Source organism: Muntiacus reevesi, chromosome 2 (assembly GCF_963930625.1).
Source record: "Muntiacus reevesi chromosome 2, mMunRee1.1, whole genome shotgun sequence".
Classification (NCBI taxonomy): Eukaryota; Metazoa; Chordata; class Mammalia; order Artiodactyla; family Cervidae; genus Muntiacus; species Muntiacus reevesi.
Genome location: NC_089250.1, coordinates 66,446,364 through 66,518,452, shown reverse-complemented (window position 1 = coordinate 66,518,452; position 72,089 = coordinate 66,446,364).

The window sequence follows — 72,089 nt, the reverse complement described above, 5'->3', positions numbered from 1 at the left end:
GTAGTGGTCAAAATCATTACATCTTGTTAAAAAAAAGATTAAATTTTTTTCTTCCAACATTTTTTCATGTCAGTATGATACAATTCTTTTGAATGGAATTACTGATTTCATATTAAACCCACAGTGTACACAATAATGGGCTTTGCATGCACAATAATGTTTTATATAATAATTATAAAGGCCCATTGGCTGAAATATTCTTAAAATTTTGTGCTTAAAAACATGAAGAATATGCAACAGAGTATATGTTACCTTCAAAGACTTAAATACCATCTGATCCTTTATATAAACAAGTGAGCTGACCCTTAATTTAGAACATTGTCACCATTACAGAAATATGTGTTGGATAGCGCTCTGAGTATCTAATGGGCTAATCGTGACTCAGTTTTAGTTTTAATTCAACAATCTTATATTTCATCTGTATCCATTCTTTACTAGTCTTATATTGTTTCCTGCCTCCTCACACTTTTTACGTGCACTATCCTCTAGAATATCATTGAAGACGCAAATTCTAACTTTTCTGAACTTTTCTTTTCTTAGAATAACTATTTAACACAGAGATGTTTTTTCTAATTCTTCAAATAAGTCCCTTTTTTTTGACATTAGGGCTTCCCAGGTGGCTCAGTCGTAAAGAATCCAACTGCCAGTGCAGGAGCCGCAGGAGATGTGGGTTAGCAAGTTTGATCCCTAGGTCAGGAGGATCGCCTGGAGGAGGAAATGGCAACCTGCTCCAGTATTATTGTCTGGAGGAATCCATGCACAGAAGTACCTGACAGACTATAGCCCATAGGGTCGCAAAGAGGTGGACACGACTTAGCAACTGAGAACTGAGCACTTTTTTTGACATTATCTAGCCTCTCCTATGCTTGAAGAACTTTCTCTCTGCTCACCCTGAGCACTAGGAGCCAAGATAGATTGGGAAAATGGTGTAGGCTCCTATCTGGCTCTTAGATTTACTTTTCATAAATACTGCCAGTTCAGAAACCCAGTAGCGTGGTGCAAGTGGAAATGGAGCCCAAGTTAGACACGTTTCATCACTTCACCATTAGGCTGAATAGTTTCCTTTATTTGAAAATGGCCAAAAGTTAGTTTCACATGGCCCACCCTCTTTGACAGCAATAGTTACACAACTGGGACTTGGCACTGGTGGTGCCAGTGTCCTTTGTCCAGCCTCCTTGCCAAGAATAAGTTTCTAATGCTTGGCATGACCACCCAGAGTGATTGGTGGGATTCAGACAAGCTTCCCCAAATATCCACAGTCTTCCCTTCCAATCATTCCTTGTTCATTGATAAAGTCACTCTACCAGATTCTTTTCTAGGTCCTGTTTTCGCAGACTCTTGCTTCACATGTGGGAGGCAACTGCTATGTATTTTCATCTTTCAATCCTTCCTCCTCTGAACTATGTCTAGCAGGAACTCTTTGATAATTCTGACATATAAATGGCACCTTTCCCTCACTTGCATTGCAGACATAACAATTTGTCGTTGCACCCCATTGGTAATTAATAGGACCATAGATACCGGAGTAAGCTGTTCAGGCTCACAATGTCATTTATCCATAAATCCCAATGTAGATTTCATATTTATAGTTTGGAAGAGTGTCATTTAGAAAAACGATGCTTACTCTCAACTATCCATATCTCTAGAAACCCTCGAGGTTCGAAACACCAGGATAGAAACCAGATAGCACCCACCTTCTGGCACAAGCTTAGCTCGATTCCAAGAAAAACTGCCCACAAGAAAACCAAAACCTTTAAACGAATAACAGATGTCGCGGATGTTATAAGAAGCATTGTGTTTTCCCAGTACCCAAATTTTTAGCTGAATTAGGGAAAGGAATCTGTCTTTCATCTGCATGTTTGACAGCGTGTAGATGAAACATCCATCGAAGACAGTAGGCATTAAACAAATACATGAGGGAAGATGTCTGGCTGCGCTGACTTGCTGAAAGACTGGGTTTTTCACTTCTCATCCAGATGTTTTGGCTTCGTGGAGGCACCGGCAGAGTCTGCCAAGCTGATGCATGATCTTTGAATGAAGGGTGATACATGAGCGCAGAGCATTATGCTGGCAAATGAGTACACGGGACCATTGTCTGTGAAATGAGGTCTCACCGGCTGCAACCAAGGCGTGTGACAGACCCGCCAGTCCACTTCCAACTGCTTCTGACAGACGAGCCCCGCATTTGCATGCATTGCCTTGTGACACATGCTGAAACTGTTAAGTTATTATTAGTACTGATAATGGAGTCTTCACCAGGAATGTATTCATATTTTTAATGTTGTCACTGCAGATTGTGTTGCTGTTGAGGAAAAAGTCTATCAGGCATAAATATTTATGCCTGAATGGATGTCAGACTCTTTCATCAGGAAGGGGATTGGTCTTAATTGAATCTTGGGGACAAATTTAGGCTGTAAATTTGGTAGGGCTTTTTCACTCCACGTGAGCAGGGCTTTCTCAAACTCCCCCCAGGATCCCAGAGACATGATCCACTGTTAGGTGAACAGGTAAGTTCTCTCTTAATGGGTCCTGGAAACTTAGCTGTGTTGGGAAGCGATTGCTTGGGAGAAGGCTGGGCAGGCGTTCATAGGACCAGATAAAGCGAATGCCACCCAGCTAGGGCTGGCCTCCCAAAGGCAATTTACAAATAGAGATTATTTCAAGCAGGCACTGGGCTGTAATTGCCATGAAAACAGGGCGTGCGTGCTAAGTCGCTTCTATCTTGTCCGACTCTTTGCAACCCCATGGACCACAACCTGTCAGGCTCCTCTGTCCAAGGGATTCTGCAGGTAAGAATACTGGACTGGGTTGCCATTTCCTCCTCTAGTGGATCTTCCCGACCCAGGGATCGAACCGGGTCTCCTGCTTTGTGATATTATAGGACCATCTTGTTTGGATATCTTGTCTAGATGCCCAAACAAGATGGTCCTATAAACAGTTGTGGATTAATAAATGCTGATGGTAAGAAGCTATGGTGGGGAAAATCCATAAAGCAGTTGACTCACTTTGCAGATGCGAAACATGTGTGTCAGGCCCTGTGATCTGCAGTGACAAACAGATTTAAAAGTTTCAGAGGCAAAGAAGACGTAACCCAGGCATTCAGCTGAGTCACAGCCCAGTGGAGTCTGGACAGAGGCGAAAGAACCCTGCTCAGCAGGGACAGAGGTTACCCAAGCTAAGTGAAGTCCAGGAAACCGGATTCTGAGACAAAGAACCGGGGCAGCGCTGGTGACAGGTGAGCGGGTGGGCCAATGTCGAGGGCAGGAGTCACAGGGGGGCTTTAAGCTGTCATAGGGTTCCCAGAAGAGTGCTTATTCCATAGCAGTAATGACAAAGTCCAAGAAAACTGCAGCTTAGTGAGACAGAAAAACAGGTCCATTTGATTTAATCACTTGAGGGTCGAAATGCCAACCGGGCCACTCTCTTCACTTAGCATCTTGGTTTCCTGACCTGTGCAATGGACAGAATACCCAGCTCAAAGAGTTACTCTGAAGATGAAAAGAAATCAAATATGTCATGCACTAGGCAAGAACACTGGAGCGGGTAACCATGCCCTCCTCCAGGGGATCTTCCGACCCAGGGATCGAACTTGTCGAACTCGTGTCTGTATGGCTCCTGCATCGGCAATGAGGTTCCTTACCACTAGCACCACCCAAGAAGCCTCTAGGCACTTAAGAAGTACTCAGTCAATACACACCTACATATTTTCCTGCTGATGGCACTGGGCTCCCCGTGTGATGTGCAGAACAGAGACTTCAATAACGGGTACCACTATTTCATTCAGGAATCAAGATAGAGGAGGAAAAGGCCCATGCTCTCCTCTGCATGCTCACAAGACATAGACTACCCAGCTTCTTATCAAGTGCCTTTTTGAATTGTTTTCTGTCTCATTCGAGATCATGTGACCTATCTGAGAGCCCTGATTTCTGTCCCCGTCACCAAGTGTAGCACTTGGGAGACGATGGTGCTTTGTAAAGCTTCCTTGCTTGAACGGCTGGAGAGATGGAGTCCTGAGTGGAGGTTGGGGGGGGGGGGGTGTGTGGGTAAGAAACAAAGAAGTGAATCCCAGAGAAAGAACTGGTCCCTGGTTCTAGTCAATCCAGGCTTCCTGAGAATGCTCTTCTGCTAAACCATCACACCTCAGTCCCCTCTAAAGAAAGCAGAGGGCAGCGTATTTGCTGAGGGGCCTGAAACTAGGCTAATGGGATCCATTTGAGGTCTAGGCCTTAGATGAGGGATCCTGGGTAAGAGGAACCAAGGTCTCCTTCCATCTGGGGGAAAACAACTTCCATGGTCCCCAATTTGTCATGTGACCAAAAATGCCACAGTCTACACCAGCCCCTAAATTGAGCCCTACATTTTCCCTTTCATTTATCACCACCCCCTCACTCTTTCTGTAAAACACTCTAAAAAAGATCTTCAGAAAGAAACTTAGGTTGTGCACTTTCAGACAAAAATAAAGCGAAGCACCAAAGACAAGACCCCCCCAAAGTCATGTTTGCAACTGACCTGGCCTTTGGGGGGCTGGCAGTTCCCAGACCAGGCCAGGCCAGGTGGCCAGCACCTCTGATGTCACAGTCCCACAGCTGCATTGTTCAGAGCTGGGCAAGGAAGAGCTGTGCGCTGTTTTCTTCTCATTTCTCAGCCCTTTGGGGCTCCCAGATGTTTTAATTACAGAGGAAAGGGAGCGGATGATTCCGCCCATATGTCTCCATTCTACACAAATAAATCTCCTCACCGTCCCACGTAGCTCTGTGGCGTTGCGATTGTCCCACCGAAACGGATGCTGTCGAGTCTAATCACCATCCTCAATCCTTCAGTGAGCGTGTTAATTCAGGGAACACCGGCTGGGACTGCTGTCCCAGGGAAATACTCAATCTAGAAACAATTAGACACCATCACAGCAAGAGGCTCCCCCTCCTCCGGGAAACTGGGCACTCTCCCAGCCTGAGCTCGGAGAAGCCCGCAGGGATTTGACTAGGATGAGCTGGGCAGGGTGGGCTCAGATCACAGGGCAATAATTTATAACTGGCACTCTGGCATCCCCCACAGCATGTAGGATGGCTTCCCAGGTGACTCAATGGTAAAGAATTCACCTACCAATGCAGCAGATGCAAGAGACTCAGGTTTGATCCCTAGGTCAGGAAGATCCCCTGGAGAAGGAAATGGCTACCAACTCCAGTATTCTTGCCTTGAGAATCCCATGGAAGAGGAGCCTGGTGGGCTACTGTCCATAGAGTCACAAAGAGTCAGACAAAATAAATAAATAAATAAACAAAGAGTCAGACAAGACTTAGCAACCGAGCATGCAGACATGCATGTAGCACATGGGCACTAGGTCATGATCTATGGCATGCCTGGCTGCAAAGATGTTTGCCCTTCTAAGAACTTTGGGAGGAAATTAAAGGTTCCCAAACATGTAGCCATAGTGTGTGTGTGTGTGTGCGCACGTGCATGCACACACACACACACACACACACACACACACACACACAGATTACAGTGAACTTTTCCAAGGAAATAGAAAAAGCTAGAATTCTGATTCTGTTTCACTAGATGCTAAATTTGCTTTTAATCAGAGCATTATCACACACACATTAAGAAGAACTAATCCAGGGAAATTCTATATGATTGGAGGTCACCAATAGAGTTTTCTGTTGGTCACCAATAGAGTTTTCTGTTGTTGTTGTTTAATAAACCCGTTATACCTAGAAGGAAATATAGAGGATATTCCAAAGGGACAAATGTGTTTGAAGTGTAACTCATATTGTAATGAAGCAAATGCACCCTCTGTGAGCATTTTTTTTCTTAGTGAGGACTGCTTCTGCTGCTAAGTCATTTCAGTCATGTCTGACTCTGTGATCCCATGAACTGCAGCCCACCAGGTTCCTCTGTCCATGTGATTCTCCAGGCAAGAATACTGACGTGGGCTGCCATTTCCTTCTCCTAAACATTTCTATTTATTTTGGGCTGCACCGAGTCTTTGTCTCTGTACATGGGCTTTCTCTATTTGTGGTCAGACGAGGCTTCTCTTGTTGCAGAGCAAGGGCTCTAGAATGCACAGGCTTCAGTGGTTGTGGTTCATGGGCTCAGTTGCCCCATGACATGTGGAATCTTCCCTGACCAGGGATTTAGCCCATGTCCCCTGCATTGGCAGGCAAGTTCTTAACCACTAGACCACCAGAGAAGTCCCAGTGAGCATCTTGATGTCTCAGCACAGAAGACACAGTAGGGTTGAAGATGTAACCTTCTTTGGAGACCTACAGCCCTTATCATTGTGTTCTGGGCCCGACTATCAGCCTTTTTCTGTCCTCCAGCTGCCAGAGATGAAACTTCCTTTATAGTTGTCAAGAAAGTCCTCTGATTTTCACTCTTTGTGTTATACTGGTGACTAATCACCTTCAGAATTTCAATTTTTTTGCTAATGCATCGATAATGCCAGTCATCCCAGTCTATTGTCCTTAAAATTATTACACCCCTTAAACATCTTAAAAATCTACGGGTATCATATTCACCAGCGTGTCATCCTGCATTAGTTTCCCACCCCAGTTCACCACTGGTGCATTTTCACAATTGCACCACTATCCCCTGCCAGGGAAAGTTAGTTCTCCTCCCAACATCACTGATATGATCAAGGGGACCCTTGATTCTATAAGCAGTGCAAAGCCACTGTCCATTTTAAAGCATAGGATGACATGCTTCAAGATTTTCCAGAAGATGAATCCATCAGCCCAAACTCTGTGTGCTGTGATAGACAATGGACTCTAACTGGAAAAAAAGTACTGGCTGTGATAATAACCCTTGTAAGTTGAGGGAACAGCACAAATTCCATGAATTTATAGTATATTGCTGTAGAACAAATCACCTCAAACTTAGCAGCTGAGAAAAATACAAATTTATTATCTCCCTTTCTCCATAGATTAGGAATCTGGTGCATTTTAGCTATGTTCTTTGCTCAGGGGCTCACAAGGCTGGAGATCAAAGTGCCAGCCAGGTGTGTCCTCATCTGGAGGTTCAACTGGGGAAAGTTCAGCTCTGAATTCCCTGAGGCTGTTTACTTCCTAACAGTTGTCTTACTGGGGACCCCTGTCCTCTTGCTGGTTGTCAGCCAGAGGTTGCTTTGGCTCCCAGAGGCCACTCACAGGCCCATGGCCCCTTCCGTAATTTGGTACTTGGCTCCTTCAAGGTCAACAAGAACAGCATTTGCTGCAGTTTTAAATCTCCCTGTCTTTGTTTCTTAACCTCTAACCCCTTGGTTAAAAGGGCTCCCCTGATTGGGTAAGACCCACCACACTCTTGGGGAGAGTATTATCTATTTTTTTAATTTATTTTATTTTATTTGTTTATTTATTTATTTTTGGCTGCTCTGTGTGATATGTGAGATCTTAGTTCCCTAACCAGTGCCCCCTGCGTTGGAAGCACAGAGTCTTAACCAAGGGACCACTGGGGAAGTCCTGAGTGAATATTATCTAGGGTGTATCACTGAGAGTGCAGGAATCTTGCAGACCACCTTACAATTCCATCACACTCCTAATCCAGTGCTGACTACTGAGCTGTGAGACCACTGATGGCTCCAGAAGTCTTACTTGAAAGAGTCTGAGGCATGGCTTCTCCACTTAGGCATGTCTTAATTTATCCCTTCCAGGCTCTTCTCCAGCAGACTCCTCCATGGATAAGACAACAGAAATATTCAAAAGTATAATTTTCCTTCTAGCCAAAGATCTGATGCTATCTGACATGAAAATCTCTTCCTTGAATTGCCAGATTTTAAAGTTTTTTCATCTTTGTTACAGAGTTACTTCTCACAGTGTGTACACGTGTGCTAGATCACTTAGTTGTGTCCGATTTTTTCAACCCTATGGACCATAACCCTCAAGGTTCCTCTGTCCTTGGGATTTTCCAGGCATGAATACTGGGGTGGGTTGCCATGCCCTCCCCCAGAGGATCTTCCCAACCCAGGGATGGAAACCACATCTCCTGTGTCTCCTGCACTGGGAGGTGGGGTCTTTACCACTAGCACCACCTGGGAAGCCCTACTTCTCACAGGTAGAACATATAAAGAAAGTTCAGCCAAGCAGATCTGTCCCAGGAGTGGGGTAGACAATAACCATTGAAGGGAGCGTCCCAGGAGGCCGTGCATGGTAGAGCCTCAGCCCCCAACCTGGGCCAGCCTGCGGAGTCAGTGCAATAAGGGATAGCGCTGAGAAGATGAAGTTGCAGGGGTGGGGTAGTAAGTTTTCAGTTCCTAACTGACTGCCTCCACGGTTTTCTGCATACATTAAAGAAAATGTATGGGTACAAGAGTCTGGAATTCAACAGCTCATAACTACAATTAACCACCATTAATTAATGGCTCTGAGATAAATGAGCCATGCGATCCGTTTATTCCTGGGTTGTAAGTATTTAAATTCACAGTAGGATGCAGGCCCATTTTTCACCAGTGTGAATTTAAAACGAGTTTGCATCAGGGCTGCATGTTGCAGGAAACAGGCAGCAATTTCCTTTCTCAGTCGTTCTAGGTTCTAGGAAATGGCAAGAGGCTGGAAAAGGCAATGGACAGAGCAAGGAATCCCCATGCATGGCAGAAGCAGGAAGTGAAGTCCAGGATCTGAGCACTCGCCTTTTAAAATCCTAAAGACAATGACGATGTCATGAGACTGATTTTGTGCAGGGCGCTGTGTGAGGAAATGTCTGGGCAGAATTTGATGTTAATCTTCACTATATCCCTATGAGGGTTATTATTATCCATATTTTCAGCTGAAGAAAATGATGCTCAGAGGTCTTAAGAAATACTTCCCTGGTGATGCACTGGATAAGAATCTACCTGCCAATGCAGGAGACATGGGTTCGATCCCTGGTCTGGGAACATTTCACATGCCATGGAGCAACTAAGCCTTATGCCACAGCTACTGAGCCCACAAGTTGCAACTCTGAGCCCACACAATGCAATTGCTGAGCCACGTGGACCTACAGCCGGTGCTCCACAATAAGAGAAGCCACCGAAATGAGAAGCCCGTGCACCACAATGAAGAGGAGCCTCCGCTCACTGCAACTAGAGAAAGTCACGTGCAGCAACAAAGACCCAGGACAGCCAAAAATAAATTCATAAATACATAAATATTTTTAAAATAGTTTTTTAAGAACTACTTTAGAAATAAAATTGTTCTTCCTCATTCCTAAATTTCTTCCAGGATGCTCCCAGAGTGTGTCAGATGACCTTATTCTAATTTTCACATAGCATCACAGCCTATGTCCTGGCATCAATACTCCCCAAATAATAACTGAATATTCTGCTTGCCCTTACATTATCAGTCCACCCACTGGACAAAGGTAAGTTTCAAAAGACAAGGAAAAGAAAAGATTTCATCTTACTTAATAGAAAACAAGGGCTTCCCTAGTGGCTCAGAAGGTAAAGCCTCTGTCTGCAATGCAGGAGACCCTGGTTCGATCCCTGGGTTGGGACGATCCCCTGGAGAAGGAAATGGCAGCCTACTCCAGTATTCTTACCTGGAAAATCCCATGGATTGCGGCGACTGGTAGGCTACCGTCTACGGGGTCACAGAGTCAGACACGACTGAGCGACTTCACTTCACTTAATAGAAAACAAAATGAGATGGAGTTGTTATCTTTACCATCAAGATGTTTATTCATTACAAAGAGAAAAAATAGTAACTTTTCAGTCAAGAAGTTTATCAGTCACCATCTTTACAAAGTTGTCAAAGCCAATGAAATTTTGAAATAAAATTTTGGGTAATATACAATCAGAAGATGTATCTGAAAAATCCTTTTTACGTAGTCATGAAGAAACCACTCTATTTGAAAATATTTCATTTAGCTAAATTTCCTAAATTTAACAGATCAGAAATGGCTTATGTGTGGAATCTTAAAAAAAGGGGGGGGGGTGGATACAAATGAACTTATATACAAAACAAAATTAGACACACAGACATAGAAAGCAAACTCAAGGTTACCAAAGGGGAAAGGACAGGAGGACAAATTTGGGAGTTTGGGATTAACAGATACACACTACTAAATATAAAATAGATAGTCAAAAAGGACCTACTGTATAGCATGAGGAACTCTACTTAATATTTTGCAATAATCTATAAGGGAAAAGAATCTGAAAAGAATCCAAATATATTATATATATATATATATATATATATATATATAAACATATGCATATATATATATTGTGAATAAACTAGATCATTTTGGTATACACCTGAAACTAATCCATTTTAAATCAACTACACTTCAATTTAAAAACTTGCAGAAAAAGATTAATGAAACAGAGTCCATAAAAAGAAAAAAAGATCAGAAGGAAATATGTCCTATTGATTCACAGAACTGTTTGAAAACAGGGGTAAATTCTGTCCTATAAGCACTTGTGGAAGCAGCATGGAGTTAGTGAATAATACGTTCTCAGCTCTGTATCGTGGCATCCACGTGGCAGCATTCTGCTTGATGGACAGCTACTATGAGGTCAGAGGGGAAACAAGGAAATGGCAAATGAGGCCCTTATGAGCCGGGAGAGAAGAGATTGAAGAAAGAGATACTCTGAGATCTTTGCTGGAAGAAATAAACAGAATTTGCCCAATTTTTCCACCATCTAATTAGCCATCTCTTTGTCCAACAACATGTTAATCATTTATTTTTACTCAGCATTTCACGGAAGACAAATTGAAAAGAAAAAACAAATGTCCACATTTTGGGGGTAAAGTCAAGGAAGCAGAGAAGAGCTGTGACTTTTTAAAAAACCTTTTAGGGTTAGAGAAACTTGAGCAAATTAGCAATGAGAAGAAAATGCAGGGAGAAAGATAATAAAAGTAAGATACACACAAAATTACCTGTAATCGTAAACCAAATCTCAGCCTCAGAACTATTCAGCCACTTGTACTCAACATCTCACAGGACTAGAATCACTGAGGTCACAGGCCAGCAGAAATTTAGCAACTCCTTCCTAACCTAGCCAGGCTTGGAAGGAATCATTTTTCTGATGGGCACTGGAGGACAGAGGACCAAAGAAGCCAGCTGTACCTCTGGAGGGTCAAGCAATGGCTACAATTTTTATCTGATCCTACCTGGCCCATAGGATGGGCACCCCCTAGTTTCTGGTCTTTAACTGTTCTTAATGAGTCCGCCAGCCATTTTTCAAGACTGGGATGCTCTGCCAATATGCTTTGCTCCCATGACACTCACTGCGCTGCATGCATCAGATGTGACACGAATGGTGAAGGGTACACTGTAGAGCTGGGCGGCAGGGGGCGCCGTGATGATGCGCTAGGTAGGTTTACTATGAAGGTTAAGAATCCGCCTACCAATGCAGGAGACGCAAGAGACAAGAGTTCAGTCCCTGTGTTGTGGTGATCCCATGGAGTAAGAAATGGCAACCTGCTCCAATATTCTTGCCTGGAAAATTCCATGGGCAGAGGAGTCTGGAGGGCTGTAGTACTTGAGGTCACACAGAGCCAGACACAACTGAGTGACTAACACTCTTCATATTCACTCTCAAATGTGTCATGTCCATCTGACAGAAGTATGTGATGTCACACCTCTAGCCTACACTTTTATAAGCTTGGTGTGCCTGTTCTTATGTCTGACCCAGCATGTGCCTGGTTCTTCTGTGGTCTTCCTTGCTCAATCACATTTAGTAATAATACCTCTAAACAAGGGTAATAATCCAACAGGAACAAATGTCTGATGAAGCTGGTAAATATCGCTGGTCACACTGTAAGCTTGTACCCAAAAATATCTTTAAATCATTCTGCAAAATTTGAGAATTTTATTCAAAGACTGTAATCTTTTAAAAACAAACACCAAAAAATTATAAAAAAGGACTGTGTGTGAAGATACTTATTTCTGTGTGAGTTTAATGTATAATTAAAAATAATTCTAAGTAGCATAAATATCCACAGAGAAATGATTAAGTAAGTAAAATTATACCAGCTTGATGGAATAGTATGCAGCCAATAAAAATGTTAATTAGCAATATGACAAAGAAACTCAACATTTGTTTATGATATAGTGTTTAATGCACAAAGCAGAATGCAAAATTATATGTACATTGTGAGTAAAACTATAAAAATTATGTCTGCATGGGGACAGGGTCTGGAGTAAACATGAAAAATGAAAACAGCTTTATTTGCAGTTTTTGTTATTGCCATTATAATGCTGTTGCATAGTAAATTTTAAAAAACCCTTAAAAATAAAAGATGAAAGAGTTCGACCAAAAGGAGCAATTTTCAGAGTGGCAGTCACTTATTTGTGGTATCTTTTTGTGTTTTTATTCCCAGGGGAAAATATTACAATTGGCACAATGGATTGTGTTTAGAATCATGGATAAAATACCTAACGAAGGATACCAAGCTTCTTAAAGCCGCTACCTCCAAATGCTACAGTGTGAGATTTCCCAGCAGGACATTCCATACAATGGGGTCTGTGGATGGGAGAAAGGAGTGGAGAGGCAGGGAAAGAAAGGATGAATCTCAGTCTCCCAGAGAGACTTTTCATACCACTGGAGATTTGAGTCCAGTCCTTGAACTTAGAGAAAACTCCCCAAATAATCCAGTCCCCTCCTGGTATTCCACCTAGAGCCACAGATCTGTGGCCTTTCATCATTGCACTCACGTCACAAAAGGGCTGCCCTAAAAGGCAACTCAGAAATGCTCAGAGAGGCTCAGTCCTGCCTCTGGGAGCACTGTCAATTGCCCCAAAGAAGGAAGAATCTAGTGTTCTCCTGGCATCTTCTTGTTCTTGTGCTTGAACTTGAAGGAACAGAAATAAAGAGAAGATGGAGACAGTGAGGAAGGACATATTCCCTTTGCACTAAGTTTGAAGCCTGACTTAGGGGGAGCAAGTCCAAGGGTTTTACAGTTAGAGAAATTAGAATCTTGCTCCTCTCCACATATAGCCTTGATATTCAGAGGATATCAAAATTTCACTGATCTCTTAGAAAGCTCAAATATTCTATCCCTTAAATATCTGCCCACTTTTTACATTTCTGTTGCATCATATTTCCCCGTGCGGTGGTGTTCAGTCACTCAGTTATGTCCGAATCTTTGCTAACCCATTGCCTGCAGCACTCCAGGCTTCCCTGTTCTTATGTCTCCCAGAGTTTGCTCAAACCCCAATTTGAAAGCATCAATTATTTGGCACTCAGCCTTCTTTATGGTCCAACTCTCACATCCACACATGACTACTGGAAAAACCATAGCTTTGACTAGATGGACATTTGTTGGCAAACTGATGTCTCTATTTTTAATATGGTGTCTAGATTTGTCATAGCTTTCCTTCCAAGGAGCAAGCATCTTTTAATTTCGTGGCTGTAGTCACTGTCCACAATGATTGTGGAGCCTAAGGAAATAAAATCTGTCACTCTCTTCACTTTTTCCCCCTTCTATTTGCCATGAAGTAATGGAACCAGATGCCATGATCTTAGTTTTTTGAATGTTGAGTTTTAAGCCAGCTTTTCCACTCTCCTCTTTCACCCTCATTAAGAGGCTCTTTAGTTCCTCTTCACTTTCTGCTATTAGAGTGGTATCATCTGCATATTTGAGGCTGTTGATATTTCTCCTGCCAATCTTGATTCCAGCCTGTGATTCATCCACCCTGGCTTTTCTCATGATGTACTCTGCATATAAATTAAATAAGCGGGGTGACAATATACAGCCTTTACATACTCCTTTCCCAATTTTGAACCAGCTCATTGTTCAATGTCCAGTTGTAGCAATTGCTTCTTAACCTGCATACAGGTTTCTCAGGAGACAGGTGTAAGGTGGTCCAGTGTTCCAACTTCTTTAAGGATTTGTTACAGTTCGTTATAATCCACAGAGTCAAAGACTTCAGCATAGTCAATAGTCAGTGAAGCAAAAGTAGATATTGTTCTGGAATCCCCTTGCTTTCTCAATGGTCCAATGAACGTGGCAATTTGATCCCTGGCTTCTCTGCTTTTTCTAAAGCTAGCTTGTACATCTGGAAGTTCTTGGTTCACGTATTATTAAAGCCTATCTTGAAGGATTTTGAGCATTATCTTGCTAGCATGTGAAATGAGCACAACTTTATGGTAGTTTATACATCCTCTGGCACCACCTTTCTTTAGGATTGGAATGAAAACTGATCTTTTCCAGTCCCATGGCCACTGCTGAGTTTTACAAATTTGCTGGCATGTTGAGTGCAACACTTTAACAGCATCAGCTTTTAGGATTTTAAATAGCTCATCTGGAATTCCATCATCTCCTTGAGCTTTGTTCATAGTAGTAATCCTTCTTAAGGCCCACTTGACTTCACTCTCCAGGATATCTGACTCTAGGTGCGTGAGTCATGGTTATCCAGGTTATTAAAATTTTTTGTGTATAGTTCTTCTGTGTATTTTTGCCATGAACTATTGCCTGCCAGGCGCCTCTGTTCATGGGACTTTCCAGGTGAGAATACTGGAGTGGGTTTGTCATTTCCTTCTCCAGGGATCTTCCCAACCCAGGGACCGAACCTGCATCTCCTGCATTGGCTGGCAGATTCTTTACCACTAGTACCATCTGGGCAGCCTTGGAAGTGAATCCTTCCCCACACTTCCATTATAAAATGTTCTGTCTTCCTGGAATGTTTTCACCCCTTTTATTTGTATTTGAAGCTCCTATTCCCTCCCTGAAAGGTGAGTATTAGTATGCCCATCTCACAGATGGAAAAACTGAAGATAACTTTCTTGAGGCTTCACAGGACCCCAAACAAAGCTCTTTTCCTTTTTTCTGTTTACTCCAGGGCCTGTTCCCATGTAGACATCATTTTTACAGTTTTACTCACAGTGTACATAAAATTTTGTATTCCACTTTTTTCATTTCTTGCGTTTGAGCTGAAAGTCAAACACAAATCTGTTCAACTTGAAGCCTCAGCTTGGTTCTACTACACTATGCCATGTGCCTACAATAAGCTTATAATATAAGGTCACAAGGATCTTGGTTTATCCCAAGTCCCACGTGGCTCAGTGGTAAAGAATCTACCTGCCAAGCAGGAGATGCAGGTTCAATCCCTGAGTTGGGAAGATCCTCTGGAGTAGGAAATGGCAACCCTCTCCAGTGTTCTTGCCTGGGAAATCCCATGGACAGAGGAGCCTGGTGGACTATAGTCCATAGGGCCGCAAAGTGTAGGACACGATTTAGCAACTGAACATACACGTTTCATAAGGTCACAAGCTTTATGAAGCTATTTATTATCATTAGTTGTTTACATGCTCATCTTCCCTGCTAGGCTGTTACAAGACTGATGTCTATTGAATGAATGTGAAAGCTTAGTGATGCTAAATATATACATTCATACCCCCTATCCCGTTCACAAGAGGCTGAGGCCCAAGTTCTGGCAAGGAGGATGTTTTTCAATCTGCCCATCACAAGTCTCAGCATCCACAAGCCAAGGACCAGACTCTTTCTTTCCCTCTCAGCAAAATGGTGAAACCAACGTTTCAGAATATTCACATAGTCTAGAAGGGAAAAAATGCCAGTTGCAAACATTGTTTCATTTACTTCATGAAATACAAATTTCCAAATGTAGAAAGATGACCAGGCACCTCCTTTTTGAATGTAAGAATCAGCCTGCTGACAGGAGGAAAAGCCTTCAACACTGAGACATGGGTCATGGTGGATGGAGGGAGGGAGTACCTCAAGCACCTGGCTGCAATCCTGATCCTCACACTTACCTGGACTCCCCGTTGTTCACCCAGCCAGTGCATCAGTCCTGCAGACAGCAGGTGGGCAGATCAAGTGTTGAGCACTTTCCAGTGATGCTCTGGGAAACACTGAATAGTCAGCTTTCTTAGGCAGGTATGGGGAAGCATTGTAGCATTGTAGCATTTGCCAATGCATTGTAGCATTGCCTGACTTGTAGCGTTTGCAATTTCCATGGTGTAAATATTCCCAACCTGGTCAGTTTCATGACCCCGGTTGGATCTCAACTAGTTTGCACAGTTCCTGGCAAGTCAATCATAGGCTCTTGTGAGCTAGTACAAGCCAACTCCAGCTCAACCCTGGGGATGGCTTCCCCTTTCATGGCAACTATTTTAGATTAGGGCTATTGAGGGGTGATGGGATGAAGGGCTATCAGAGGCGATGCTGGAAATTCTCTTTAACGTCAGATTGGCATTGGCATTGTAGAACCTTCGATTAACACATGGATATCATGGATCCACCGAAATACGTGATCCACAGCAATAAAATACAATGTTAAAAATACAAGCAAATATTTATCTGTATTTCTCTATCTCTCCATATTAAAAGGGGATTCTTTAATTTAATTTTTTTTTTAGTAACTCTTTTGGATTAGTGTGTACCTCCCTGCCTACTTCCTCTGAGTCTGATGACAGATCAACCTCTTTCATAGGGAGTTGTTGTTGTTGTTGTTTGGTCGCCAAGTCATATCCGACTCTTTGCAGCCCCATGGACTGCAGCAAGCCAGGCTTCCCTGCCCTTCACTATCTCCCAGAGTTTGCTCAAGCTCATGTCCATTGAGTCAATGACACCATCCAACCATCTTGTCCTCCGTCGTCCCCTTCTCCTCCTGCCCTCAATCTTTCCCAGCATCAGGGTCTTTTCCAATGAGTTGGTTCATAGGTATAGAGACAGGAAAACACCAAGGAGAGAAAAAGGGAAGCCACAGAACATTTGCTAGTCTGTGATGCTAGAAAGAAGAGCTATGTGGACACCACCAGTGCCACCAGCCGTGAGGCTCCAATCTCACTGAATCCCAATAAGATTAACTTGCAGGCATATGAGGAACCTCATCTCCCCAATATTTTTCATTTTACAAAGTCATTAAAATGGAGAGAAATGATAAGTTGCAGTTCTAAATCTACCATGTTTAATTTTTCCTTTCCCTCCACCAATGCATCCCTGTTTTTTTAGCCCAGGCAGCTCCTTCATGTCAAGTTCTCCTTAGAGACTTTCCCCAGATCTCTTTAAGGAGTGAGTCTGGGGTCAGGTCTGCAAGGACAACCCTGAGATAGGGATATGTATACAAGTGACTCACAAAGGCAGTGCTCCCCAGGGAAGCCAGGCAGGGAAGAGGGCGCAGGACAGGGAAGTGGGGAAGCCAAACGAGAGTGTGATTTCTGGCCAAGTCCCACAGTCCAATCCTCCAGGGAACCCTGCCGTGTAAGTCACCCTCACAGTGGCCAGCCTCTCCCCGGGTGCCGGAGCTTCCCTACTCCTGCACCCCCTCAGTCACTGGATCAGGCCTGCCTGGAGGATGCAAACTCTAAAGTACATCAGACTCACTTCCGGCGTGGACTAAAGTGCTCCAGCGGCCAGGTAGAGCCCATCAGATTCCAGAGCTCAACCCTCTCCCTCTGCCTTTCCATTCTGACATTGATTTCCAAATCCTAAACCTTGCCCTGCCACACAGGAGGCTCCTTAGAAATGAGGGCTAAGGGAAGACCCAACACAAATCAGAGTCCTAGATAGCGGGCCTCCTGGCTCTGTAGTTTCTACACAAGGAAATTTCCACCACAGTGAAGGGCTTCCCTGGTGGCTCTGACGGTAAAGAATCTGCCTGCAATGCAGGAAGACCCAGGTTCAATCCCTGGGCCAGGAAGATCCCCTGGAGAGAGGAATGGCTATCCACTTCAATATTCTTGCCTGCAGAATTCTACGGACAGAGGAGCCTGGTGGGCTACAGCCCATGGGGTTACAAAGAGTTGGACACGACGGAGCGATTAACAGTTTCACTTTGGGACAGACGTTTCAATAGCTTTGGGGCTATTTTATTAATATCTCATCTTTCAGTGCTTTGATTTTCTCATCTGTAAAAATAGGAATAATAATAATTACACTATCTATCCACCATATAGGTTTGTTATGGGACGAAATATGTTAATTCCTGTAACACGCTTAGATCCATATTGGGCCCATCTATCTCTATATAAATGTGTGTTTAATAAAATCTTATCTTTCCAAGCTACTAGATCTTATCATTAAGGTCAGACCCACTAGAATGGGAATTTTATCAACTCTAAAAATATTTTTAAAAAGTGATAAAATATTCCAAAGCTATTGATATCTTCAAAAAAAAATGTGCCAAGGAAATAGTGTATAGTGATAAAATAGTACAAACTTAATGGGGTGAAGTCATGATATCATTTTAGAGCTTACTAAACAGAAACACATCCGAAAGAATCAGTTATGGTTTTTAAATCTGAGGAGGTACCCAGCTCCCATCAATGCTACTGTCCTTCCAGTACCGTCGTAGGCACTGAGTTATCTACTCCAGGTGGCAAATGGAGACCAGTTACTAGTAATAGCATCTTATGGTTCTAGTACTATGTCTCAATTTCCTCTTCTAGTTAAAAAAAAAAAAAAGGAACAACAATCTGGTCTCATCTGTCTTTTGTGGACAGTCCCTAAATAAGCAAATGACAGTAACTGATATTGACAAGGGCACACATGTGGCTCTCTTTTTGTCTACAAGAAGAACTCTAAGACCTAACCCTTAAGGTCTCACACTATTGGAAGAGGTGTGTTTAAATGCCAGTAGGGCATGCAGCGAATCCAGCTCCCTACACATTATAGCAGACAGGCAGCTTTGACTCTGGCAAAGGAGAGGTCCAGCCCACACAGCATATGGACCTGCAGCGGAGCATATGGGTCTAGTCCTAGAGAAAAGGCTCCCATATGCTCCCCGAGATGGGCCTGCCTTGCCCACTCCCAGCCTTCCCGCACTTTTGGCTGGTTCATAAATCAGCCACTTCCCACCATCCCAGTGCACCGGCCGATCCATGTGTGATTAATGCACACATTTGCCTGCAGCCTGGAGAGAACCCCAGGTACAGGTGGAGAGGAAGGAAAAAGATTTAATTGGAGTGGGGGTGGGAGAAGGAGGAAAGAGAGGTCATTCCTCATTGCCACTGAGCCAGTGCTATCTTTAGAAGTCCTGGCTTTGTAAGAATGAGTTTTCTTGGAAATCTGTCTTGTGGACTCCCCAGGAACCCCATGGTAGCCCAGGTTTTACCTCCCAAGACTCAGAAAGATGATTTCTCCATTCTCTCCTGTCCCACCCTCTATGATCCTCCAGGGCTTCTTCATCTGAGTTTAAACACGTCTTCAGATCCTTTAAGAAAGGCTAGGGTCACTGAAGACAATAAGATTAGATGTGCCAGGCAGCAAATCCACTCAGCTGTGTTTTAGACCAATGTTTTCCAACTGCACCCGACAGAGGGCAAAGGGTTTTATGCAGAAGGTGCAGGCGGGTTCAATCAGAGAAATTCTGCTTTGACTTTGTTCTACCTGTTAGGCTGTTCACGTCTGATTCAGTTGTGATTATTTTAAGGATCATATGGCTGAAAAAAATTTGAGACCTACTCACTCAAATTAAAAATGCTACAGATACAATGATGAGTGTCCACTGTGGGGAGCACGATTATAAAATGAGCGGTGGTTGCCATTCGCAGGGCAGGAGAGACAGCAGCATTGTAATGGACAAAAGAGATGTGAGGCCACTTTTCCATTTGGTGGTTGAGTGACTCACCACAGGCAAAAACATTTCCTCTCTAGGCCCAAGTTTTATCATCTGTGAAATGGGAATTATAAATGGTAACTGACTTAGATGGACAAGGGGGAGACCGAATGAGATTCATTCATGCCCTGCATTTCCAAGATGTTGGAACATAACAGTGGACCAAGATATGTTTGCTATAATCTTTCTTGTTCTTCTTTGTGTCACTCACCCTGTCGAACAAATTATTTGCATTATCTTTGGTCCTCCCATCTCTATTAAGGTTTATTCTGCTTTTATAGATTAGGACTCTAAGGGTAAGACCTGGATCTTGAACTAGGGTACTTAAATATCTCCTCATGTGGAAGGCATTGGTGTTCCGGGGCCAGTCTGAGAATCATCCGTCTAGGTGACTCTGTTTTATTCATATTTCCCTGAAAACACCATGCAATTTGATGTGATTAGGCTTTCTACCCTCTGTACTTTCATGTGTTCTCCTGAATGCATTCACCCATCCATCCACTGAACTACCGATTCAGTTCAATAAGCATTTATTGAATGCCTACTTAGCGTCAAGAACATCGGAAAATCACTTCGATTCTCTGAAGATTAAAGAGCCCTTCAGGTAAAGCATCGGTGTTAAGATGAACTACAGTGTAGGATTTTTACGTAAAATGAAATAAATTATCTCAAAAGGTTTTGCCACCTTCAAGTGTTCTCCCCATATTAGGAATACTTAGGGATAGAGAAGCCATATGCTTCAGTTTGCTTGGACATTTCTGGCAGAGTTATTAGCAGCATCCTTTTTATTCTCAAAAAGGTCCTGTTTGTAAGTTAAATCCTAGAGTCACCCTAGATGTGAAGATGGTCATAATGATCGTGTTTATTTATGTAGGTTCATCCAGAAGAAGGGGTAGTTGTCCCTCTGCAGAAGTTTTGAGACTAGATCAGGGATAAAATGGTTCTTTGTGTGTTTTGAAGTATGGGTTTCATGCCCATTAAACAGATGGGAAATCGAGTCTGCCTCTCTGTAGAAGCATAGCAACCTTACACTGTGAGGGCTTGGCAGCAGGGAGGGAAAGAATTTATGACCAGCATTCCACCACGAGTGATAAGTGAGTTATGGGGGAAAACATTTTATAAACCAGCGTGACCTGATATTTGGGGCTTCCCTGGTGATTCAGACGGTAAAGAATCCACCTGCAGTGCTAGAGACGTGGGTTTGATCCCTGGGTCAGGAAGATCCCCTGGAGAAAGGAAAGGCAACCCACTCCAATATTCTTACCTGGAGAACCCCCTGGACAGAGCCTAGTGGGTTACAGTCCATGGGGTCGCAAAGAGTCAGATACAACTGAACAACTGAACAGGCACATGCAACCTGATAATTAAAAACTCAGGTTTCCTGGAAAGAAGGGCCCCCTCCAAAGGATTTGAGGGAGCCCATAAAAAAAAGTGTTTCCCCAATGTTCATCGCATCACTGTTTATAATAGCCAGGACATGGAAGCAACCTAGATGCCCGTCAGCAGACGAATGGATAAGGAAGCTGTGGTACATATACACCATGGAATATTACTCAGCCATTAAAAAGAATTCATTTGAATCAGTTCTAATGAGATGGATGAAACTGGAGCCCATTATACAGAGTGAAGTAAGTCAGAAAGATAAAGACCAATACAGTATACTAATGCATATATATGGAATTTAGAAAGATGGTAATGATAACCCTATATGCAAAACAGAAAAAGAGACACAGATGTACAGAACAGAAATTTGAACTCTGTGGGAGAAGGCGAGAGTGGGATGTTTAGAGAGAATGACATCGAAACATGTATATTATCTAGGGTAAAACAGATCACCAGCCCAGGCTAGATGCATGAGACAAGTGCTCAGGCCTGGTGCACTAGGAAGACCCATAGGAATCGGGGGAGAGGGAGGTGGGAGGGAGGATCGGGATGGGGAATACATGTAAATCCATGGCTGATTCATGTCAATGTATGACAAAAACCACTACAATATTGTAAAGTAATTAGCCTCCAACTAATAAAAATAAATGAAAAAGAAAAAAGTGTTTCCCAGGTGCTAGTTAAAGGACATCATCAGCTACTGATGTCTGCAAATTTATTCTTCTTCTCCAGGGCTCTTCCCCACCCCACATCATTTCTTGATTGTCCTCAGTGACTGTTACTTTCCCCAAGCCACAGGTCTTCTGCCAACAGTATGGTTACTTCTGCCAGACATGGTGAGGTCTTCCCCAGGGCCCTTCTATCCACTCTTGGGGCCCCGAGATCCTACTCTCATCCTGGGTCCCAGAGCTTACAGAGTGGGAGTGAATTTCTCCCCTTCTTTTTTTTTTTTTTTTTTTTTTTTTTTTTTTTTTTTTTTTTTTTAAATATTATTTTATTAGTTGGAGGCCAATCACTTTACAACATTTCAGTGGGTTTTGTCATACATTGACATGAATCAGCCATATAGTTACATGTATTCCCCATCCCGATCCCCCCTCCCACCTCCCTCCCCACCCGACTCCTCAGGGTCCTCCCAGTGCACCAGGCCCGAGCACCTGACTCATGTATCCCACCTGGGCTGGTGGTCCGTTTCACCATAGATAATATACATGCTGTTCTCACTTTCTTTCAGGGGAGCTCCACAGTCACCTTGCTTAGGTCCTGTATTTCCTGACATCTTCTAGTCAAATAATTTTATCCACTCACACTCATCATAGTTTCCCAGCACAAGATTACAGAAAGATGAGTCTACAGACAAATCTAAGCCATTCACACAAGGAGGTACCCTCAAATAAGTTCCTAAATCATACTTCCTCAGTGTTTTATGGGACAAAGCTTGGTAAACCTGACATCCTATTTCTATGGGATGAGTTCACTCCTGGGAGATTCCCTAGAATTTCATTCAAAGAGATTTGACAGCTTCTCTGTTCTATAAAATATAGCATTTAAGAATACAGGCTCTGGGGGCAGATACATATGAACCTAATTCCAGGATGGGCATCTTACTCACTGTGATCTTAAGCAAATCGTAAGCCCCCCTAAGCCTCAGTTTCTTCTTCTGTGAAATGGAGATAATAAAAGCACCAATCAGTTAGGACTGTCATGATGGCTATATTACACATTGCTGTAAAGTCTTTGAACAATGTCATGAAACAATACACATTCATCTTTATTTTGATGTCTTCATTATTATCATCCTAACAGTAAGCAGATCCAAGCCTGCAATGGGAAAGATAGGAGCTCTCCTATGAAAGGTAGAGGGCTTCCCTGATGGCTTGGTGGTAAAGAATCTACCTGCCAAGAAGGAGATGCAGATTCAATTTCTGGGTCAGGAAGGTCCCCTAGAGAAGGGAATGGCAACCACCTCCAGTATTCTTGCCTGGGAAACCCCATGAAAAGAGAGGTCTGGCAGGCTATAGTTTATAAGGTCGCAAAAGAATCACACACAGCGACTAAACAACAAGAATGAAAGGCAGAACAAATGTGTGTTATTTCTTTTTTTTCAGCCCTCATGCCTTAGCCCCGGAGCAAGCTACTCTTCTGAACTCAGATTTCATGGAAGCAAGGCAGAATATTGACTTCCTTCTGTCTTTCCACTGAAAGTTCTTTCTGTAAGGGGGTGTAGGAGCCCCCCCACCCTGTCAATCTAAATATTTCAGTTTCTGTCTGAATGTTTGCCAGTCCGCTAGGAGAGCACTGATAACAAGGAAGATAAAGCGTGTATTTAGAAAGAATGTGAGTGAGTGTGTGTAGATGTGCGGGAGTTTCTAGACATCTGTGTGAGTGAACTTCTGATTCAGGGTATGTCTGTGCTGGGGGCAAAGGCTGTCTTACGCAAGTCTCGTTAAGAGAGTGACTGGTTGAAAGCCAGACCTGGATTATCACAAATGGATGCAGAGGGAGGCTGAAAATCAGGCCTCCTGCCCACTCAGCAGTTCTCAGCACTGGCCCCATCTCAGCCATCTAATGCTGTTGCTGCATTAGATGCTGCAAACACAATTGACTTCTATTACTTATAAAGCCAGCCACTTTACTTCATTTAAACATTTAGGAAGGACATGAGAGATTTCTGAGGGGCTGGACAGCACAACCAGCCCCAACCAGTCTTGCACGCCAGCCCCCACTCAGACTATATAACAAGAGAAGAATAGTCCTTCATTCTACAGTCAGCATCCAGCCTCCATTAGCAGATGGCTTTAAAGGTTGTTATTTCTGCACTTGAAAGAGCTGATCCAAATACACATCCTCAAACACACTGTTCATTTCATTCATTCATTGGACCCATGTTTAATGTACCGGGTCTACATTGGGCCCAGGAATATATGGAGAGATCATATATCAAAGAAATCTTTAGGATGCTCACAGTAGATCACAAGAAATAGAGAGGCAAAAAAATGAGAAAGATATGGCAGTATTAATGCTGTATGTGATGACTGCAAGAAAAAGGAAAGAAAGAAAAATGGTACTAGAACTCAGCAAAGAAGGTATGAAAGAAATCAGAATGACTAGAGAGTTGAGCATGTGTTCAAACTAAATCCTGAGGAATTCTTTGTTTTTCAAGAAGAATATGGGATGAAAGAGATGGGAATACCAGACCACCTGACCTGCCTCTTGAGAAAGCTGTATGCAGGTCAAGAAGAAACAGTTAGAACTGGACATGGAACAACAGACTAGTTCCAAATAGGAAAAGGAGTACATCAAGGCTGTATATAGTCACCCTGCTTATTTAACTTATATGCATAGTACATCATGAGAAATGCTGGGCTGGAGGAAGCACAAGCTGGAATCAAGATTGCCGGGAGAAATATCAATAATCTCAGATATGCAGATAACACCACCCTTATGGCAGAAAGTGAAGAAGAACTAAAGAGCCTCTTGACGAAAGTGAAAAAGAAGAGTGAAAAAGTTGGCTTAAAGCTCAACATTCAGAAAACTAAGATCATGGCATCTGGTCCCACCACTTCATGGCAAATACATGGGGAAACAGGGGAAACAGTGACAGACTTTATTTTCTTAGGCTCCAAAATCACTGCAGATGGTGATTACAGCCATGAAATAAAAAGACGCTTACTCCTTGGAAGAAAAGTTATGACCAACCTAGACAGCATATTAAAAAGCAGAGATATTACTTTGCCAACAAAGATCCATCTAGTCAAGGCTATGGTTTTTCCAGTAGTCATGTATGGATGTGAGAGTTAGACTATAAAGAAAGCTGAGCACCAAAGAATTGATGCTTTTGAACTGTGGTGTTGGAGAAGACTCTTGAGAGTCCCTTGGACTGCAAGGAGATCCAACCAGTCCATCCTAAAAGAAATCAGTCCTGAATGTTCATTGGAAGAACTGATGTTGAAGCTGAAACTCCAATACTTTGGCCACCTGATGTGAAGAACTGACTCATTTGAAAGGACCCTGATGCTGGGAAAGATTGAAGGCTGGAGGAGAAGGGGAGACAGAGGATAAGATGGTTGGATGGCATCACTGACTCAATGGACATGAGTTTCAGTCAACTCCAGGAGTTGCTGATGGACACAGGCCTGGTGTGCTGCAGTCCATGGGGTTGCAAAGAGTCGGATATGACTAAGCAACTGAACTGAACTGAACTGAACTGATGGGATGAAAATGGTCTAGGCAGAAGATATTGGAGAAGAGGCACAGACGTGGGGTTCAGGCAGATCTTTGGTTAAATTACATGACTACTTGGTGGATCTCAGATGGAATAACATCTCCCTGAGTCTCAGTTGCTTCTCCATAAAGTCGAGCTGATTGAGCTTCCTACGATTATGGTGGAGCTCAGACAGCTCACATCAGCGAATGGCTGAGAGAATGTAACTTATGGTGGCCATTCATGACATGATGCCTGTTTAGTATGACTAGAACTGCAGGAGGGGCAGACCATAAAGAGCCTTAGGGGGACTGATTCTGCAGACAAAAGGATCCTGTAGATGGTTTTAAGCCAAAGAGTAACATGGCCATTGTTGGCTTCGAATAGATGTCATTGATGATGAGGTTAAAGATGACCTGAAGGTACTGCCAAAGGAAGCAGGTGAAAAACCAAGGAAAATAGTCAGCTTATCCTTGGTTGTTAAAGGGCAAATTTCCTAAATAGAAACCTTCAGTCACATGATCTTTATTCTTCATCATGAAGCAAGCACCCATCTATCTTTAAGGTTGCAGCATAAATCCTGTTGCAGGGTTTCCCAGGTGGCGCTAGTGGTAAAGAACCCAGCTGCCAATGCGGGAGACATAAGAGATGCTGATTCGATCCCCAGGTCAGGAAGATCCCCTGAAGGAGGGCATGGCAACCCACTCCAGTATTCTTGCCTGGAGAATCTCATAGGCAGAGGAGCCTGGCAGGCTACAGTTCACAGGGTTTCAAAGAGTCACACATAACTGAGCGACTTAGCACACATGCATAAATCCTGTTACATGTTTTGTTCAACATCTGAATTTCATTCTTCTCACGGAAGAATGGACTCACAAATCAACATCAAAGTCATAAGACAAGAGTCACTTCCTACTCAGTATTTCACCCTCCCTGCTTCTTCATTCCAAAGCCTGCTTAGAGTCAGACAAACAACTCTGATTGAGAGAAAAGGCATTTTTCTGATATTGTGCTCCTTACCTTTTAAAAGTCTCAGTGGGAGAACCAAGGAAAACTGTTCTCCAACATTTCCCCACTGTATCCTTCCTGCCAAGAAAAAAACAAAGTCTAAACACAGTGTATGTGCCCAAGTATGATGATCCTCTACCATGGAGTTCAAACATCATCTCTTGGGAAATAGTCAACCCAAGCCCAGATGACCACTCCCTCCCCTGTGGACCTACCACCTACCCCTCATTGGTTGCATGGTATCGGTTTTCTTAGGTGGCTCAGTGGTAAAGAATCCACCTGTCAAGTAGGAGGCGTGGGTTCAATCCCTGGGTCAGGAAGAGCCCCTGGAGAAGGAAGCAGCCACCCACTCCAGTATTCTTGCCTGAGAAATCCCATGGACAGAGTAGCCTGGCTACAGTACATGGGATCACAAAAACGTCAGACACAAATTAGTGACTGAACAGCAATAACATTACAATTAATTCCCCATTCTTATCTGTCCCCATAACTAAGCTAAGAGCTTGTCTAAGTCTGAGATAAGATCTTATCTACCTCCTTATGTCCCCCACATGGCACAACACCTGGCACCTAATGAATAGCAGGCAAGGTTTGTTGAGTGCATACGTATGGGTCTAATCTCATTTCAAAGTCTCCTAACTTCCAGTTTTCTCTAGAGTGACCTGGGGCCTTCATGAATACACAAGTCAGAGATATGAATATACATGTCAGGGAACTCCAAGGGGCAAGACAGGCTTCTAATGACTCCACCCACCACTGACTGTATACGTGAATAATCTGTTCACTTACTGAGCCTATGTGGATTAGTCAAGACTAGATATGTGTGAATTCTATTTCTGGCAGCCACTCAGGAGCTGTAGGGAGGTTGCTCAGTGCATCCTTCATGCCATCAGTCTCCCAGGTGTGGGGCTATGTTAGCTGTCTTTGAATTTACCAGGTTCGTCTGGGAAGGAGGTGTTCTCCGTGTATATATATGAGCTTCCTTTTGTTGTTGTTATTGTTTAGTTGCTTAGTCGTGTCCCACTCTTTTGAGACCCCATGGATTGTAGCCCACCAGGCTCCTCTGTCCAAAGGATTTCCCAGGCAAGAATACTGGAGTAGGTTGTCATTTCATTCTCCAGGGGATCTTCCTGAACCAAGGATCAGACCCGCATTTTCTGCATTGCAGGCAGATTCTTTACCACTGAGCCAGCAAGGAAGCCCTCTGAACTTCCCTTGAATCTAGGCATATTTATATCTGTATTCTCTCTGTGGAGAGCTGTTTCCTCAATCTTTTCACTTCCTAGAACAGGTGTCAACAAACCATGGTGTACAGGTTAAATCAAATACACAGCTTATTTTTACAAATAAAATTCTATTGGAACATAGCAACCTTCATGTCTCCATAGATTGTCAATGGTTGCTTTCATGCTAGAACAGTAGAGTTCAATAATTTGCCATAGAGACTGCAAGTACTGCAAAACCTGAAATATATACTCTCCAGGCCTTTACAATAAACATCTGCAACCCCTGTTCCAGTGTTTAACTTCAGTGGCAGTAGTTGCAGTAACCTGTGCAGGCTCAGTGCTAAGCAACTGAGACCCACATAGCCCAAAGGCGGCCACTATGGGGACTTCTCCAGCAGTACAGTGGTTAAGATTCCACCTTTCAGCATAGAGGCCACAGATTAAATTCCTAGTCTGTGAACTATTTAATAAGAACCCATATGCAGAGAGGTGGGCCAAAAAAAAATTTTTTTAAGGTGGCCACTCCCATGATGCCCATTTCATGGATGAGCTCACTTTGCAAGAACCTCACTTAGCTAAGAACTGCTGCTGCTGCTGCTACCGCTGCTAAGTCGCTTCAGTTGTGTCCGACTCTGTGCGACCCCATAGATAGCAGTCCACCAGGCTCCCCCGTCCCTGGGATTCTCCAGGCAAGAACACTGGAGTGGGTTGCCATTTCCTTCTCCAATGCATGAAAGTGAAAAGTGAAAGTGAAGTCACTCAGTCGTGTCCGACTCTTCGCGACCCCATGGACTGCAGCCTACCAGGTTCCTCCATCCATGGGATTTTCCAGGCAAGAGTACTGGAGTGGGGGACCATTGCCTTCTCCAAGCTAAGCACTGATGCCATTACAATAAGCAAGACACACATGATGCCCGCCTCAAGTCGGCTCCCAATCTTGGTTCACTGATTCAAGGCCTCTGAGCTGTGGTCCAGAGTTATTCTCATATATGGCCTTTTGCTAACTCCTCCAAATGACCCCATATACACTTCTTCTGACAGCCTGCTCCCTCCTGACTCCCAAGAACCCAAATCAGAGCCAAAGCATTCATGGAAAATCCACGAATTTCCAAATTTCCTCCATGAGATGTTTAGGCTGTGGGAGGAGCTTCCTTCTCCAGGCTATGCCACAGTCAGAACTCCTCCGGTTCTATAAGTGGGCGTGGTCCACATCCATCTGCCTAGCCAGGGTCAGACCCGTGGGTCACCTCCACCCAGAGGCTGATGACCCTCTGGGACAAGGACCTGAGAAAGTGCCCTAGCTGGATCTCCCGTAACAGTGGCTGGATCTCTGGTTGCCACTCGGGGCAGGGTCTTCCACTGGCCCCTGACGGGTAGAGATATTAAAGGAGGCCTGCATCCTTCCAAGGGGGCGTGGCTGGGACGTCTTCCATCAGCGCTGCCATGTGTTTTGGCTTCTCTTCCCTTCCTCCAGCGTGTCCCCGGGAGTCCATTGTTCTTTCTCTGTTATTTTAAAGGGGCCACGATGAAAAATGCTCATGATGGGACTCTGGGGCACAGGAGGAAGACCGCGGAGGGACAGAAGGGCCGCAGAGAAGTCCCGACCGCCCCTGCTCGGGCAGCTCCCAGCGGATCCTAATTAGGAGAACGGCCGAGCACCTCTCTGCAGGAAGCCCGGATCGTTAGCACTGGCACCGCACACGCTCCGCCTGCGGTCTGCGGCCACGCGGCCGTGCTGGCACCACGCGGGCCCTGCTGTTGGCTGCCGCATCGGAACAGATGTCCAGAGAGGGCTTTCGTCTTTGTTTTTCGTTTCTTGTGTTTGAGAGAATTTTTTTTTTTTTAAGAATTGCATGACCCTCTGCCAGAGACTTCTTGTGCCAGGATAAAGGGTTTGGCTGGGTCAGGAAAGCATGACAAGAGGGATTTCAACAGTGCTTGTGTGGGCTCTCCTGGTGAAAAACAGTGAGATGTGGAAAGAAGCTGGACTGCTCCCTTGCAGTTTGAGAAGTCGACCAAGAGGCTTCCGGCATTGTCCTTAGCAGCCACCAGACTCCTCCTGCAGAACCCACCCCTCTGTATAGACCACTAGACCCACAGTCCAAGGCACTGATATTGTATTGTGTATCTACAAGGGGTTGGCAAGGATTCATGACAATGGTGTGTTCTTGAACACTCAGACAAAGTGTGTTTATAAGTGTGTGTGTTCACACATCTCTAAAACATGGTAGATTTACCCAGAATGCCTTCCCCCAGGAGCAGAAAATGACACAGTGACTCCTCTGTTTTATCAATGGGACACCTGATGAAACGTGTCATTGTATATTTTAGAGTAAATGGAACCAGATCCAAAATTTCAATGTAGGCTTTCTCATTCTTTTGGGATTCCATGTAAATATGGACTGTGAAAAAAATTGGGATGTGTCAGCTGGCCAGCAAAAGGATGGATTTAAAAAAAAAAAAAAAAAAACAGGGCTATTGGGGAAAATCCAAGATATACGATTGGTGTAACTATAACATTAGAATTTAGCAAATTTTCTGCAAGTGGATTGAGACAGCAAACCCAGCTCACACAATTTGGCCTGGAAATTCAAGGTATGTAACTTCTATTTGGGGACTGGCTTTGAAATGAAGACCACATGACATCAAAACATTCAATTAAAATGCCATTAGTCCAGATGTTTGACCATACAGTGCCAACAAGTAGTTTGACTGTTTTGAATTTAATTGACCAGATGTTTTAGTGGTAGGTGTCTTAATGAGTAGGAGAATGTTTGCAGAGTTGAATCAAATTTCTCTGGGAAAAGCCAGACTCCCTGGAAACAGGGACTTAAATGCTATCACTGCCATTAACCAGAACTTGTCAGAAGTTCCAAAACTGTCTCAACCTCTTCTTACCTATTCCTTTAGGATTCTGTGCTCTTCTGTTGGCTAAGCTCAGAGAAGATGGACAGTGTCTTAGTCGGGATTCTCCCAGAAGCAGATCCTAAAACAAAAAAGGCAAAGGCAAATTTAGAAGCAACTGGTAAACCAAGCACAGATTAAACACAGACAAAACAGGTTTTCAAAGAGTAGAAAGTGGATGGATGTGAGGGTAGAGGTCTCAGATTCAGTGTCAGGCATGCTGCTTTCTTTGAATGTGATGATAGAAACAGCAGCTTACATGGAGGGCTTACTCTGTGCCTAGCACACAGCATCCTTCATCTGTTTCACAGATGAGAATGTCCAGGATCTGAAGCATTAAGTCATGTGTCCCAAGGTACCCAGCTGGGAAGTGTCGGAAGTAAGATTAGTGCTCAGACGTTGGCTGGGAGCTGGAGCTGTCAGCCACTGCTCTGTACTGTGTGTTTCAGAGCCTGTTAGAACATCAGTTTCCTCACCTCTAAGTGTAATGTCCGTCTTAGAGGGCAGCCATAAAGGGGTTAAACAGGGTAAACTAGAAGATATAGAGTTTGTATGGAGCTCCATTCTTTGTGAGTTGAGTTCCCCACAAGTGCTGGTTGTGATACCCTTAGAAGAGCTGATTGTCAGTGCTTATATGCCCCTGCCTCCCCTTTATAAGGTCTCCCAGGCAGATGGCATGCCATGGATCCCGAGACCCAGTAGCTCTCCCTTTAACATAAACGTACCTATCCCTTTGTGACTCAACACTGTGGCAGAGGAAACCAGTGGCCACCCTCCCAAGTCTCCACCCTCAGCAGCTCCTGCTTTTTCCACAACCTTAGGTTTCCCCAGCCATCCTCATGATTCATATTAATGTGGAGAATTAGGACACACAGGCCTGGCATAGCCAGACACCCTGAAGCCCACATACCCATGGGGTGGAGCAGTCTCTAGGATGAAGCCCGGTGGCCAGCCAGTGCTAGCCAGGATCCAAGGTGGGACTCCCAGGAGGTACCCACGGGTGTGTGGAACCTGCCTTGGGAAGCACAGGGCAGCCTTATTTGTAAGTTTGCACAGGTCTGAGATCTCAGGTGCTCTTCCCACTGGATTCGCCCAGTTTTATTTCTCTATTCTCCCAATTATGCGCTGAGCAGGAAGGAGAGGTCACTAGTAAATGAGGCTCCCTCTGTATCAAAGGCCAGGCCAGACAACACACAGCATTTTTGTTGTTAATATATCCACTAAGATGAGCCAGAAACACAGCAAGAATTCTGCCTTTACTCTAAAATAAACAATCCCTGCAAACTTATGGTTACCAAAGGGGAAATGTGGGGTGGGTGGAGGAGGGATAAATCAGGAGCTTGGGACTGACATACACCCATTACCATATATAAGATAGATTACCAACAAGGACCTGCTGTGTAGCACAGGGACCTCTACTAGATATTCTGCAATAACCAAATGGAAAAAGAATCTGAAAAAGAATGAATATATGTATATGGATAACTGACTCACTTTGCTATACACCTGAAACTAACACAACATTGTAAATCAAGTATCATGCATGTATGCTCAACTGCTTCAGTCATACCCAACTCTTTGTGACCCTACAGACTATAGTCCACCAGACTCAGAGATGACTCACTCTTGCTTTCAAGTTGTGTGGACTGTGTGTAGAGGCCTTGTTGGGGCCAGTGAGTTATGTGCAGGCCAAGAGAGGCCCTCTATGGGAAAGATCAGTTGAGGATTTGTCTCTGGTCTAGAATGTGAAGGGAGGGAGGAAAAGAGTTCTCTTCTCAGGAGCTGCCCCCTGAGGTCCCTCTGCAACATTTAACATCTGACAAGGGGATGAAGTAGAAGACCAGAGCCTGGGCCACCAACACTCTGTTCTAGCAGGAGGGATGAATCTAAAGCACCAGGACACCTCTCTTGTTCCTCAGGGAGGAGCTTCCTTTTCAGGATAGAACTGACCTGACTCTTTCTCCTGGGACCCTGATGTGAGAAAATAGCATTTATCCCACATCAGGCAGGAGACTGAATCCCCACCTCTTCACAGCCTAATGCTCCTCCAGATCAGGGATCTGGTCATCTAGAAGGTTCCCTGGCAGTCCTAGTGAACCTCAGCCAAGTGTTCATTTGCCACAAAAGGATATAAGAATAATTTTCAAAACCTTTGAATATCTCTCAATATTTTTTGTCTCTGGGATGTATACTATTTTCTTAAGTTATGAAGGTGTCTTTCAGCCAACAGAGCTTTCATTATCTGAACTTTTCTCTCATGGGAAATAAGCTGGCTTCCATAATAGCCAGAGATGGTTTCAAATTTTTCTGAAAGAATTTTGACTTGTGTTTTATAGGTGCCCAGCTCATCACGTGCATTGCTGAGCTTGTTACCTGCTTTTGAAGGATTCTTTTCTACTTAGAGGGTGAAACTGAAAGTTGCTTAGTCATGTCCAACTCTTTGCAACCCCATGTACTATACAGTCCACGGAATTCTCCAGGCCAGAATACTGGAGTGGGTAGCTTTTCCCTTCTCCAGGAGATCTTCCCAACCCAGGGATCAAACCCAGGTCTCCCACATTGCAGGCGGATTCTTTACCAACTGAGCCACAACGGAAGCCCAAGAATATGGGAATGGGTAGCCTATCCCTTCTCCAGCGGATCTTCCCGACTCAGGAATTGAACCGGGGTCTCCTGCATTGCAAGCAGATTCTTTACCAACTGAGATATCAGGGAAGTTCTTTACTTTACAGGGTAAATTCTCTCTAACTCAAATATTTGGTGAGAATATTTTTCCCCCTTGATGCAGTTCTAAGAGAACTTGAAGTACCCATAGAAGCTGTTACCTCTGTGTTCTGTTTTTGTTTTGTTTTGTTTTTCTGTGTAAAGCTTTATCAGTTTAGAGACTTTGCATATAATTTTAAGATCATCATTTATTTAATCTTTGTCAGTGAGTTTAGCATATATTTCATTTCCTTATTTTTTCAAGAGTTTTTAATATTTAACTCAGTCACATGAATCACTGATTTCAAAACTTGATTTTTCACTCATTCTATGTGGTCTCTGTATGCTGATGAATCTCAAGCTCCCACCATGCTACCTCCTCCAGGACCTGCTGCAGAAATTCTCGTACTCTCAGATTCCAATGTCTATCCAAAGACTTGGCCTGACTCTCCTTAGAATTTTCTGATATTCTCTTCTGTTTAGTAAGTTTATTATTCTCCCTTTCATTCCTTCAGCTTCTCATGAAAGAAGGTTTAGACATCCCTTAAAGATTGGAATCTTTTTTCAAAGCATCCTTTAGAGCTGCCTGGTGGATTTTGAAAGATGTTATGATGGCAGCTATTTGATTTTGGATATATCCTGACTTATCTTAGAAAGACCAGATCTTTTTGGAAATGTCAACTTGCTCTTTGTTAATTATGTGTTTACCCATTCACTCCCCAGGTAGTAAAATAATATAAAATTTAAATTTTAACCATTTTAAGTGCATAATTTAGCGGTTTTAGGAATATTCATATTGTTGAGCAACTTCATCATTATTCATCCCCAGAACTTTATTGTCTTCCCAAACTGATACTCTGTATCCATTAAAATACAACTCCCCACTACCTCCTCCCTCTATTCCCTGCCAGCCACCATTCTACTTTCTGTCTCTATGAATTTAACTACTTGAGATATCTCATGTAAATGGAATCATACGGTATTTGTTCTTTTGTGTGTGGCTTATTTCACTTAGCTGAACCTCTGCACCAGTTGAAAATCCACATGCAACTTTATAGTAGGCCCTCTCTACTGATGAGAGGGCCTAATATCCTCTATAGAGATAGAGATAGAGTTTTACTCTATAGAGATAGAGTTTTCTCTATGATGAGGAAACCATCATACCGACGTTTCCCCATCTGCAGATTCAATCAACTGCAGATTATATAGTGCTGTAGTATGTATTTGTTGAAAAAAAAAAAAACACACATGAAGGTGGACCCACCCAGTTCAAAGTCATTTGCTAAAAATCACTGCATTTAATAATGTAAAACAAGCGATGCAAACACCTTAGTGACCAAGAAGTTTAAGGGGGTATAGATGGCTTCAAGTACAGCTTGATCTAGAGTCAAGCAGTTTATTGACATCATTCTCTCTTGTATCCCTTGTCATTTCCTCATCTCTGAAAACATGTATTCACACAAACAATTGTACATGAATGTCCATATCAGCTTTATTTGTAATAGCCAACAGCTGGACAGGAACAGGGATTCTACTCCTGATGAGGTTTCCATGGAGCTGACAGTGGAAGGCGTGGTATCCATGACTGACTGGCAGGGATGGAAGGACCAGCTCCCCATCTGATCTCCTCTGACATCGCTCCAGTGGAGGTGCTGGGACACCCCTTACTGCCACCCGTGGATGGGAGTCTATGCTCCCCACCAGCCTTTGTGTCATCCTCTGTAGCGTTTGACTGAAGCAGTTTTTGGCTGAAAGTTTTACACCTTGACAGCCTGTGTCTTCTTGGTCTCTGGCTAGAGAGAGCAGGTGTTTATGTTTCCAGGTTGCCAGCCTCTTCACTGCCATGTCTAGAGTATGTGAGGTGGGAAGAAACTCAGAGAAACTCACCACCACGTCCTTCCTCAGATTCTGAAGCTTTAGTCAGTCTTCTCTTCTTTCCAAATATCCGTGTGTTTATTTTATACGTAATGTCCAGGATTTTTTGTTGTGCTTAATGGGAGAAGTAATGACACCTACATACACTCTATCTTCCCACTTTGGACACGTCTTCATGTGCAGGACAGGCCAGGGGTGCCAAGGAATGAATTCCTCAGGAGCAACCCTCAATTAGCGATGGAGAGAAGTTAGTGGAAGAATACCCCAGAGCCCTCAATCCTGGGTGCTCTAGGCAGGAGTTCTGTAGTCTCTCAGAAATTTCTAGTAAGAATGAGCCCAGCTGCCCCCAACAATAACTTGTTGGGAGTTTGGGATTAAGAGGTACAGACTACCAGGAATAAAATAAAGATACAAAGATGTAATATACAGCATAGGGAACCTAGTCAATATTGTATAATAACTTTAAATGGAGTATAACCTATAAAAATACTGAATTTCTATGTTGTACACCTAAAACTAATATTGTAAGTCAACTATTTTGTTGTTACTGTTGTTCTATATTTGCTTAAGTTGTGTTCGACTCTTTGCAATCCTATGCAAGGTAACACACCAGGCTCCCCGTCTATGGAATTGCCCAGGCAAGAATACTGGAGTGGGCTGCCATTTCCTTCTCCAGGGAATCTTCCCAACTCAAGGATGGAACTCATGTCTCCAGCTTGGCGGGCAGGTTCTTTGCCACTGAGCCACCAGATAAACTATACCTCAACAACAACAAAAAAGAATTGATCCACCCAAAAAAGAATGCCCAGTAAACGCAAATTTTAGGTCTAAAATTGAAGCAAAATCCTAAAATGAAAAGATAGCCTGAACTTGAGGCAACATTTGCAATAATTCCACAGAATTTTAAAAAAAAAGAATGTTGTTATTTTTAAAACTCTATCTGAAACTTTTTTTAAGTTTAGAGTTATTTCAAAATGAAAAAATTATAAGTGCCTTTGATATTTGAAGAATTCATACAATTTCATAAGAAATCACTAAGACCCCAATAGATGAATGAATAAGAGTATAAACAGGATACACAAACACAAACACACATATACTCACAAAAAGACAAAAAGGTGGTTAACAGATAAGGCAGAAAAACATTCAGTAGCAAAGAAATGCCAATTAAAATAAGATTTCAAGGAATTCCCTGGCGGTCCAGTGGTTAGAACTCAGGGGCGCTTTCACTGAAGAAGAGCATGGGTCCAATCTCTGGTTGGGGAACTAAGATCTTGAAAGCTACATGCATGGCCTAAAAAACAAATAAATAGACAAAAGCATTTGTTATAAAAAAGTAAAATAAGACTTCAATATCTGTCAAATTAAGTATTGACTTTCTACTTTTCCCTCTCCCCCTCCCCCCACTTCTGCTGGAGTGTTTCCTGGTACCCCATCCCAAATCAACTACTTACGCTCACATTCTTAACTCAGGTTTTGCTTCTGGGAAGCCAGACCTAAGACCTAAGACAGTTGGCTAAATGAGTAGGAAAGATGGCAGGGATCACCCTTCCAGTGGAAAGAAAGAGTTAAGGGAAGACGTAGGCAGGAGATAAAGGGGAAAGCCAAGGAGGGTTTGCGATGCTTCCTGCTTCAGTGTAATCAGTCTCTTATCCTCATGTTTCCCCAAAGAATTTCAGACGGGAAGACTCTGGGTATCGCTGTGTCCTTAAGTGGCATCTGCCTTCCCAGCAACTCCCCAATCAGCATTGTCTGCAGACTTCATTAGGGAGCCACAATTCCCATCCCACCATCCTCCTGTTTCATGCAGGCTTCAGAAAAGCCAGGCAGAGGTAGGAGCTGCCATCTCCCTCCCAGTAACCTGGAGTTGGCCCTGGGGGCGGGGGCCAGGGTGTTGGAGGCCTCTGAATGTGCTGTGACTGACTTTTAATAAACATTAACGCGGAGGAGGAGATTGGTTAGAGCGAAATTTGCTTCAAATTAGAGCTGGCAAAGCAGGATCCAGTTATCCACGGGAAAGAGCAACTTGTGAGCTGGCCAAGATTATCACGCCATCATCAATCAGGGGGAAAGAAAAACACGCCTTCCCTGGCCTCCTCCCTCCCTCCTCCTCCTCTCGCTAATGCTTTCCAGCCCCAACCGTGGAATGTTTTGTTTAAGGAAAAAGTTGTTGGGCCGTAATTAGTAATTCTATTAGAGTAATACATCTTTATCTAAATAAACACAACCTGCTTTTCCACCCTGAGAAATTACGCGGCAGGGATGGGGGAGGAGAGAAGCAGGCTGAGGTTTTGAGGGCATTGAGTGAATCTGCCCCCGGTCACATGAGAGTCCTGGAGTCAGTCTGTGGATAAGCAAATGGGCTGATAGGAGATGTGTTATCAGAGGCTGAGTCAGCTCAGCTGCTTTGCACTGACCCCTGGCAACATCCCCAGCCAGCATCGCTCCCACAGCCCCTTCTGTTAAAGATGTTTCCTCCTTAGCAGAGAACCCAGAAGGATGTACAGGACTGAGAGATTAATACCAGTGAGCAACCCACCTTCTTTACAGAGAGCAGAAAAGAGAGCATGGGAAGAAATCCACAATCCCAAATACCTGCCTGGGATCTGGAGTTCAAATCATTTTCACACTGAGGATTATACTAACCTGTGTAGCATCCCCTGTCATTTGCCCCTAAAGTTGTTGCTGGTGTGAGGTGAACAGGGCATCAGGATGTAAGTCAAAGAGGTTGGCATAACATTCTCAAAAAGTGAAACCAACAAATCAGTCTCTGAGAGCAAAAGTCATCTGGTACTTCTCTCCAGCTAACCTCTTCCAGGGAGTTCTTAGATTTGCCTCTGGGCAGTAGAAGACAATTATGCATGCGTGCTCGGTCACTTCAGGTGTCTTGGACTCCTTGTGATATTATGGACTGTAGCCCACCAGGTTCCTCTGATCATGGGATTCTCCAGGCAAGAATACTAGAGTGGGTAGCCATTCCCTCTTACAGGGGATCTTCCCGACCCAGGGATGGAACCCGTGTCTCCTGCCTTGCAGGCGGACTTTGTACCACTGAGCCACCAAGGAAGCCTAGAAATTCATTAGTTTCTTTCAATTAATGAATCTTTGTTTTATGCATAAAGGGATTGTTCCATATTATAAATTATACACTACAGGCTCATTCTAGAAAGTTTTAGAAGAAAAACAAAACTTATGTGTTGTTGTCAAGCAATTCTTCATCACAATGAACTGTAGAGAAAAACCTGGCTACATTTTCTTCCAGTCATTTTTCTATGCAAGCTATTTTGGTTTATTTGTCTTATCTAGTTATGGCCAAACCATGTAGACTGTGTTTGTTGAATGGCAGCTATATGCTGATCCAAGGTGAACCAGGATCCAGGTGCCCTCTGAAAGGCGGATACTACCTGAAAATTTGTAGTCGCTATGATCTGCCTACCAAGGTCAGGTAAAGGCGAAGAATGACACTCTGGCTATAGTCATTTTTATGGATTGGTGGTTATCTGTGTGCTTTTGTTTGCAAAGCCAATTTTGGAAGATGAGATAGGCAAAGAATATATGAATGGGATGAAGGCTTACAAACACAACCAATAACATCATCATCATCAAAATAATAAAACATAATGACTGGCCCAAATTCTTCTTAACAGATACCAACTCCCTGGAGCATTAGTTGTGAGGGAATGGATCCACCACTTATCATTCCAGGAGGGACCAAAGACCAACAGGAGAGAGTTCATGTTCTTATCAACAAAAAGGAAAGTAAAGATAGATTTCTAAGCTGCAATGCCTCCCATGCCTGTAGCTCATCTTTCTAAAGCAATAATTATAGCCCACATTATTGAGCACTTTCTAAACACCAGGCTAAATAGATTCTGGTACCAATTCTGATGGGGGATGGTCCTCATACCAACAAGAAATTCTTGGGATACCAACCAGGTATCTTACAGGTCAACCAGGTCAACTCAATTCTGACACTGCTTACCCAGGGATAACATCAGATTCCACAAGTTCATGGTTCAGTCCTACAAGACCGCCCATCCCTTCCAGATGTCAGTCCCTAGTCCAGGTTTGTCACCTGTACTTCTGGCCAACTGGCTATAAATCAGAGGTTCTCAAGAACCCCTCCTTGGGTTCTATTAATTTGCTAGAGTGACTCGCAGAACTCAGAGAAACTTTACTCTACTAGAATGCTCACTAGATTACTGGTTTGTTGTAAAAGGATAAAATTCAGGAACAGGCAGATGGAATACATGCATAGGGCAGGACATGGGGAAAGGGAGGTAGAGCTTCCATGCCCTCCCCAGGCTTATCACTCCCACATCCCCACATGGACAGCAACCCAGAAGCTCTCCAATCTCTGTCCTTCTGAGATTTTGTGGAGTCTTCTTTACATATCCATAAATGATTAAATCATCGGCCACTGACAATTGATTCGCCCTCCATCTCCTCCACCCTCCCCAGAGGGGCGATAGGGTAGGTACTGAAAGTTTCAACCCTCTCATCACTTGGTTGGTTTCCTGGCAACCAGCTCCCAGCCTTAGGTTACCTCAAGACACCTTTATAGACCTCATCATAGGAAATTCCAAGGATTTAGGAGTTCTGTGCCAGGCACATGATGGAAGATTAAAAGCGTCCCTGTTGGCTCAGATAGTAAAAAATCTGTCTGCAATGCAGGAGACCCGGATTCAATCCCTGGGTGGGGAAGACCCCTTGTAGAAGGGCATGGCTACCTACTCCAGTATCCTTGCCTGGAGAATTTCATGGACAGAGGAGCCTGGTGGGCTACAGTTCATGGGGTGGCAAAGAATTAGACACAACTGAGTGACTAACACTTTCACTATTATAAATCACACTATGATTATTATGCCAAACTCTTCATGTGCTGTATCCCCTTTCATTCATATTACAACCCCAAAACTTAGATACTATTATCCCCATTTTCAAGGACTAGGAAATATAGACTCAGATGAAGCTAAGCAAACTGCCTGGTGGAAATTTCCAGCTTTTATTAACAATATTTTGATCTGTTCTGAGGGTTGCTGTGAATGGAGCCCAAATGTCCTCTGTCAAGTTGAAAGTCAACCTTTAATATGGGCCCTGGAGCCAGTTCCCGGCCTCTTTCTGCTGTTCATCATTTGATACATGTGTACACTGGTGACATTTTTATGGCCATTTCACTTTCCTCAACTAGAACATTCCTTTCCTTCATAGATTTCCTTAATATTTAGTGTCAATATTGCCCACTAGCCTGCAAATTCCATGAGAGCAAGGACCACGACTCTCCTCCCACACAGTGTATGGCATGTGGCAGGAACTGGGTAAACATTCACTGAATGAATGTACCCAGTAGGTAGAGATGATGCCACACACTTCTCCTTTGCACCTTGCTCAGAGTGGAACCCAGTCAGTGTCCAGAAAAAACCTGCTTCACCCATGTTTCACCCCCCGCAGTAGTTGCTTGTGCCTCTATAAATTCTACCATCTGTTAAGGTCAACTTCAACTTCGTCTTCTCTGCAAAGTTGTTCATAGACATTGCTGTGTCATGAAGAGCACAAGCTTTGATATCAAACAAGCACAGGTTGTAATCCCACTCTACCATTCCGTTGTGTGACATCTGCTCAGCTTCTCGATTCTCTTAGCTTCAACTGTCACATCTGTAAGGTGGGGTAACGTTAGTCCCCACCATACATGATGATGATTTATGAAAAGTGCTTACAACAGAATCTAGCTTATCATAAATGCTTGTTTAAGGCAAGTTGTTAACATTCAAACCTAATAAATTGCCTGATTTTTTTTATCCATTCAGTTCAGTTCAGTTCAGTTTAGTTGCTCAGTTGTGTCTGACTGTTTGTGACCCCATAGACCGCAGCATGCCAGACTTCCTTGTCCATCACCAACTCCCAGAGCTTGCTCAAACTCTTGACCATTGAGTCGAAGATGCCACCCAACCATCTCATCCTCTATTGCCCCCTTCTCCTCCTCTCCTCAATCTTTCCCTGCATCGGGGTCTTTTCCAAAGACTCAGCTCTTTGCAACAGGTGGCCAGAGTATTGGAGCTAAAGACCCCTCTGCTTCTCCTTTATAGCGGCACCGCACTCATGACTACTTGTTTAAGTTCTTTTTTCCCTGATAACAGTAAAAACACCCCACTCCATATCTGACACAATGACTTGCTCAAAATACTGGCTCAATAAATATTTTCATACAAATGATTAATCAATCAGGCAGACCCAAGTTGGGCTACTACACTTACCATCTGCATAAACTCAGAGACAAGCCCCTTAACCAAAAACCCCCATAGATGGAGACAGTCAGAAAGCTTAAGTGACCTGTTCAATGTCACACAGCTGGTGAGTGCTAGACCAAGAGCTTGTACTCACATACTCCGGTTGCACAGACCAGTTCTAACCCTCACGATGCTCTCCCCTTGATTGTCCCAGTGCACAAAGTCCTTCCCTCTCACATGCTGAAGCCACACTCACGTCTCAGTACATGACACCAAACTCAGTCCAGAAAACACAAGCTAGGCTGCCAGCTGGAGGGGCTGACAGTGAGCTCTCCACTCTCCTGTGCCTTTTAGCCAAAGGCATGGGGACAGCCAAAGCTGTCATCGCCTCTGTTCAAACCAGGGAAGACAGAACCAAGAGCCCATCAGGCAATGAACCACCAAGCACAGAAATCAAATAGGAGGAGGGTTGGCTATACTGCCTGTATTTATTTCTTAGCTGCTTTAATAAAGTATTACAAATGCGGTAGCTTAAAACAACAGGAATATTTTCTCATGCAGTCCTGGAGGCCAGAAGTCAAAACTTCATGTGTGTTGCAAGCTCAAAAAATCCCTCAACATTCGGGGGAGAATCTTTGCCTCTTTTAACTTCTGGCTGCTCCAGGCACTTGTTGGCTTATAGCCATGTACCTCCAGGGTCTGCATCTTGGCCACATCACCTTCTCCTCCGTGTAGCTCTCTCAAAACACCCTCCGGCTCTCTCTTATAACAGTGCACCTCATGGCATTTAGGGCTCAGGTGGATAATAGAGGATAAATGCCTCCCCTCAAGATCCTTACATTAATCTCCAATTTTACCATGTAAGGCAACATCCACAGGTTCTAAGGATTTGCTATGACTTGGGTGGGAAGCATTTTTCACTCTACCCTACAGCCATATTTCAGTAACCCCACTACCACCCCCACCAAACACTGAGGACAGCGAGGCTGCCATCTCCCCTGCTCTTAGAACTGGATGTTTCTCCTGCTGCTGTTGCCATCACCACCCACCAAAAGTAGTTTCTATGCTGTCACTGGTTCTTAGCTTCCCCACATCCCAGTGCAAAGCCTTGAAACAGTCTGTCTGGCTGAGCAGTGGTCATGTACCCCAGCCTTAAAAGAAGCAGGGGTAGTGAGTACATGTCCTTTGTGATTCTCTAGGCAGAGGAAGGCTGGGCCTTTCCCCAAGTCTCATACAGTGGGGAACGCCCAGCATCAAAGGGAGTTCATGTCCTGGACATGGAAAATGACCGCTAGCTTCTCCCAGATCTTCTCAGACATTCACAAGGTTCTTGCATGATCACACAGGCAGATCTGTCTACTTCTGTGCTGATTGCTCATCAGGATTCCATGATTATGCTTGAGAGTAATGTCTAACCACAACCACTATGGCCCCATCTGCTCTAAAAGTACTAGAATCTATGAGCTGTTCACCTCCTCTTTATGACTCCAGAGCTACAAATGCATGTGATAGCAATGCATCACAAGATATAAAGCAGATATACCTGCCTGTCCTAGGTTATCCCACAGGCAGACTATAGTATGAGCAAAAGAGAGTATAAACCCTGTGCTCCCTGAGCCCCCAATGACTCACTCGTGGGTTTCTATGGAGCTCCACATCCCTGGGCTCTTCCTACTTCCCCTCTCCACGATGCTCAGATATGAGTCTTTGTACTTGGCCCAGGAAGTGTCTCCACGAAAGTCTCAACTCTTCTACCATCCCGCTTCAGAAAAGCTGTGTATGCCATCTCTTCCCTCTTTCTCATTTAGCCAAATGCCCTCCTGTATAACATGGACATTCATTCCTGATGGTCTTCCTTCATATATAACTCTGCAGGGCAGTGCTCAGTCATGCCCAACTCTTTGCAACTTCATGGACTGTAACCATCCAGGCTCCTCTCTTCATGGGATTTTTCATATAGGAATACTGGAATGGGTTGCCATTTCCTCCTCCAGGGTGTCTTCCCGGCCCAGGGATCAAACCTGTGTCTCCTGCATCTCCTGCACTGGCACTTACTGAGCACTTTACTACTGAGCCACCAGAGAAAATCCAAACCCAAGATAGTCATGTGTTATGTGGTATCTCGTTCTTTGGGAACTTCCTTCCCAGGTGATGAATGTAAACACCTCAGCAGGTAGCCTGACTCCAGACTAAACTTTCCTTGCCTTTAAACCCAGAACCTGCCATTCCTTCTACCTACAAAGCCCCTCTCTTGTGGGAAAACTCTTAGCCTGCCGAAGAGCTCTGTAAGTGTAGCGTTTAACACGTACTCCCTTTCTCCTGGAGGCAGCACTATATATAATTATAAATCAGGGTAAATCTAATACAGGCCAACTAAAGGTACGGCCAAAGGCTAGGGAAGCACAAAGAGAAGGAATGGCTTGCAGGGCTTCACGGAGAGTATAGAGTGTAAATTACCTTTAGAATGTGCATGACTGGTCCGGTCTGTTTGGGGCCAAACACATCTGGATACACCCAGTTATCTCCAAGTCAGTTGCCACCATCATCTCACACCTGGAAGACTAATCCTTGGCTTTCACCTGTTTCATTTTCCACCAGAAACTAAAGGGATTATCCTCAAAGTAAAATAGACAGGGTTGCCCACTCCTGAAACCTTTTAAAAGCTTCCCCTATCACTTTGGGTTAAGGGTCAAATTGTGTTTCCACCCCTTCAATGAAAAAAAAATATATATATATACATATATATGTTGACGTCCTCACTCCTAGTACCTGTGAATGTGACATCACTTTATTTGAGAATAGGTTCTTTGCAGATTTAAGGAAGTGGAGATGAGGTCATTAGGGTGGGCCTTAGTCCAATGTGACCGGTGTCTTTATAAGAAAAGGGGTGTTTGGAAACAGATGTAGACACAGAGGGAAGACAACCCTATGAAGACAGGGAGGGATTGGAGTAATGCTGCCATAAGCCAAGAAGCGCCCGGGCTACCAGAAGCCGGACAAGGCAAGGAAGAAGACTCCCCTAGGCTTTGGAGGGAGTGTGGCCCTGCCCGCACCTTGATTCCAGGCCGCCAGCCTTCAGAACTCTGCGGCAACGCATTTCTACTGTTTTAAGCCACGCAGTTTGTAATGCTTTGTTTCGGCGGCCCCAGGAGGCTTCCCAAGTGGCACTACTTGTAAAAGAACCTGCCTGTCAATGCAGGAGACAGAAGAGACGTGAGTTCAATGCCTGGGTCTGGAAGATCCCCTGCTTCCCCCGTAGCACAGTGGTAAAGAATCCACCTGCCAAAGCAGGAGACCCAGGAGATGTGGGCTCAGTCCCTGGCTGGGGAAGATCCCCTGGAGAAGGAAATGGCCACCCACTCCAGTGTTCTTGCTGGGAGAATCCCATGGATAGAGGAGCCTGGCGGCCTAAGGTCCATGAGGTCACAAAGAGTTGGACACGACTTAGCAACTAAATAACACTACTACAGTCTTCATAACACTACTACTCCTTCATTGCTTTATCTACTTTTAAATAGCTTACCTCCTCATTGAAATGTCAGCTCCAGGAGAGCAGGGGCCTCCTCCATCAGACATAGCACCTCTCCCCAACTCACGTAGCATTGTCCAAATGAACGCTTGTCAAGAGAATAAACGTAGGTCGGAGACAGGGTAACTAGCATGAGCACAACCACGGAGGCTGGGAGAGTGCGGTAGAGTCTCAGAATGCTGAGGGTGGAATCTGGAAGGAGAGAGTAGCATCCTCCTGGTAGACACGTGGCAGATGTTACTTGCTGGAAAGGCCATTACTTGCTTGATTGTAGATGTCTCAGGATGCCCACTGGGGCATTTGGGCTTAATTCTGTATTAAAATCAGAATCATCATAGATTTTTGAGCAGTAGTGACCCAAGATGACCTTGCTTTAAGGAGATCTCTCAAGTCAGAGCACAGAGGGTGGATTAGACAGGTGGGCAACTATAGCCAGGGAGACGAGCGTGGCATCTATTAAAATGTTCCAGGTGAGAGGTGAAGGGGGCTTGACCCAGGGCAGGAGCCATGGGGATGGAAAAAGACAGATAAGGCAGGGGTTGAACCGACAAGTTTCAGCAGATGATGGCACATGGAGGTGGAGGGTTTGGGAGGGCAGGACACAGCACCAGCTTCTCTGACAGGAGTGACTGGATACAATAGGAGTACCTATAGGAGGCAACTTTTAAGGAAATGTGTCCAAAAGTAAGGAAGTAAATTTTTTTATTGGTTCCCAGTAAATGAAATGGCTCGGGCTTAACTAGAATGACTGGTTGCATTTTTAGAGTTTTCCTGCTCAAAAAGCAAGAAATGAGAGAGTTGATTCTTCCACATGTCCTCCCTCTCTCAGGGAGGGCTTGGCCATCTGGACCACAGGGGAAGCCACCAGACTTTGGCCAGTTAAGCAAGGCCAGGGAAGCCCAGCCCGCCTCTCAAGTCAAAACCCCTCCACTCAGGACGTTCAGGACCTCACCCCCACCCCTCACTGAGCCAGGATGAATTTTTAACTCACTATTGATCAGGCAATTTTAAAATCAATTTTAATTAAATGAAAGATTTCTATCAGGATTGCTTCTTTCTGGACAGTAAATTGGACCTTGTAATAACACTTACATTGGAACATCACTCATGCAAGTAACAGAGTTCATCATAAATAAGTAAAGACCCTTCTCCTTATTATGCATTTGGGGAAAATCCGAGGTTAGAGGTTTTGCCAAGGCCCAGCAGTCATGGAGACAGAAGTGGGGAACCTGAGTCATGAGGATGGTGATATCAAATCCCACTCCTACCACTCTCAGCCTCTAAAATCCCTCTCCACATGGAATAAAGAGAAAATAGATCCTTGTCAGTTACTGGAAAAGGGAAATAGTGGGAATTTAACTGATAAAGATGAAGTAAGTGCATTGAGAGGTGTGCATAGAAGATAGTTCATTATCAGAAGGCACTTTCCTGGTTAGAAATGGTCACGCTTGGTTAGCTCATAGAAATACTGTCCCAACAGAGACAGCACCTGAGCATATCACTACTTCATATTGCCCTTATCTCTGTTTCTTACCTTACCTCATCACCTGTATCTCATACTGGGAGACTGGGACACACAGGACCTCAGTCAGAACATCAGCTCAGCTGTCAGGTTTTGTCTTCCCCAGACTGCTTCAGCTGGACTTTATCTCATCACCTGTTTGCAGATTCAGCATTTTTCCAGTTCCTGAACCATTCTTGATGAGGACTTGACCAACTACACATGGGGTATAGACTTGGTATCAAAAGCCTGGACTCTGTGAGGCAGGCATGAGGTCTGATTGGTGGGCTTATCACGGAGCCCCCTTTGCCTGCTCTCTGGAATTATATACTGTCCTTCTAAACTGGATGGCTCCATCAGATAATAGCTCAGGAGATGGTCCTTCATCAGGTATCCCAAGATACAAGATATCCATGACTTCGCTATAGTGAAATTTATTAAGATTTATTTATTTTTAATATAAAGTGAAATTTATCTTTTGGTGTACAATTCTATGAAATCTGGCAAATCCACAGTTGTGTAACCACCACCACCATCAAGATACAGAATGGCTCCATTATCACCCCGCAACAAATTCCCTTCTATCCCTTTGTAGACAGCACTACTCCTACCCCTGGAAACCACTGATTGGTTTCTGGTCTATGGTTTTGCCTTTGTCTTTGGAATCATGCAGCTTCACCTTGTGAGTCTTGCTGCTTTCACTTAGCAGAATGCACTTGAGATTCATCTACGTTGTTAAGTGTATCAGCTATTCACGCCTCATGATCAAACAGTATTTTATTGTATAGATGTACCACAACTCGTTTATCCATGCAACAGCTGATGGACATTTGGGTTGTTAGCAGTTTGGCATGATAAATCTACTATAAACCTTCACACACAGGTTTTTGTGTTAACATCTCTTTTCATCACTCTTAGGTAAATGCTTAGGATTAGGATCCCTAAGTGCCTCGGTGAGTGTGTAACTTTCTAAGAAACCACCACACCACCTGCCAGGGAGGCTGGACCAATTCTGCACTCCTGCCCGCTATATACAAAAACTCCACTTACTGACATTCTCACAGCCCTTGGCATTCAGTTTGTTTCCCAGGCTAAGTGGCACAATACCTCAGATTTTACCTTGAATAAATGGGTGCCACACGGTTTCCCGCTTTTAGCAACACTGTCAATTACCTATTCACCATCTTCCTTCTCCTTTAGTAAGAGAACCCAGATTTTGTTCATCCTCATCCTAGAGGTTATATCCTTCAGGGTAAGCCCAACCTCAGTCAGTGTGTGAATCCTGGTTTCTCCTCTTGGACTTCAATCGTGACTCTGATGCTTTCTAGTTGTAGCCCTGCATGCTACTGCTAAGTCACTTCAGTCATGTCCGACTCTGTGCGACCCCATCCCTGGGATTCTCCAGGCAAGAACACTGGAGTGGGTTGCCACTTCCTTCTCCAATGCATAAAAGTGAAAAGTGAAAGTGAAGTTGCTCAGTCATGTCCGACTCTTCGAGACCCCATGGACTGCAGCCTACCAGGCTCCTCCGTCCATGGGATTTTCCAGGCGAGAGTACTGGAGTGGAGTGCCATTGCCTTCTCTGGTAGCCCTGCATAGCTACCTAAATTCTCAGAGCCTCTGGTTCTCGGGGATAATTGTAGAACCTACACTGAGAGTTGCTTTAAGAGCTGAATGAATCAATGCATGGAAGGTCTTGGTTTTATCCCCTGTACATAAATATTATCATTATTATATTACCAAATGATTTCTCATTCCCTGCATTTTCCTGACAAACTCTAGTATTGAAAAGGTTAATATCCCCAGGCAAGAGGTATTTAAAGACAATTAACCAGGTTAAAATCTCACACAGATATTTCAAAACCATTTACTTGTCTCTTGAACAAATAAACTAACAAATTCAAGAGGGCTTTGTTCTCTGAAAAAGAAGTCACCACCGGAATAGGCTCACTGAAGAGATGTCTGGCTAGTTCCTCTGAATCGACTGTTTCCCTGATGTGGGTCTGCACAGACATGCACACGTGGCAGCCACATCAGACTCTGGCATCAGTGGACAAGGCTTGGTCTGCAGTGGTATCTCCTCTCACCAGAACCCCAACCTGGGCCCAGTCCTGGCCTCTGGGACTCTCGTTACCCATTAGAATGAGGACTCTCCTCTTGACCAAAGAACTAAAGGGGTATAATTTAATTTTCAGACCATTTATCTTTTAACCTGGGTGGGTGATGAGACATCTGTCTTCTTAAAACAACTGTCTAATCCTCCCATTCAATTTAACTTCTAATAATACAAAGACTATCCCAGATACCATCCAAATAAAGGGAAAGTACTCATGTCAGGGTAAATAGGATATCGAGAAATTCTGACCTCTGCTTGTTGAGGCTCTTGCCCTACATTCCAGGAAGAGTTTTTCTAGAAGAGTTGCAGGTACCTCCCAAGGGTAACTAATTCATCAAAATATTTCAGAAGTGTCTCTCAAAAAAAATGATTGCTATCTTTATTAGAGCCATCAGGAGGAGAGCTCGGGAGTCTGAAATTTAACCTTACTGTACACACTCACGGTTGAAAACCACTGCTTTAGAGCAGTTGGTGGGCTTCTTAGGTAGCTCAGTAGTAAAGAACCCACCCGCCAATGCAGGAGATACAAGAGACATGGATTCCCTCCCTGGGTCAGGAAGATCACCTGGAGTAGGAATACCTGCTTCAGTATTCTTACCTGGGAAATCCCATAGACAAAGGAGTCTGGCAGGCTATAGTCTATGAGGCTGCAAAGAGTCAGACACGACTGAGCAACTGAGCGCTCTTGCACGCACACACACACAACAGTCGGTAAAGTGTGGCTCATGAATGAAACACTGTCAGCTGCTTGTTTTTGTAAACAAAGTTTTATTGGCACACAGCCACAGCCACTTGTTTGCATATTGCCTATGGCTGCTTTCATGCTAAAACAGCAGAGTTGAGCAGTTGTAACAAAAACTATATGGCCCACAAAACCTAAAATATATGATATTTAGGTTCCTGGCCCTTTACAGGAAAAGTTGGCCAACCCCTGCTTTCATGAAAAGTCCTGGTGGTATCTGCAATTAAAGTCCTAGGAAATAGAAAGATAGTCTAGGTCTATTACTAGTGTATCATCTTCCCTCCTTTCATTCTTTTGTGTATATATTTTAAATAATTATGTCAGATAGCCCATATATACGTATGGCGTCCACTAAGGGCCAGCAGACACTATGCTATATGTTAAAAAAAATACAGTGATCCCCTTGGAGCCCCCATGAGGTTTGTAGTTATGACTTATTTTATCAAATCTAAGTCATCATTGATTAAAGACATCATTATTTTATGCACTATTAAGAAAGAAAAAAAATGCCACCAATTAAATCATGGCACAGTATTCCCTGATGCCTTAGAAATTTTATTTTCTAATTATTAAAACGCTCTTTTAGATTTATTTTTATGGCTCTTGGCATACATAAAAAATTATATGCAATACTACTGGTTAAGAGCTACAGTCTCTGGGGTCTTCTTCCAGGTTACTGGCCAGCCCTACTCTGCAAGTGACTTGCAGACACTTTCCTGATCTTATCAGAAAGTATCAACAAAGAGTTTTCAGACGAGGTTTATGTATGTGAGGGCAATGACAGCCATGTCCCAACTGTTACCTGGCCAAAAGTGTTTATAAGAGGCAATCAATCATAACCCGTTTTCAGATTTGATAAATGGCTTTTAAAATATGCACAGCATAGAATTGATAAGATAGGGTTTATTACTTGCTGAAAAAGAAGTCAAGGGAGAGAGAATGGGTCCTAGCCAATATGACTTCCCAAAGATGGGTTGAGCCAGAAGGAGCAGAAGGGGTTAGATCTCCTCTGTAATAGGGAGAACCAAGGATGGCCTCTAGCTACCCCATGTCCTCACTACATCGTGCCACATGTACTTCAAGAAGTGGTCTGTTTCCTCTTGATACTGTGATGCCTTTCAGGGTCCAGGTGTGACCTCATCAATCTCTGAGCTCTAAGAGACATCACAGAGTGTCTGGGAAATAGCACAGAGCTGCAGTCCTCGTTCCTTAAATGAGCAAGTGAAGAAACTTATACAGGTGGACAGAGAGGAGAGGCTTTCCCAGCAAAAGCTCTAGAAAACAATCCTCAAGGCCACCACATGTGATCAAGGATGTCTGAAAGTCACAAATGGGAAAATGTACCCCTCCAGAAGCCTGACCCAGCCTGGAGTCTGCTCAAGGGAAGAAAGTAGATTTCTCAGGATAAGCTTGGGCCTGTGGCATAACAGGGCTATGTCTGCATCTAAACCTTGGGCTCCAGCCCTGAGACCCCTAGAGGGCTTCTGTGGAAATACCCTAATTTTATCTTCTCAACGTCACTGTGTCAGGGAAGCAGGATTTCATGTGTTTCTATGGGAAATGCCAACCGCAGGCCTTGCCTTTTCCCTGAATGACCTCAAGAAAGGGTGTGGTCAACTCTTCCATAAGTCAAAATAGGTACTGAGTCTAGTGCCCACAATAACTTTGGGAACCCAGGGAACATTATGATCTCTGGAAATCAAGAGAAAAACAAAAAAAGGATATAAACCAGCCTGTATTATATTTGTCCTTTTAACAACACAGTAGTAAAATAGAACTCTCAATTTTTTTTCTGATGGAAAATTGAGCCCACAAAGGCATACCAGCTCCAAGTCCATAAAAGTTATGAGTGGCCCTGAGAGTAGGCATGTGACAGAGGTCATGCCCATCAGAACCTGGCTCTAGGGACATGAGTTACACAGACAGCAAGGGCCAAGAGAGGGACTTGTCTGCCATATTGGTCTTAGAAATGCACGTAAATCAGAAACCCTGGAAGGAGGCCCAAACTCACACCATTGTTTACCTCTGAACAGTAGAGGGAATAGGATTGGAGCCTGGGAAATTAAGTGAGTTTTGCTTGTTTATTCAGCCAAACAAAACAAGAACTAAATAATAACAATAAAATAATAATAGAAACTCTACCAAAAGCAAATAGCAAATATAGCAAATGAATACTATTATCAAAACTAGATTGGGAGGGAGATTACTCTTTATTATTTCTGTGTACATATTATATTACATTACATTATATTATGTTTCTGTGTATTTTTAATTTATCTAAAAAAAGTGCCCATTCACCCTTGAACCAACAACCACAGGAACCATTCTAGGCCCTCTTCTTTCTGAGGCTTGGTGGCTTAATTTTTCCTTTGATTCTGCAAACTACTTTTATAATTAGGTTCTTTCCTCACTTCCTTCCATTTAATCAAGATGCTGTTTCTGTTGCTTGTAGTCAAGAAATTTTAATCCAATTGAGTGTACTTGTACTGCCAATACTGATGATAGAAATGAAAATTATTCTAGGGTAGCAGAGGCCCCTTAACGTGGCTTTCACCCAGTCTCAGTTCAGTTCAGTTCAGTCGCTCAGTCATGTCCGACTCTTTGCGACCCCATGAATCACAGCACGCCAGGCCTCCCTGTCCATCACCAACTCCCGGAGTTTACTCAAACTCATGCCCATCGAGTCGGTGATGCCATCCAGCCATCTCATCCTCTGTCATCCCCTTCTTCTCCTGCCCCCAATCCCTCCCAACATCAGGGTCTTTTCCAATGAGTCAACTCTTCACATGAGGTGGTGAAAGTATTGGAGTTTCAGCTTCAGCATCAGTCCTTCCAATGAACACCCAGGACTGATCTCCTTTAGGATGGACTGGTTGGATCTCCTTGCAGTCCAAGGGACTCTCAAGAGTCTTCTCCAACACCACAGTTCAAAAGCATCAATTTTTTGGTGCTCAGCTTTCTTCACAGTCCAACTCTCACATCCATACATGACTACTGGAAAAACCATAGCCTTGACCAGGTGGACCTTTGTAGGTCTAGAGGGCCTTAAAATGCCAGTTACATATGGCAGGGGTGGGCTTGGATGAACAGTGGTCCAGGCTTACTGGTCTACCTTGACATCATCTCAGGCTACATCCTGAGGAAAGAGTTCCACAAGCAAAAGGAGCCTTCCTGATCAGGGGAATTGGGACTGGAGAATAGGAAGGTGCATGCAAAAGGTACAGTCACCTTTACTAAGTACCAGGTGGTTTAGGGGTACTTCTCCAGCATCCCCTGAAAACCCTGATCATCTTGTGATTCAGATCTGAAAGTAATGAAGAGCGATCACACAATTTATCATTCAAACCAGGATTTCATTTAAGAATGAAAGAGGGTTCTCTTATAACTATGATGGGACAACAGATATAAACAAAAAATTCCAGGCAAATTGAGACTTGTTGTCACCCTAATTATGAAGCTGAGTTATGTGGCTTGTGTATGGAGGTCACACAACTACCATTGGCTGAATTGGGGTCTGGGTGCAATTGGTTTTATCTCTAGGGAGAGAACAATCCTTGGGAATTCTGAGAATCCCATGTATTTGTATAGGGCTTCCCAAGTGGCGCTAGTGGTAAAGAATCTGCCTGCCTATGCAGGAGATGTAAGAGATAATGGTTCAATCCCTGGGTTGGGAAGATCCCCTGGAGGACAAATGGGAAATGGCAACCCACTCCAGTATTCTTGCCTGGAGAATTCCATGGAGAGAGGAGCCTGGCAAGCTACAGTCCATAGGGTCAGAGTCAGACACAACTGGAGCAATTTACCATTCAAGTATTTATGTGCATAACTGTGTTCCCCCCCAAATTCATATGATGAAGCCCTTGTCCCCAGTACCTGAGAATATAAACATATTTGGAAATACAGGTAAAAGGGGTGGTTAAATTAAAATGAAGTCTTCAGGGTGGGCCTTAATCCAATCTGACTGGTATCCTCATAAGAAAAAGAAATTTGTACACACAAAGAGACACAAGGGATGCGCTTGCCCAGAGAAAGAGACAGTGTGATCTCACAGCCAGAAGTCACCATATGCAAGCCAGGGAGAGAGGCCTCAGGAGAAACCCAACCTTCAGATATTAATATGCTGACTTCTAGCCCTTCAGAAAGGTGAGAAATAAATATCTGTCATTTAAGGCACTCAGTCTGTAGTACTTTACTCTGGTGATCTTAGCAAACTAACACACCACATATGAGTTGGAAACAAAAAGCAGTGCTAGGGCTTCCTTGGTAGTCCAGTGGCTAAGAATCCACCTTGCAATGAAGGAGTTCAATCTCTGATTTGAGGAGGTCCCACATGCTGCAGGGCAACTAAGCCTGTACATCACCACTACTCAGCCCACGCTCTAGAGTCCGTTCTTCGCAACAAGAGAAGCCACTCCAATGAGAAACCTGCACACCATAACTAGAGAGCATCCGCTGCACGCTGCAACTAGAGAAAAGCCTGTGCAGCAATGAAGACCCAGTGCAGTTAAAATAATAATACTAATAAGAAAAATAAAATAAATTTAAAAGAAAATTTTTAAAGCGATGCTAGAGAATCTGCTGGGATTCTAAAATCTTGGCCCCTCACCTTTGCCTGCATCCCTATGGATCAACAGTAAAGTCCAGTTTACCATAAAGAGACCCATGAGCTTGCATCCTTGGACAGCAAGGGAGGGGGAGCGTGTCCCCCAAACTGTAGCTGTATCAGATGCCAGGAACATCCAAAGGGACAGGATGAGTGGTGGCAGTCCTGAAGAGGAAAGAGAAAGAAGCCGTGGCCAGGGAGCCGGCTTAGCCCCGAGCAGGGCAGCAACCCCCCCACCCCCATCCCTTCCCTCCCCGTCCCATGTCCCACACCCTACCCCCGCAGTCAGAAGGTCTGCGCTCCATCCCCCGCCCCCACCAGACACCAGGGAGATTCAATTACATTTAGAGACACAATGTCTGCCTCCCCTGGATTAATTTCCGGATCCTGCCAAAGCTTGTCCTTATCTCTTTTCTCTTGCTGAGAGTAAGAACCCTATAAAATCATCTCTATCAAGGACCAAGAAATGAGCCAGGGCAAGGCACACACGAGGATCAGGGTCCCCTGCATCTCTCTGGGATCTAACCTTACTTGTCTCCTCACATAGATCTGGGAAGGGCCCAAGCTTGACAGCCTGCCACAGAACTCACATACCTCCTTTCTGTCTAAAATGATCCACCCTGTCAGGGCAGTGGGTGGGCCTGGGTTACATAATAGTATTGGCTAAAAGTCCCCCAAATGCCAACCCTGGTGCCATTCTCCTTTCACAGATATTTATTGTTTTTATTCAGTAAGTTGTATCTGACTCTTTGCAACTCCATGGACTCAGCATACCAGGCTCCTTTGTCCTCCACTGTCTCTTAGAGTTTGCTCAAATTTCATGTCCAAATTTGAGTCAGTGATGTTATCTAACCATCTCATCCTCTGCTGCCTCCTTCTTCTTTTGCTTTCAATCTTTCCCAGCACTAGGGTCTTCTCCAATGAGTCAGCTCTTTGAGTCAGGTGGCCAAATATTGGAACTTCATCTTCAGTCCTTCCAATGAATATTCAGGGTCATTTTCCATTAGGATTGACTGGTTTGGTCTCTTTGCTGTCCAAGGGACTCTCAAGTGTCTTCTCCAGCACCTCATAATAGTAATTAAAACAGCAGAAACACTTACAAAATGTTTAGGAAGCAACCCCTCACTTACATTGTCTTATTTAATCCTCACAACAGCCCCATGAGACAGGGCTGCCTATCTACCTGTGATGACATGTTTATCCCTATTTTGCAGATTGGTAAACTGTGACTTATAGAAATTCAGCAACTTGGCCCGAGTCCTGTAGCTAGTAAGGAGAAAAACAAAAATCCCTTTATTGCTAACACCAATGTATCAGCAATTGTCAGAAAAATCAGAGTGTAAGCTTTTGAACTGTGGTGTTGGAGAAGACTCTTGAGAGTCCCTTGGACTGCAAGGAGATCCAACCAGTCCATCCTAAAGGAGATCAGTCCTGGGTGTTCATTGGAAGGACTGATGCTGAAGCTGAAACTCCAATACTTTCACCACCTCATATGAAGGGTTGACTCATTGGAAAAGACCCTGATGCTGGGAGGGATTGGGGGCAGGAGGAGAAGGGGACGACAGAGGATGAGATGGCTAGATGGCATCACTGATTCGATGGGCATGAGTTTGAGTAAACCCCGGGAGCTGGTGATGGACAAGGAGGCCTGGCGTGCTGAGATTCATGGGGTCACAGGGTCAGACACGACTGAGTGACTGAACTGAACTGAACCGAACTGAAGGCACTCCATGGGGTAGCAAGTGATGTCCAAATTTTGATTGATACTGTGAATCAAAAAGTAAATAAAACATTCATTGAGTAAATCTATGTAGTCACAATTTTCAGGCATTGTTTTATTTAATCTGCACAGCAAGCCTATGACCTGAGTACTTTTATCACCACCACCACCATTTTACAGATAAAAAAAATTGAAGCTTGCCAGGGCTCCCCAGCAGAGAAGTGGAAAAGCTCAAATCTGAACCATGGTATCCTGAGTTCAGAACTCCTGTTCTAAGCACGACACTCTCTGACCTTTCCTGTGACTGAGATGTTTTGCTGGCTGAGCAGTGAGCTCTGAGTGTGAAGCCAGAGATATATGAAGTGGTAGGAGCAGAGCGCTAAGTTGTAATGTGTACCCTGGGGCTTAGCTTCAGAGTCTGAGATACCCCAACTCCAATTTAAGACGTGTGTCTCCCCTCCCCAGCTCAAATTCCCCAGGCTGGCTGGACAGGATTGGATTTCTTGGATGTTGTACTGTTTAATGTTCTTTCAAAGTGTGTTAGACCCCATCGCCCGCAGTTACTCCCAGGTGCAAAATTGTATGCACAAACAGTTACAGCAGCAATTTACTGACTGTGAGCTCAATCAGCCAATTGTGAGCACAATTAGCTGCTCTCTGCTCATTTGGAAGGAGCCAGGGTGATGATTGCCTCTGCAATTAGCCAGTTGTGGGCAGCTCCGTTTGCTCGTGCAATTGTGCACCCTCAAACATTGCAATGTGCAAAAGTGGTACATGCTCTTCGGGCTCCAAGCATGCAACCTGATGTCCACTTACCAGTCTCTGTACTTATCCATGATGGCCTGCCTCCTGAAGCAGTTTGGAAGCTGCAGCCTTAGGGAAAGATAAGATACCACGACTGAGATCAAATCTCAAGGAAAGCTACATAGCCAAAAAAACAAATCTTCCCATATTCTGGCACAGGACAAGGGACAGAGATGAGACACTAACAGGCTGGCTTAGGGAAGTCGTGGTTAGGGTTGGGAAGACCTAAACATGAATATAAGGTACTCTTGAAAGTGGAAGTCACTTAGTTGTGTCCAACTCTTTATGACCCCAAGGACTATATAGTCCATGGAATTCTCCAGGCCAGAATACTGGAGTGGGTAGCTGTTCCCTTCTCCAGGGGATCTTCCCGACCCAGGGATCGAACCCAGGTCTCCCACATTGCAGGCAGATTCTTGTAGCTCAGACAGTAAAGAATCTGCCTGCAACGCAGGAGACCAGGTTCAATCCCCGGGTCGGGCCAGGGTTTGATCCCCAGGTTGGGAAGATACCCTGGGGAAGGGAATGGCAATCCACTCCAGTATTCTTGCCTGGAGAATCCCCATGGATGGAAGAGCCTGGTGGGCTACAGTCCATGGGGTTGCAAAGAGTTGGACATGACTTAGCAACTAATACACAAACATAAATAATCTGTGTGCAAGAGAGATCCATACAAAAGTGTATCATCTCAGAATGGGGAGCCTTTGGCATTATCAGAAGGACTTGAGTTCAAGAGTCTGAAAATACTAGAAACTGAATCAGCTGGAGGAACTGAAGTGTCATGTAAGTCACTGGTGAAATCAACAATTTTTCTCTCCCTTCTTCCTGTTTCCTGCTTAAAAAAGAAAACATATCCTCCCACTAAAATTGGGCAGATTCCTGACCACCTGTTCCTATTGAGGGAAACCTGGAAATTTAGAGATTTTTTAATTGCAGCTGTCCACAAAATGAGCTTCACTGTGACTGGATTTGTTCTAGTTTTCCCTTTGCTTTGAATTAATTAAAAAGAAAAGTTCACTATATCTTAGCAAGATTTTTTTTGCATTGATAGTCTTTTCTACCTAGAAGCAAGACACCTGTAGGTTTGTGAAGGAAATCAAAAGAAACGGGACTCAGAGTTTGGTTAACCCAGCTGTTCTGTGAGCCTTCTGTAACTTGAAGGTTACCTGTCTACACCAACTATTCTTAAAACTACAAGGACAATGAAACATTTTTTATAACAGCCAAAATGTGCAAACAACCTAAAAGGCCATCCACTAACAGTGGATAAATAAAATGTGGTATATCCATACGACAGAATATCATTCTGCCTTAAAAAGGAATGAAGTACTGATACACCATGCAGCATGAATGAACTCTGAAAACATTGTGTAGCGAAAGAAGCCAGACATGAAAGGCTACATAAGGTATGATTCCAAATAGAAGTGTTTAGAAGAAGCAAATCCATAGAGATAAAAAGCAAATTAGTTGTTGCCACCATGTAGGAGGTAGGACTAATGAGGGACTCCTAATGGATTTTGGGACCTTCTTGGCGTGATGAAAATGTTCTGGATTTAGATAATGAAATTCGCTAGTTGAATAACCTTTCAAATATACTGGCATCATGGAATTGCGTATTTTAAAGGGTTGAGTTTCATGGTAAGTGAATTACACCTCAGTTACAAAAAACCATTAAGAGTAGAGAAAATTTGCTCCTTGGAAGGTTAGAAGTAGACTGAACCAGCCTGAGAACATTCTTGTGTTGACTTGTCCATCAGCCACTCAGAGAATCCTGGGAAATAGCCACTGCCGGGAAGAAAGAACTTAAGTCATTACCGATGTAGGTCTCAGCCAAAAATCATTAAAACTATTACTATATACCAGATTATTTAGTAAGCATTGAGAAGAAAGATTCAATGTCTTTTGATCTAGTGGTAAGGTCACAGGGTGAGGGTAGATTTCAAAAACATTGGTAGACTACTCCCTGGGTCAATATTTCCAAATTTCCATTCAAAATGTTGAGGCACGTAAGACGACATTTTCCTGGACCAGAATGGAAAGCAAAGGTTTACAAGAGAATTTTCCTGAGTCAATGCCTTTTAGCCAGGACAAAGCCAACTCAGTCAAGAGGGTGTTTTGGTTCTTTTTATTTCATATATTGAGTATACTGAACTTTTTACTCTTCTTTACATGATATGGATTTTAAGATAGGCAGACAGTTGAATAAGCCAGGAGTCTCAAGTTAAGTATAAAGGGAGGCATAGGTACTCTAAATTAACATTCACCTTCTCCTGTCAAATGGCTCCCCAAGGAGCTAAAGACACAAAGGACAACATTCAAGGGCAAATAAAATACTGTGCTATTAGTAACCAGACAAGTCAGCATCCCAGTTCTCCCTACATCCCACCATTCTGAAACGTACTTCTTGAAAGTGGTACCTTTACACACTACTCCATTTCTTCACTTCACTGTCATTCACACTTCCCTCTGATATCTGCCCTCGTGACTCTCCTCATTCAGTATTTGATTGATTATGTAAGAAACACATGAATCCTACTAAATTTATCTCATCTCCACTGTGCAATTCATGGTTCAGATCTATAATCCCTGTGTTCAGTCTCTTAAATTTCCCTGAAACATATCTATTCTTGTGCCACCTTAATCCAGGCCACCACCATCTTGTCCCAAATGACCTCAGAGACTTTCTCATTGGCCTGATCTCATCCACACTTGCCCTGCATCATAACTGATCCAAGTTAAAATAATTCATTGGTCCCTTGGTTAAAATTCTAACCAAGGGTCTCCCCCCATATACACACTACCATGTGTAAAATAGATAGCTAGTTATAGTACAGGGAACTCAGCTCACTGCTCTGTAATGACCTAGGGGGGTTGGATGGGGGTGGAGGGAGGCTCAAGAAGGAGGAGATAAATATATACACATATAGCTGACCAATGAAGTGTGAGCAGAAGTGATATAAGCTGCTGAGTCTTACATTCAGCTACACATTGGAATCATCTAGAGAAATTTAAAACATACTGATACATGAATCTCAACCTCCTGAAATTCTGATTTAATTGGTATTGGGCACAGCCTGGATATTGAAAAAAATTTAAAGTTCCCCTGATGATTCTAAGATGCAGCAAAGTTTGAGATCTGATGAAAGTCACTCCTAGGTCTGGTCCTTAAAAGCATTTGTTTTCTTCATACCCTCCTTTGGAGACCTCAGAGACCAGCCAATCCTAACACAGTAAGCTGTCAGCTTGAGAATCTGAGCAATGTGTATCTCTAGATTGGACTTGTAATCTGAACAAGGAGTACATGTCCATTCATTCGCAAAAACCACTACCATATTGTAAAATAATTAGCCTCCAAATAATAAAAATAAATGAAAAATAAATAAATAAAACTATCCTAATACAAAGAAAAAATAAAATAAAATTAATCTGCTATCACAGCACAGCCTTCCGACTAATACAGCAAAAAATCATAGAAAGTCAAAACTACCTTCATCATGCCTTAAGGAATTGTCCTCAATGGAGTGGCCAACACAGCCCTGTTTTTTCTTCACCACTGACACAGGTCACTGCTTCTTCAGAGCATAGAATTGTTGGCTGACTTTTAGAAGGTATAGTCTGTAAAACATGAATCATAAACACTAAAATCACAGTGAGATATTCACAGCATAAGGAAGCAGGTAGAAATTGCAACCTGCCAAAAGAACAGTAAGTTCATGTTGCCTTTCTCACACTCATGACAGGATAGTAGCTTTCCCCCTGGGTTATGTTATTTAGAAGTACCTTTGGAGTTTTTGAAATACATTCATGGTCATGGCATTATAGATATTGCAATGACACATTAATACTACAGTTACTTCTACAAGGTTTGATTCATGGAGATAAAAATGAGAAGCATCTATCCCTTTAACCAAGAGTTTCTAAATCTTGATCTGGATATTTACCAAATCGGTAACATGCTTTGTCGCCAAGCCGCTTAAGGAGCTTAGACTCTATTCTTGATTTACCTTTCACATTTTTCTTTATCATGTTGTTAGGTATTGAACAAACACAAAATACAGGGAGGGTAGATGAATCTCAGAAATAGTATTTTTAACAAAAGATGTCATAAAATGTAACTACCATACAATTTCATTTGCATGAAGTTCAAGAACAGGTCAACTGGTCTACAGCAATAGTAATCAGAACAGTGGTTGCCTATTTGGGGGATAGGTTGTAGATATGACTGAAAAAGGGCATGAAAATTTTTTTCTGGGGTAATGGAAATATTCTTTTTCTTGATCAAAATGGGTATATTCCTATACACATGTATATCAAATATCAATTGACATTTAGTGTATTGTTACACTTCACTTAAGATCTATATATTTCACTGTATATAAATGTTATCTTAATTTTTTAAAGGAAAGGAAAATTTGAAATAAATAATACAGTGAGGATTATGTGTTCCTTGAGACCAGTGACCTTCATTGGTTGCTCATCATTTTTTTTTTTTTCTGTTAAATCCTTAGGGCTGATGCCTCCTTGTGGTCCGTAATTGATGTATGTAACCTAGAGTGACAAGCATGATAATTTGCAAGTCACAGTCATTGGTCATAAAGAATCAGAAACAAATTGAGAGTAAGTTCATCTTTGATACTATTACCTGCTGTGCATGTGTGCTGAGTCACTTCCGTCCTGTCCGACTCTTTGTGACCCCATGGACTGTAGCCCACCAGGCTCCTCTGTCCATGGGATTCTCCAGGCAAGAATATTGGAGTGGGTTGTCATGCTCTCCTCCAGGGGAACTTCCCAACCCAGGTCAAACCTGCATATCCTGTGTCTCCTGCATTAGCAATGGATTCTTTACTTACTGAGCCACCTGGGAAGCCCCACTACCTGCTGTACCTATATACAAAAATTTGAACACATATGGAAAAAAGCAAGACAGAGGAAGATCTAGAGAAGGTTGGCTAAAATGACTCTTAATGAAGGCCCTCTACAAAGCTGAAGGCTAAGACCAAATGGAGTTACCATCTATAAGTTACAGAATAGTGCAGAGAAAGCAAGGCCAGCTTTGCTACTTGGAGAGCACAAGATAAGAAACTGATGTTTTCTTACCAAAAAGACTTCCCAAAGCTAGTTGAAGATCACCAACTGGAGGTTTGTTTGGGAAAAGATTATTTTTCTTAGGGTTAGGAAGAGAAAGAAATTTTGTTATTAAGTTGTGCTATCAGTCATTCACACCTTAGTATAAAATATGCCTGTCAATCAACTGATCGCCATTTAACTGCCTTGAATCAGCCTCACTCAATTCACTCACCACCTGTAACACCAAAATAAGGACTAACTCTGCACTCAGTCCTTCATGATGACTCTTCCTGTAGAATATCCACTGATTTATTCATCTACTGTCACTCTTTACAGATGTATCTCCAACAAATATGTACCTGGCAGGATTTACCTGGCAGTCCAGTGGTAGAGACTCTGTCCTTCCAATGAAGGAGACAAGGGTTTGAACCCCAGGGAACTAAGATCCCACATGCCCTGTGGCACAGACAAATAAATAAGTAAAATGTCTGATTTGCAAAAAAAAAAAAATGTACCTGGCACATAGTATGAGCTTAGTAAATATTTGCTGAACAAATAAGTGACTTTCTGAAACATAAGAGTTTCAGAGATCTGATGGGAAACTTAATAAAGGGAGATAATAAATGCAATCCTAACTGTAATAAAATTCCTAAATATAAACCATAAGATTATAGCTGGGGACATGGGGCAAGAAGGGGTAGAGGGGAAGTGGGGTGGAAATTTTCTTCAGGAAAGCCAATTAGGAAAAGAAGGCAAGGTCAGACGGACTTTGCAATCCTTTCTTCAAAGGTCTCTTTGCCTCCAGGGTCTAGATAAAGAATGGTAAACTAAGAAAAAGGGGTCTGTTATTTTTATATGAAGAAGCAGAAATAGAGGGTCAAATAATTTGACCCCTGCAGACTTCCCTGTGGTTAAGACTGTGCTTCCATTGTGGGGGAATGTGTTTGATTCCTGGTCTGAGTACTAGGATTTTGCATCCCCTGCAATACCAAATGTGGCCTGACCGAAAATAAATAAATTAAAAAATAATAACAAAATAAAAATCATCGTACCTTAAAAAAAGACAAGGGGTTTTCTAAAAGAATAATAATAATTTGACCCCTAACCAAAAAAGCAAACAAACAAAAAAACATATGAAAGAAGCAATCAGATTAAAGCATACGTTTTACATTTTAAGGTATATTTTGGTCACCGACAGGATTAAACTGATTCTTGCCAATTAGGTTGGCAAGAGTAGGTGTTAGGTGTGTTGCAGAAACCAAATGAAGACCCCCTCTGGTGGACAACTAAGCTTCCAGGCTCATCCACACCATGACTGCAAAGTTGGTCTTCTCTGGCTTTTAGTTTAGAACCCTCACAGATGAATTTAAGTTGGTATCTGAGCCCAAGGATGACAAGCCGAGAGCTGAGTTGCTGCTCAAGCTGGCTTGGCTGTTGGAAAGTCCATCCCTGCCCACTTTTAAATAACACTTGAAAACACTCCTTTCTCAGACGTAATTTCTCTTTTAATCACTTTCAGAGTCTGCAGAATTTTAAAAAGAGCCATCTTTAGCTTGACTTTGAAGTGCGCTATTTGTTTTTGGCTAGCTGCAAATTAGCACATATTTTAATTGTTGATGTTTGTTATTATGGCTGTGTTCGGTGGTCTGTGCGGTTGCTTGGCTGAGTGAGAGCAAATGCTCTGTGAATAAAACTCTAGTCCTCAAACCGATTTGAGGAGGGGGTACCCCAGCAGCAGTGTGGGTGCTATTCATGACTCAAGCTCCATTTCAACCACACTTGGGACTGGAAAACCCAAAACACATTTGGCCCTGAGCACTTTTTCCCCTGATTTTTAATCTTGCGAGCAATTTAAAGGAAATTTAATCCATATGTTTCTTATTCATTTAAATCACAAAAACATTGAGTTTCTAAGAGTTATTTGATGTCCAAATGTCTTTTGAGACTTTTTAATAAACTTTCCAAGTCTTATTGCTTTAAAAACACATACTTACATTTTTTCAGGAATGAGTAGATTCAGTCTCCAAAAGATTTGGATTGAATTTTAAGTCCTGAACTCGTAAATTATGGCCATGTTAAGATAAGGCCTGTGTCTACACAATACCAAAGAGCCCCATAGAAAGCCAAAATCCTAGGTTGTCATCCAGAAGTTGCACAATTTCTAAATGCGTGGCCAAGCATCAACACAACATCCGGATGGTTTACTGACTCTTTCCCTCTTGATTCAGATGTTTGCTGTTAAGGACATGGGTAGCAGCTGTGATCCTGGCACACTCCAAGGAGTTTATTTGAAAAGGGTCTCTTTATTCATATGCGGACCACAGTATTCATGGGATGAGATAGGGGTAAGGATAGAACCTGCTTTCCTTTATAAAAAACAGGTTGTGCAGAGTACATTGCTGAGATTTGGAGGGTGGAGAAAAAAAGCTATCCAGATGTGTCTGATCATCCCTTCAGGAGAGTGAGGAAAATGAATTTAATAGCAGGCTCACTACATTTTTCTAAGTGGAAGGAATATGTGCTAAAGCAAAACTGATGAGAATTTAATTCTTTATGATCCTTTCTCCTTAAAGGGAGAAGATCTAGAAGTGCATGTATAAAATCCAGGCAATTTCAGGTCTTTCAAGAGATGAAAGGAGTGACAATAGATTAAGAACAACTCACTTCTGTATAGACAATTCATGAGATAAGGAGACTAATAATTCAAACAAATGGTAATATTAACAATAACTGACTCATAATAGGCCTTTCATGTTCTATGTCTTATTCATTTACAATAATAACTAAAATATTAATAATAACACCTAACTCACATGGCAACTTTGATAAGACACATATGATTCTAAAGATTTTCCAGTGTTTACATTGAATCCATCCAAACATTTTTGAGGTGGCCCTTATAGTTGTTTTTTTTATAGAAGACCATTAACTTTGTGAGCATTGAGAATAGTCAGTAAGATACACTCTCAACTAATGCAGATAGATCAGAAGTCTTCCACCAGTGATGACCTTGCATCCAAGGGGGTATTTGATACTGTCTTGGACTGTCAGGAAATCAAACCAGTCAATCCTAAAGGAAGTAAGCCCTGAATATTCATTAGATGGACGGATGCTGAAGCTGAAGCTCCCATACTTTGGCCCCCTGACACGAAGAACCATCTCACTGAAAAAGACCCTAATGCTGGGAAAGGCTGAGGGCAGGAGGAGAAGGGGAAGACAGAGGATGAGATGGCTAGGTAGCATCACCAATTCAATGGACATGTATTTAAGCAAATTCCAGGAGATAGTGGAGGATGAAGGAGCCTGGCACAATGTCGTCCATGGGGTCACATAAAGTCAGACATGATAACAACAACAGAGAGAGTTTGTCACAACTTGGGGTAGGAGGAAGCATTATTGGCATCTAGGAAGTAAAAACAACTGATGTTGCTTAACAGCCTACAGTGCATGAAACCAGTCACAGCAACAAAGAATTAACCAGTCCCAAATGCTGTTAGTGCTCTGAGGCTGGGGAATGCTGAGATAGACAAAAGAACAGGGAAACCCCTGACATTCAAGTTCAGGCTCTTGGTTGCTGATCTAGGCTCTTGGATTCTGACCTGCCAATTTGATTGCAAACCTTCTTAATGGCAGAGCATCGTGTGTCACAGAAAGTCACACTGCCCTTGAGCCAGTTCCAAATTTGAAATCTCATGAGGATCACCTGGAGCAATTGTTCAACTACAGAGGCTTGGGCCTCATCCTCACAGCTTTTGATTCAGATCATCTGGGCTGGGGCCTGAGAGTCTGCATTTCTAACAAGTGCTGAGGTGAGGTTGATGTCGCTGGCCCATGGACCACACCTGCAGAATCACTGCTTTTGAGCATGAGATCTGGCATATGAAAGCATGAGGACTTCTTAATACTGAAGCCCAGGACTGGAGAAGGAACATGAGGGTTCTGCCCTTGTGAACTTTAAAGCACAGGATCTTCCCTCGTGGTCCAGCAGTTGGAAGTCTGCCTACCGATGCAGGGAACAAGGGTTCACTCCCTGGTCTGAAAGGTTTGCACATACTCCAAGGCAACTGAGGCCCCACACCACAACTACTGAGCCTGCATGCCTAGAGCCCATGCTCCACAGCAAGAGACGCCACTGCAATGAGGAGCCCACTCACTGCAACTAGAGAAAGCCTGTAAGTAGCAACAAAAACCCAGGGCAGCCAAAAATAAATAAATAAACATTTTAGAAGACAACACAACAACAATAACAAAAAACAACCTTAAAGCACTAAGAAGCATCAGTATCAGTGAGTATCAGTTTAGTCGCTTAGTTGTGTCTGACCGTAGAGCCACCAGAACTTACACAGGACTCGGGAAACAGACTCATGGAGGGCACAAACAGAACCTTGTGCGTGCCAGGACCCCGGAGAAAGGAGCAGTGACCCCACAGGAGACTGACCCAGACTTGCCCGGGAGTGTCCAGGAGTCTGGCGGAGGCGTGTGTCGGTGGTGGCCTGTTGCAGCGTTGAGTGCACTGAGTGTAGCAGTGCCTGGAAGTGACCTTTTGAAGGAGGTTGCCATTATCTTCATTATCTCCACCATAGTTTGGCCTCAGGTCAAATATCAGCAGGTGAACACAGCCCCGCCCTTCAACAGAAAATTGGATTAAAGATTTACTGAGCATGGCCCTGCCCATCAGAACAAGACCCAGTTTCCCCCTCAGTCAGTCTCTCCCATCAGGAAGCTTCCACAAACCACTTATCCTTCTCCATCAGAGGGCAGACAGACTGAAAACCACAATCACAGAAAACTAAGCATAGTAGATACGTACTCTTTGCAGATACTTCATTCTGCCCTAAAAGAGGTAAGGAAGTTAGCTAAGCAATGCACACGCAAGTCTGGCTCCCAAATTTCCCTGCAGAAATTGTTGTCGGGAGGAGAGGAGCTTATGAAGAGGTAGGCAAGGGAATGGGCCGATAGATCAACACATGAAGTGAAACGTCAGTGCTGGCTGAGAACTGTCCCACAAACAAGTCTGGCCTCTCTTTAGCAATCAAAAATGCCCTTCCTGACCACATGACCCAAAGGAAGCTCCGTCACAGCCCCTAAGCCAGCCTCTAGCAACTCAACCAGTGTTGTCTTCTTCATATTGTAGCATTTACCATTAACTGAAATTATGTGTTTGATATTTTATTACCTTTCCCCTCCCTTACCCCATAGAATATAAGATTCATGAAGGCTGTGACTTTGTATTTCTTAGTTATTATGGCATTTTCAGAACCTAGAAGAATGCCTGACAGAGTAAGCATTCTATAAACATTTGTTAAGTGAGTGAATCTTGCAATAATTGAGGTAAAGGGATGGTACATCCTTTGCACAATAAGCTCCTCCCTTCCATGCCTCAGCTCTCTCCTGCCTGCCTGTCTCCTCCCTTCACTTCCCTGCCCATCATTGTTTTCTTCCCTTTCTCCCCACAGGCTCCACTGAGAAGTCATAAAACCATAAACATCGAATACATCAGACAGAATTAACACGCTCAGGGCACCACTTTGGACATTTTTTTGAAAATCACCCATTTCTGAGAAACACCATAAAATCATCCTGAAAAGAAGGAAACTCTATACAATAACCTGGGGATCACCCAGAAGCGATAATGATCATAGCAACAATAATAACAACAGCAAAAATATCAAGAACAATGACCATACTAGTAGCTAACACTTACTGACTCACATCTCAACTGGTCCCCATAACAACCCACTGGGCTAAATATAATGATTTTCCTCATTCCCTAAAGGAAGAAATTGAGGCTCAGAGAGGTTTTGGAATTCTCCCAAGGATAAGACATTAGTACAGAAAAACTGGGTCCTGAACTCAGGCATCTGATTCCAGGGTCTGTGTTCTTAGTCAAAATAAGAGATCAATAAATAGTTGGCGATTGATTGATTGATTAAAGCAGAATTCCAGAATGAGGATTGTCACCATCTGTCCTCATCTGTCATTAGGTTGCCATGTAAAATGAAGATATTTCTCTTTCAAGAGCCAGTCCTCATCACTGATCTTTCAGAAAAATTCCCATCTAACCTGTCACATTGATGTTATTTTTGCCACTCAAAGTTTACCAAGTAACAAAGAAGTACTGGATTCCAGTTATAATGCCAAAAAAGAAACTGTCTCCATGGAATACTGTGTCTTCCACAGCTTTCCAATGTCTATATGAAATTTCCAATGGAAGGAAAAGAAAACTAAATTCAGATGTATCAATGTCTTTGTTCATGTAGCTTCCCAAGGAACTGGAAAGCAACAGGATAATCTGATTCAAAAAGTTAACTTTGCTCCTTGCCTTTTGATCTAGATTTCCCAGAAGCTCTATGACCCTGTGACTTTGGTTACGAGTATGGCCCAGGGATAGGCAAGGTTGACCTTCAGGTAAAAAGCATTAACAGTGAGCCCCCAAGAGTGTCATTTCAGTAATGCCAAGCTTGTCTTTATCAGATATTTGGACTGATATGGTTTGAATGAAGAACATATTCATATTTAAAATGTAAACACTCCTGGAAGGATCAGCAACCTAGCCCCTGTCCACTTTCTGGTAATCTTTTCTCCATAGATCTCTCCTGGACCCATGACTTTTCTGCCTCCACCCATGGATTCGCACTGTTGTTGCTTATTCACTTGCTTCCTTTCTTTCTTTCATAACAATCTTTCTCATACCATTTTCTGTTTAGTCCCACCAAAAAAAGCAATCTTGGTTAGTCATAGTTTCTGTAACTTGTTTTATAAACATTAGCTGTATTGCTGGAATATGCTTTAATGTTATGCCCTCTCTATTCTATTTTGTTTTCCCATCACTCTTGAACAAGCTGCTCTCTGGATGATCTCATCCGCTCTTATTGTTTTAATGTTTGGTGAGTTTCTGAGAGTCCCAGATCCCTATCTGCAGCACAGATCTCTGTGGTGAGCTGCAGACACCCAACACATGTCAATTGGTGTCTCAAAAGCACCACAAATGCACGGTTGCATCACATTGTGCCCAACCTTTCCTCTTGTGCTACTCCTCCTCAGTTCTCCAAATCAGCTGATGAAACCAATATTTACCAATCATTTGAGCCAAAATCTGAGGATTCAATTTCAACATCCAATCAGGCACTGCATGCTAATGATTTTTCCTCAACATCTCTCAAGCTTCCTCCTCTTCTCCATTCTTTTTGCCCTTACCTTAGAGGAGACTATCATCATCTCTTCCCTGGACCACTACTGTTCTTTCCTAACTGATCAGAACCCAGTTCTGTCTTTCTGCCTCCAACTTATCCTCAAAATGATCATCGGAGCATTTTACCTAAAATAAGGCTTACCTAGATCTTTGTTTAAAAGCATTCAACTGATTATTTTAACAGAACATGTTCCAAACTTCTTAACATGGGATACAACCCTCCATGATCACACATCTTCAGACTGCACCACCTCTTGCTTGGGTTGCCCCATCTTGCATGCTCCAGCAATACTGAACTTCTCAGAGTTCTCTGGATTGTCTACAATATTCATACCTCAGCACCCTTGTTCATGCTCTTTTCTTTACCAAGAATACCTTTCTTTCTGCCCCCCCCCCCCCTTGGTTACCTCCACATCTTTTGAGATCAAGTTCAGAATCTCCTTTCTAGAAGCCTTCTTTATGTATCAGCCTGTCTGTTAGGTTAAATGACCTTCCTCCTGTCTCCCATTTCCCATTATGTTCTATGGTTTTCTTAATCTCAGCATTCATCACATGGTGTGATCATTTTCTATTATTGCATAAGATAATGAGCTTCGTCAATGAAGGAAATGTGCATATATTTTTATATCCCCAGGCCTAGTGCATTTGCCTCATAGCCAAAAGCACTAATTTTGGAAACAGGAAAACCAGGATTCGAATCTTGGTTCTGCTACTAACCATGTTGACAATAAGCTTTGCATTTCTAGGTTTCATGATACTGGTATGTAAAGTGGAGACATGAACCGTCCTCAGCTCACTGTGTCATTGTAAGGGTTCAATGACAAATTTATATACTATGTAATATATGCAGTCCCTAGCACATGGTAAAGGTTAGATATTCAGTATTCAATAATGGGTTATTATTATAACTGCAATAAACATTTTGAACTGAATGTAGGATGAATCTATTTAAAGTGGTAATGTCTTTCACGAATGACAAAGATCATACTATTTTCCACACCCACTGGGAACCTCGGTCATGAGCTAACAGGCCACCATGAGTCTATGTGAACTTTGAACCTCTGACCATCCAGGAGGAAATGGCACCGAAAATTAGGTTCATTCAGGCTTCTGATCCCATATGCCCTCCCCAAAGAGGCCTCCCGCTTCCCACATCCAAAATTGCAAATCCTGTCATTCACTTTCCCTTGCAAGCTTTGTTTTCTTTGTTGTACTTTTCACCACCTGAAATTATTTTCTATTTTAAATTGTTAACGTTTTATTATCTTCCGCCCCAGCTAGAATGTCTAGAAAACCGATGGCTTTGTCACATTCTCTGCTGTTCTCCCTAATCCATAATAATCAGGGCCTGACATACAACAGGTATTGAGAAATATGTCTTGAGTAAATGAATATATCAAAATCCATTAAACTTTTTGGTTCAAGATTATTTACATCTTTTAAAAGCATTGAAGACATCAATACTTATGGGGATTATACTTATGTATATCATAATATATTCTTAATTGAGAAAAAAATTAAAATTAAAATGGAATCTCAACAACAACTCAGTAATTTGAAAGAAGGATTAGAAGATGTGGCTCCCATGAGAGAGGATAATTGGAAGAAGCAGGGGGAAAAAGACAAAAGTTTAGTAGGGAAGGAACATTCTCTCTCAGAGAGATGTCATTGAAGACAGACAAAGGCTTTGTTGGGGAAAATGTCTCAAAATTGAAAAATTCAATGGAAGATTTGAAAAAGTGGAGAGTCACTCCTGAAATCAAAATTCGTGTTTGGAAAGACTACTTGGAAGAAATATCTTACAAATCAGTGTAAAGACAAATGCAAAAATGCATAAGAAAATTTTTAAAAGGAGATTCAAGAATGAAATGAGTCGAGACCTAGAGGATGGATCGGGGGTCTTCAGAGGTAATTACCAGGAGAGCCAAAAGAACAACTGAAGATGGATGGGAGAAAAGTAATAATCAAATAACTGAAGAAAACTATGAATTGGAGCATGTGACTGCTCTAGTCTTCAGCTGGAAAGAGTTCAGAGAGCCTCAGGCAGAACTAAGGAAAAAAGACACACACTCAATGTGTCTTGTGAAATTCCCAAACTTCAAAGATATAGTGAGATCCTTGCAAGTTTTCAGAAAGAAAACAAGATTTTTAAACCATTTTTATTTATAGCCTTCAGGCTCAAGAAGCTTGAGGGAGCAAATGTTAAACATTTAACTAGCTGTCTCCTGAGCTGGCTGAGAATAGGACCAAAGGATCAGATAGAGAAGACTTAGGAAAGCAAAAGGGAGCAGTGCAAGAAGAGTTGTTGGCAGGAGAATTTATCTGCTCTTAAAGTAGCTCAGTGTAATATTTGAGGGACTTTTCTAAGATGGTGTATGTGTACCCTTGATGTCATGTCTCCCTATTTGAAAAGCGTTGCATGGTGAGCCTCAATTACTGATGGGAACATTTTCATCTGTGCAGATCTTCATTCATTTATTCACTCAACTTATGTTCATTGAGTCAGTGCTCTGTCCCAGGCACTGGGACTTGACTCCAGCATGGAGCTGTGAACAGGCAGAGAAATCTCTACATTTAAGGAGATGGTATTCCAGTGGAAGAGACAGATCAGCAAGTGAATGCATTAGCAGCCAAGATCACTGAAGACTGAAATCAATATTATCTAAAGAAGAGTGATGTGAAGGAGAGAACAAAGGGCTACTGACATGGGCTAGGAGGATCAGGGGCGGAGGTAACACTAACCAGAGTCCTGAAGGACAGGAAATGAATCAGCTAAGGCAAGGGCAAGGATCACAGGTCTCCAGGCAGATGGAACAGCAAGGGGAAAAGCCAGAAACAAGGAAGGTTCTGGTGTGTTTAAGAGCAAAAGGAAGATTTTTGAGGTTAGGGTAATTAGAGAGCCAGGGGGCAGGAGATGAAGACTGAGAGGACAGGGACAAGATGGCCTCGTTGGTGGAGACAAATCCAGATCCAGGCTGCAAAGGGTCAGCCACTTGTGAGCCCGAGACCCTCACGGCTGGCAGAAGGGGTGTCTGTCCCGGGCTGACTCCATCCTGAATCCAGGACTGGGGTCTGGAGGGGGAAACCCGGCCATGAAGGTGGAGACCGGCAGTGGTGGCTGTCACACCTGGTGAAGCTGTCATCGCGGAGCATTAGCATAATAAAGGGAGGCCCCCTGTGTTTGGGCTTGTCACCCTGCAGTGACAGGGTGCACAAATGTAGGCTGGCACCGGGAACGGTGCACTGACAATGTTGGGTACCACAGCTGTCACTGCCGGGGCTGGCCCGCCCCCTACCCACGCTGCCATTAGAAACGCAGCCTCAGCCACCACTCTTATTTCCACGCAATGTGTCAGTTGTCACCTGGCAGGTCTTTGCTGAGAGATATGGGCGGGGCGCACCTGCTCGCTGGGGCAGAAGAGGCTGTTGTAACCTCCCACCTCCTCTCCACTCCAGAGTCGGGGGCCCCTCTGCCTGCACCCCCGGGGGGCCCAGCCCGCTGTGCTGTGGGCTTAAGACCCGTGTGGGGAGGAAGTGCCTTGACTTTACCTCTCCCCCCCTGGTTTTCCTGCTGAGACTAAAACACACAGGCAAATAAACACCAAGTTCCATGGGACCAACCATGATCCCAGAAATGAGTTTGTTTAGAGAAGAAACTTTTAAATGACTCAAGAAATCAGGTTATGTTTTTGTTCTGTTTTGTTAATGTCAAGATCTCCCTTGAGCATCTGGTCAACATCCTCCTATAAACAGAATAACTCAACAATGATGTCCAATACTCTAGGAAGCTG